Source organism: Aulonocara stuartgranti (genome assembly GCF_965226115.1).
Source record: "Aulonocara stuartgranti genome assembly, chromosome: 12".
NCBI lineage: Eukaryota > Metazoa > Chordata > Actinopteri > Cichliformes > Cichlidae > Aulonocara > Aulonocara stuartgranti.
This window is the reverse complement of record NC_138948.1, coordinates 37,261,079-37,333,167: the sequence shown is the minus strand read 5'-3', so window position 1 is coordinate 37,333,167 and position 72,089 is coordinate 37,261,079. Positions and strand designations below refer to the sequence as shown.

At 39.8% G+C, this 72,089-nt stretch overlaps 1 protein-coding gene across 3 annotated transcripts; it reads right to left on the bottom strand.

The window, feature by feature from the left end:
* Window positions 1-26,552: 26,552 nt before the first annotated feature.
* Window positions 26,553-37,708, bottom strand: lhx2b (LIM homeobox 2b). Of its 3 annotated transcripts, XM_082555293.1 has the most exons (6): window positions 37,213-37,708; window positions 36,696-36,858; window positions 34,946-35,148; window positions 33,858-34,228; window positions 30,886-31,091; window positions 26,553-28,404 (listed from the first exon to the last, which is right to left on the bottom strand). In XM_082555293.1, exons 2-6 carry the CDS (start codon window positions 36,813-36,815, stop codon window positions 28,114-28,116), a joined length of 1,191 nt encoding a protein of 396 aa, XP_082411419.1. In that variant the 5' UTR covers window positions 36,816-36,858; window positions 37,213-37,708; the 3' UTR covers window positions 26,553-28,113. The 3 variants fall into 3 exon arrangements, with proteins under 3 accessions (XP_082411419.1, XP_082411417.1, XP_082411418.1); XM_082555291.1 differs by having other exon boundaries at window positions 36,696-37,708; XM_082555292.1 differs by having other exon boundaries at window positions 33,858-34,225; window positions 36,696-37,708.
* Window positions 37,709-72,089: the final 34,381 nt, after the last annotated feature.

The window sequence follows — 72,089 nt, the reverse complement described above, 5'->3', positions numbered from 1 at the left end:
AAAACTCTAAATTTTTGCATTTCAGCAAACAATTGGGCTCAAAACTGGTAAAAATAGAATGGCTTTAATTTAAAAAAGCTTTCAAAGTAGAGCTTTAACACCAACAATGAAGTGAACTTTTGGGTTGAGGGCATTTGGCACCAACATATGAAAAAACAATATGAAAAATACTCTATGACACTATATCAGCGGTCAACCCCTGGTTTTATTTTGTTGTATTTATCCACGACACCTTAAACGCCGGTCCATGAAAATATTGTTGGACATAAAGCGGTCCGTGGTGCAAATAAGGTTGGGGACCGCTGCACTAGATAGCAGTGTCCAAAGACAAACTTCACCCTCTACATAACGATCGTGGAGCTTGTGCAGATAAAAGAGGCTGTAGATTAAATAACGAGTAAAGCTCCGAGAATTATAATGTGTTTACAATAAGAAACAAGAGGTCCTTCATAGAAGAAGAAGAGTCTTCTCAAGAGTTGATCGAATCTAACTAAATTACACAATGAAACTGAAAAGACCGCATTATACTTTCTATATTAGTTATTTATTTGCTGGTCTACGTTGGTTTACCACTTGGTAATTCCATACAACCTTAAAGCATGATAGTGCAACAATAACTCTAACCCATTCTTTATAACTAATTAAAGGATGGATTACCATATGACATCTGTGAGAATATTTTGCACATTTTCTTTGCAAAATGGCAAGATCATCTAATGAAATGCTAACGTTTTAGACGATGCTGACAGTTTGCTGATTCTGAAAGTGTCTCCTGTAAAGTGACATTTGGGGAATCGAAAATTGTCTCAGCAAACCAATCATCACATATAGAACTGATGTCAGCAGCTACTTTTTTCTTTAACAGTAGCTGTTGAGTAAATTTAACCCAAATCTAGTTTTACAGTGTACAGACAAGTGCTATTGTATGGAGAGCCAGGCCCAGCTGCATAGCTGGGAGGTCTGCTTATTGTCTCTACTACATAAAGGCAGGACAAGCTGGAGACAAGGCTTTACAACTCAGCCCAACAAGCCGCTGCAGAGCACACACACTCACTGACCATGTCGCTGATGCATCAAGAGATGCGGTGTGATGCTCCTTACGTAAAAAAGCAAGCGATGAAAGATCACATATTCAATCAAATATCATAAATACTTTTTTTTAAACTCACCTCATAAACACTTATGACATAGGTCACACATGCAGCTGTGGTGATTAATATTCTCACATTTTAGTGGGATGTAGTTTCCTTTCTTTCTTTCAGTGTCCAAACAATAGAGATTCATCTCTTTACCTCTTTAACAACTCCTTCACAATAGCTGTTTTGAACACTGTGGAGTTGGACACATGGGTTCATGTTCGTCCTTTCAGGTGGGGTTTATGTTGATGTCTGAGTTAAACAGAAAGCTGTCAATCACTAATTGAACTGTCTTATTGTAATGATACCTGTCCCCCACAAATGACTACTTGCAGATTCACTGCGCTGCACGCATAAACTCCGTCTATATATACATTCTGCTCAGTTTTTTCCTCCCAGAACAGAAATTGTCAAAAGAACATAAAGAACACAAAAAAGGATGTGAGCAAAAGGAAAGTAGCAGAGTACGGACAGCTAGCAGATGTTAAAAGTAAAAGCTCTTTTATCCACTACACACAGCATGTTACTGGTCCTTCTGCAATAAGGGTGAGTTTGGCAGTACTTACATGGTTCTTGGGTCCATATTTGGTTAGGTGGTTTGAGATACCTGTACTTTTTTAATGATTCAATTCAATTTTATTAAATTTTATTTATACAGAACCAAATCACAACAACAGTCATCTCAAGGTGCTTTATATTGTAAGGTAGATCCTACAATAATACATACAGAGAAAAACCCAACAATCATATGACCCCCTATGAGCAAGCACTTTGGTGACAGTGGGAAGGAAAAACTCCCTTTTAACAGGAAGAAACCTCTGGCAGAACCAGGCTCAGGGAGGGGCGGGGCCATCTGCTGTGATTGGTTGGAGTGAGAGAAGGAAGACAGGATGAAGACATGCTGTGGAAGAGAGACGGAGATTAATAACAGGTAGGATTCAATGCAGAGAGGTCTGTTAACATCATTCATATTCATATTCATTCTTTTCATCCTTCTCTAATATAACACAAAATAGTCTGCAGCTGCAGTTGTTGAGATCTGTAGGAGTTGTTTTCAAAGAATTTAGAATTTAAATCTATAGAACAACTATTTCACTAGTTTTTATATAAAGTTTTCATTTTATGGTCAATAATTCAGTTTAAAGTTAATGTCAAAGCTTCAAAATAACAGCTAACATAAGTCCTCTTAGGTATCTGAAGATGGCTATTAAAAAAAAAAATTAATTGAGAATAATATTTGTAGAAATTCGAGAGTAGAAGCTGTCTTCTCACAGGGACAGTTGACACTGGTGCGGTCTTAGTGGAAAAACACTGTTGTATTTGTTATCTCAGGGATGAGGTGCCCATTTGTTTAAACCTAAACCTGTTTTTATTATACTCTAATTATTAAAGCATTTGTTAAAGTGTAAAAAAGTAACATAATTTTGTAATAATTAACGTATTGAGCTATGTTACATTATAGCATGCTTAAACCTGATTACCCTTAGCTTACACGACAGGATGTATAACTGTTTGTTATACATTAGGACTCAGCAACAAAGTGACACCAGCCAAATTGTATCGGATATAGGATGTTTTTTTTCAATTTTTATTATACTTACAAATGAAACACAAAATCACTGGAGATCACAAATGGCATGGAGCTGTTTGTATGTAGCAGATTTAAAAAAAATGCTCCGTTCAACATTTTTAAATACAAAAAAAGGCTCGAAAAGGAAGCAAGATATTCATTCATCCTTTTTGCTGTTTGCTTTCTTGTCATATTATTGTTTCTGCTCTCACAAAACTCAGGTGATGCATGTGGTGTGCATCCCGTGCCCTGCTTTCTGACCTGAATGCTCATGCAATGGATCAGCCTGCTGCTAATAGCGAGAGCCTGCGCCTGTGGCCTTTACAGCGTGCGCAGAATAAAGTTCAGGTGTCAGTAGTTCAACTGATTTATAATGGCGAACAGGCTGTGATTAAGTGCTGATGTCACAGGATTCCTCACCACTCATTTGGGGAATCAAGTAGTTTGTATCCAAACAAGACGAATGGGCCACTGGCTGCTTGTAACCTTTTTCATGTGCATGTTTCCTCCAATCATACGTCACTGCTCCTTGGCTCTTTCAGCTGACTTTATTTATAGCCAAGCTTCTTCTGTGTGTGTGTTTGTGCGATGTGTGCTTAATGTAAATGTCTGTGAAGCAGCAAAATAACACAGTAACTGTTGTTCATACTTAATTGTATTGTTTGCCTTTGTTGTGCAAATTGTAGGTTCAACCATCATCTTACAATGTGGCCAAGGAGAGTTAACCAGGCAAACTGGGCCACTGCAAAATATATCAACTAATTCTAGTCTTGACTGATCTGAATCTAACTAATCACCAATTTATTATCTTCTCGTCACGTGTCTCTCGACAGCTTTCAGTATGGTTCCTATTTCTGTCACTGCATGGCATACCTGTTTCAGTATATTCCCTTTATATGGGAATATACAAATTTTGAGCTAGACCTCATGGAAATCTCTCATGGACTTATCTCAAATCCGTGGTGATAGATCCTTCTCTGTGGCAGGTCCCAGACTTTGGAATAGTCTCCCCCTAAATATTAGATCTGCACAAACACTTGAGCAATTTAAATCATTACTAAAGACACATTTCTATGACCTGGCTTTTAACTCACTATGACCCAAGCATTCTGGTCTTATTTTAAATAGTTTTAGTTATTGTTTTAATTCTTTTATTGTCCTTTTATTGTTTTCTATTGTTTTTATTGTATTACATTGTTGCTTTGTAATGCCATTTTTATATTGTTAAGCACTTTGTGCAGCATCGGCTGTTTGAAATGTGCTATAGAAATAAACTTGACCTTGTGGTGTTTAGTGGATCTCCTACTCCATCAACATGAACCCACGAATGAGAAATGAATTCAGTCACATGGTGGTAGATCTGGTGTGTGGTGCAGGTGGTGCAGATACAGGAGCATTCGCTGATCCTTAGCTAGTCCTCAGCTGGTCTTTCAAAGTGGACAATGCAGCCATGTGTAGTAACAGCCCTAAGCAACATTTAGGAAAAGCAGTGGGAATGTCATGTGTAACTAACCCAGGATTGTGTTGTTTTCACCATAAATGCAAACTGCATTGTCAGTTGGCTCTGTGCTGATACACAGTTCACCAGGGTCAAATTAGTGTTTGACTGTGGTGAACCACAACCTTTGTGCTCCCTCTCAGATTTTGACAGCAGTGGTGAAATCACAGAACTTTTTGACCAGATTTACAGGTAATTTCATTGTTTTACAGGTAAATATCTTTTATTAACATAAATGTCCCCTAAAATACGCAAACTACAGCTGCAAACTGTATTTCAATTACATTTGATTACAATTTAAATTGTTTTAATATTTTATTTATTTTAATATTTCCTATGATTATTACATTATTATTATTATTATGATTATATTACAGTTAAAAAGCACGAAAAAGTGAGTGTGAGAAAGCAAAATCGATACTAGTTTAAATTTAGTTACACATACTAATTTAACTCCATTGTCTTCATTCACAGTGCAGGTTTGACATTACCTGAGCTCCATGTCAGTGCTGAGTGTACAGTGTTAACAGCAGGAGGAGGGCATTGGGTCTCACCAGGTTATAACCAGCACAGACCTTGATTTTTATTATTCTGTTTTAAATTGTGTAAAGATGTTGAAACATTACAAGACTTTTCTTTGAGAAGCATTTTTTATTTCCAGTTCTTCAAAGACAACATGGCTCTGTAAAACAGTTTGCTATGACACAAATGTAACAACTGGTATAAAATCTTATCATTTCAAACAGAAAATGAGCTTTTGAAATCTGCATTTCACTTTTTTAACAATAAACATTTAAAAACTTGAAATCATGTGTGAACAAGACTGTAATTTGTAATTTTGCTATGTGGAGTGTAAAACTTGCAGAGTTTAACATCTAAAAATTGACATCAATTTTTACATGAATGATTAAAATGTAATTCTTTATTGAATGTTGCTGATCATGATCATCCAGTGTGTCATCTCACCTTAGAAAATCACGTTCAAACATTTGACTTAGACATGTCAGAGTTGAAGGATGACTCTGTTCATCTAAAAATAGTGTTCGTGCCACCACAAAGAAAGCCATCTCATCTTTCAGTGGAGTGAACATGCATGCCTGTCAGATGAAGCAGACAGTGGACCTTTTTAAAGAGACCTTTGACCTTTTCATCACCAACATGTTTGTACACAGTGTCACACGTTCCTTAAGTAACAAAGGTTTGTCAGTTTTTGATGCAGGTCTGCTCAGGTTAGTAGAGTAGCCAAGATTTTACTCAAGTAGTAGTAGCACTACCTCAACATAGTAAAAGTAAAAAGTAGCAGTCCAAGAAATTACTCAAGTAAGAGTAAAAAAGTATTTAGTAAAAATGGCTACTTGAGTACTGAGTAACTGATCATAACATCTGATTTAATGTTTAGAAACAAGACAGAAAGACAGACAAAAATATAAAGCTTAGTGCAAATGTTGGTATTTTAAAGGCTACATATAAATAACACGATTACATTTACTTTAACAAAGTTACCTTACTGCTCCGAATGACACACAGGCTCAGCAGATATAAACTGCAGGTTTGTGTCTGCGTCGCATGCATTTTTGGTTAAAACGTGTTTAACTATTCATTATATTCATTCACTGAAGTTACTCACACTGAGCCGAGTAGCCAGACTTTTTTTCTCAAGTAAGAGTAGCGATTTTCTAAAATGGTAAAACTTTATTTGAGACAATCCAGATTATAATCAAGTGAAATAATCTGCTAGTGCACTGACAGAACACTTGGAAAGATTTCTTGAAATAAGAATAATATCTAGATTTCAAACAGGTGAGAAATATCATAAAAACAAGTGTTAAAAACACTTATTCCAAGTACTGCAAGTCATATAAACTCAAAACTAGCCTGTCAATGCTTTCAGTGTCGCTTCTTTCTCACCTCATACCAGCAACTAAACAAGCTGATTCTTCTGAAGCACCCAGCAAAGAAAATATGGAAGTTCACATTTTTCTCACTCTATGTCTAAATAGCATTTCTTTTTAAATGAGTGACTTTTTTAGTAAACAAACAAACAAATAAACAAAACAAGACACAACAATGGGATTTTTTTGTGAGAATATTGGGCAATAACTTTTATGTCAATCCCCCCCCCCCCCCCCCCCCCCCCCCACACACACACACACACAGCCTAAACCTGACCATGACTTAAGTGTAACCCTGACACTAAAACACATTTAGAGTTAAAAAAAAATGTCTTCAATCTCGTGGGTACAGCACTGTTGGTCTACACAAGTATAGTAGCATTCCAATTTTTGGTCCTTACAAAGATGTCTAAACATGTACACACACACACACACACACAGACAACAAAATATCCCAGTAAATCATGTCAACACTGATTTGACCCATGACCAGCAGAATTTCAATTCAGTTTCATTTATACAGCCACAGTCACAGCAACAGTCACCTCACGGCGCTTTATATTGTAAGGTAGACTCTACAATATTACATACAGAGAAAAACCCAATGATTCACCTTACCACTGATTCTCTGTGTCCTTGTTACTCAAATGTGTTCACTCATGCTGTGTTCAGATAGTGGTAGTGGAGAGTGCCCCATTATTAGTCCCAAATCACTCGTAAGGATTGAAAAGAAATGACAGAAAAGTCATAGCATGTAATTAAATTCTGGCACATCTTAGGGAAACAAGTTGATCACCTTTAACTATTTACTCCACAAGCTTCATCAAAAACGACTGTTTGAGGAAACTGAACCAGTTGAAGACGACCTTGCAGGCAGAAGTGGAACATGCATACTCGGAGCTTTGAACCCAGAACCTTTTTGCTGTGAAGAGGCTGCACTAGACCTACATCCTACCAGCAATAGGATGCTGTCACCAAAGGTCTGTGTTTCCTTTAATTTGTATATTCTGTCTTTAAATGACAAAACTTAGCTCATGTGCATTAGGGCGGTGGGATATGACCAAAATCTCATATCCCGATATAAGACATCTATCGTCCCGATAACGATATAAATCACAAGAATGTAACATTTTCTGTAAATTCTGTGAATCTCGACTTGCGTGAAGTGTTTCCATGTAGCTGGAGTCGAGTGTTTTAACTGATGCATGAAACGATACATTTTTAGACAAAAGTTGTAACGGATGCCTTTTTTTTTTTGAAGTATTTATTACACGGCGTGCTGCGGGGAAAAGCCTGTTCTAACGTTTGACTCTAAGGTTGATTTTTTTAGCACCTGGCGGCTCTTTTTTACTTCTCATCCATAAATACTCTGCATCTTTCACATGATTCAGTTTATTTTGAAAAGTCTCAACAGGATCTTGACCTTTATTGTGAAAGGTTTATGTGGAAAATAAACAAGCGGACACGCGGTGGTTTTACCGTCGTGCATAAAAACAGGCGCTTGTCCGTCCGTAGTGTGGTTATCTTAAATATAAGAGAAAGAGAGAACTTTAATAAATGATTACAGCCACTACAGTGACCATCAGAACGATGAAAAAATATTGCTGTAAACAGTTTATTTTGCGACACCACGAAACAAACGACAGCGTAAAATGAAACGACAGACGTTTTTATATCGTCACCCGATATATATCCTTATATCGAACAGCACTAAAGTGCATTCTCACTGGCTGCTATGATAATTCTATCTGACACTGAGAGGTGTTAGACAGGCCCTGTGAGTAGGTGGAGATTTCATTACAGGGTATCTTTATGATATCTACAGCTTTTATAGAGGAAAATTTTGGTTTCCACTTTGTGTGTGTGTGTGTGTGTGTGTGTGTGTGGGGGGGGGGGGGGGGGGGGGGTTTGGCAGGGGGGTTGGGAGGGTTGTCTGTGTGTGTGGTGGTGGTGGGGGGGTAGCAGCAAATCTGGGACAGATTTTTTACACTGAATGTGTGGGTGGAACTACGTGAGAAAATGTGTTCTCCTTCCCTCTGCTGTGCATGTGTGCGTGTCTGTGTGTGCATGTTGGTTCCATGCTACTCATTGCACAGCCGGCGCCAGGATGATGGGGCCCACACACACTGGAACTTCTCAATTATTCTGGTTATGTGTTATCTACAAAGACTTCATCACACGGTGTTTCGGGGAAGTTTTCACACTGCCAGGTGAATCAAAATGCCAGTGACATCCATCCTCGGCCTGCATGTCATCTGTGAATAAACAGGGTGTCAGTCTGGCTGTGCTCCTGCTACCTGCAGACAGCCTCTGTCAGCATCAGACCAGGAAATGCCACCTCGCTGCTGACAGCTGCCTGTGCTGCACTCATACTGGCACCCGCAGGGAATGAGCCCGGCAGCTCACCAACCGGCTCTGCGCGCCACCACGCTAAGTACAGATCCCCAAACCTGCCGCTCGCTGCCCTGACAGCACTTCACTATATATCTAAATAGACCAGGAGCCCAGCGTGTCCCAGGGAAACTTTTACATTCCCCTCCATTCAAGGAGGATTTGTCACCTGGGAAGGAGGATAATGAAGCAGTGTTTCTTCTCTGGTTGTTCAAGGCAGTCCTTTCCTGCAGACATGGTAATGGCTGGATTGGATTAAATGAGCTCTCCTACTTGTCTGTCAAGGTGAGATCTGTGAAACTTGTAGGTTTTGTTTTAAGCTGTAAGGGTATTAAATGAATATGATTAGGGTGCAAAATGAAAAAAGTCGGGTGTTCGACTGAAGACATTGGCTTTAGATAGTTTTAGTCATAGCTGATCTCGCTGCCAAGGCTGCCGAGCACAAGGTACGCAAAGTCTCCTGACATTTACGAAATTGCAGGGATACTGCTATTCCCCTAAGTTATATTACAAATGATGTTTTTAAAAAACATATTTTGTTCCATTAAACAGAAAGGGCTTCATTAGGTAAGCCTTGGGGCAAGTGCTGGGCCAAAAGAATCATACAATAAGCCAAAAACCAACAACTAAAGATCAACGGCGTGCACACTGTGAGGCTCAGACTCAAACAGTTGGAAACGGCATTGATGAGATGGGACCACATGATTATTAACATTCAGAACATCGCATTCTTAGTGGTACAAAGAAAGGTTAATCTGGAGCAAAACAAACCATGGGTTATCTTTATTAGTAAGGAGCAGGTTTGTGCGAGTAGATATTGATATCAATCATTTTTGAGTCACGTTGATTTTTTTAATCTCATTTGCTCATTCATGCAGTAAATTAATATGATTACTATCATAATAAATTGAATGTGCCTCACTATAGCTTCATATTTGATGCTCACATATGACTGACATTTGCAGCAAACACAGGTCCTGGTGTGCACTGGTGTCTGCACACAGGTTCATGTGTCATGTTGCGTTTTTACATTTCATTTTGTTGCATTTCTGTTGGTGAAAATGTGCAGGAGCGACAGGTGATACTTTATTGTGACTGTACATATACTGTGAAACTGTGGAAACAAACTGGACCATACAAAAGAACTACAAGTCTAACGTAAATAAGTAAAGAGCAGATGAGTGTTATGACTTATCACTGTTTCAGCTGATGTTAACTTTTGCTAACTTTGTACAGTCAGCTAAATCAGTCAATGCTCTCTTCATGCAGAAATAAACTCCCAGTGTGTGTGTTTCACTTTGACTTGTATTTTGTTGACATTTGGTCCACTCATTGTGGAGGGTGGATAATCTCCTCTGCTGCCCCGTGGTGATGCTATTAGCCAATGGCAATAACAAAGAGGAAGTATAGAAGTACTGGACTATGGAACAAACTGCTCAACCCTAATAAAGAATAGCATAAAGCATTCAAAGTCAATGCAATGGCTTCATTGCAATGGGGTACATAGCTTAAGTTGAGGACTCAGAGAATGCAGTATGAACTGTAACTGACTATGACCTATCCCGGTCGTTAAGTGATGAAGTGATGAATCCTACTTCCGGGCCTAAAGTAGTCTGCGTTTAATATGGCCTTTGTGTTGTTAACATGTTTAATGTTTTGTATTTTCTTCTATTTAATCTCAAAAAGCTCCTAAAACAGTCAGTGATCACTGTTGACCTCCCTCGGCTTTTATTACCGCTAATCATTTATTTAAGCTCAGTTTTTAAAACCTTAGGATGTAACTACAGCCCAGCCCATGCAGCAGTATATGAATGACTAACCTCGTATTGTGGATGGATTATCTCAGTTGTTCTCCTGGCTGAAGTTTGGTCCTTTTACAGCATCCTGCCATGCGATTACATTTGTTCCTGACCACCGAGAACACTCACGTTAACTTTTATCGAGTGGAAAAAAAGTTAGCTTGTTTATATTATGCTAACATAGCTGTGTCGCTAGCGGTCACGTAGCACATCGTTATATACCAGCTAGCCCAACTTCAGTAACCCTACAAACGTCACTGCTGTTTAGTTTTCTGTCTTCATTTATGCTGGAAGTGATAGCAGAGCTGTATGTTTTAATTTGTTTCCAAAACCCCGCAGTCAGGACATGCTATATTGTATTTAGATAGAAGCTAGCGAGCTAACTTCCTGCTAACTTCTAACTCTGTTAAATGTCATAAATTCCGTTTTCATGGATGCCTGGATGTTAAACTCAATTGTTACACCTGGTAGAGCAGAACGCTGATCATTTTATTAAAGATGAAAGACTTTAGACAGTTTTCAACTCTCAGTAATGCCATAGTGATCGTTTGATATATGGACCTGCAGCAGAGTTTAGACCCAGACACGGCTAGTGACGTCAGACTTAACAACAGGATAGTATCAGATCCAAAACAAAAAATTAATTGTGAAATAAACAGTTGTTGTTGTAACTTTACAGTGCTTGTTTTCAGAGCACTCAATCCTTTATTCAGCCAAGGGAAAGTTTTTTGCTGGGTCAGGCCTGATGTAGACTTCTGGGGGAGTCACTGAAGAGCATTTAACACAAGTTGTGTCACTGCTGGCGTCAGTTTTTTAAAGGACAAACATATTTGTTGCACAAGGAATTTGTGGGTCGTTATATTTATGCTATGACGATTATTACTTATAATGAGATGGCGATTATTTTTCTCTCACTGAGAAATTTAAAAAGCAGCTGTGAATGCATGGGAGGAATAACAGAACTGGCCAATAACAGTAATTGCATGTAGTTACATTTCCAGTGAGGTTGCACGGTCCAGAGGCTTTTGTGGTTAAGACATAGCGATGGCGTAGATCATCGGCTGAAGCAAAAATCCCCAGTCATTCTTACTATTTGCTGCCATGTCTTTTTAAAATGTGTGCTTTTATCATTTGATCTTAATTACAGCTTGTTACACAATTAGAAGAATATATTGGTTCAACTCAGGAAGTTACGCTACACTTTTAAAAGAAATTTCAAAAGCTGGTAATGAAAATTGCCAAATAGCAACTGTAAAGTTCAAAATGGTATATAGTAGAAACATTTAATTACTGTAAAATGTAGAAATCCCAAATTTAACTAGGAAAATATGTTTTCTGTAAAATTACACAGAAAATATGTCACATGCAAGTAATTACTGCAAAGTTAATTTTAAACTATACATTCCTTTGAATTGTACCTTTAAAACTTTTTGGCTATTTAAAAATATTAATAACTCAATTAAATCAATTAAATCATTTTTAAATCATTTTTATTTTATTATTAGGTTTAGAACTGTAGAACTGTCATATAAAATAAGTTTTTTCATGTTTCTTCATGCACTGAGTGAGTGTTCTGAAAATACAGTGTAACTTGCTCTGTATTTTGCGTCTGTGAGATAACGACATTACCACATGGATAGTGAAACATCCTGACGCAGGCTTCGTTACAGTTTTGTGTCGACCTCACAATAGCTAATAGCTGATGTATTAACAGAAGTGAAAATTTTAGCCAGTGTTTTAACATGTATTTAAAGTTTGGGGAAACCTGGTGTCATTAAGGAAATGTTGAGCTGTAATTTTGGGTGGAACCTGATTTGGACATTTAAAGGTTGTATTCTTCATGGCAGTCATTTTGTAGTTATGGAGCATTTAATGCTCTTTTTTACTGGCAGCATAATCCGGGTTAACATGGACAACATTATTGTTCCTTCAAACAATAATAATAGTAATATTTAATAATAATGATATTTAATACTTTAATACTTTACAGTCAATTTTTCATGTTTTCCAGGTCAGCGTCACTTTCAGTTGACAGCATGGAGTTATTAAGTAATTGTGGTGGTGTGCAGTGCTGCCAGTTTTGGTATTGCTCTCATACCAAGTATATCCCAGATACCAATGATGATATTTAAACTTTTTGCTTATAAACACAGCTTATACAGGGGGAGAGAAGATGAGATAAATCATCATTAATCTGCAAATTCTGAGCACATTTTTACGACCACTAAATAGCTGTGATTTTCTCTTTCCACTAGTTAACACAACAAAACTCACTTTGCAGCTTTTCATGTATTTTTGGAGACCTGAAACGTAACTGTGTCAGTTCAGTTACAATAAAATAATTTATTTAGTTCAATAATATGTGTAACAGCTCATATATTATTTAAATGTGTGAATATAGCCTATAAGTAACAGATTAGCAGCAGTTATGATGACCAGTGACACTTTAACATTAACCAATGCTGACTGAAACATTACACTACTGTATGAGTTTCTGAAAGGACGCTGACAGAGACGTGTGTCTTTGGGCTGCGGGTCTTGGGGATTTCCTTTCTCTTCTCTTCTTTTTCTTCTTTCATAACTTTCAGTAACTAATTACTGATTACTCCCCCCCAAAAGTAATCCCGTTACTTTACTGATTACTTATTTTATAAGTAATTAGTTACCTACTTAGTTACTTTTTAAAAACACGATTTACACCCTGAATAGGTGATAAAGCGATAGATCTTTCAGCCCAATTCTACTTTTTCTGCATAATCCATCATACAAAATGTAATCAAATGGAAAAGTCTCTTTTTAAAACTTGTTTTATTAGTTTTAATCTTTTAACTTTATGCATCAAGCAAAAATTTAATTATCTGCAACATTCTGACTGGAAGAAATTAGTTTAACATTTAAACCTATTTTCTACACATTCCAGCACATAAAATAAAATATTTTTTTTGTGTTTACACTCAGTCCTTCAAATAGATGCAAGTAAAACACAGCAGAAAATAAATAAAGTCAAAGACTCAGCGGTCCTGTTGCTCTATTTTCACCTGTAAAGCAGGAGTGGGGCAGGCGGAGGTTTACCCTGGTGCAGGTGTGCTGCGGTCAGTGGAAGAATCCGTGAGTTTCTCTGTGAGTTTCCCATTACGTCGTAGCTACTCGGTGCTTTCTCAGATGTTTAGGGGTTTTTTCGCTGTAAAAAGAAGTTTTCTTCCCACGCAGTGAACAGCGGACACTAATGTTTTTGTCCCTTTTTATGGAATCAAACTCAAAGTAAGGTCAGTACTTCCACGCTTTAAACGCTGCACGCTCATACTCTCTCTGCACTCGATATATGATCCATTGTTGATCTGCACACAGCTGTTGTCACGAACGGTGCACTCGCTTAAGTCACTGTCATGAGACACTCTTGCAAAAAAAATCACGGTTTTAGTAACGCAGTAACGCAGTAACGCAGCGTGCTTACAGGAAAGTAACAGTAATCTAATTACCGTTTTTGCAACAGTAATCTCTTACTTGTTACTTGAAAAAAGTAATCGGATTACTCATTACTGCCAATCTCTGATCAGCACATTATAACATAATGTTCAGTACTGAAATAAGTATATGAGCAAAATATGTGCTCAGCAAGTGAACTGATGGAATAACTGTGTCCTGGAGGAGATTCACTCTACAGCTGATTATACAAAGTGAGATATTGTACAGAGAATCCTCCTGTTGTGAACTGTGAATGGTGCAGACAATAGTGAACAGATCATCAGATACAGCAGCTAATAGCTGAGTAATCACAGCAGCTTGAGAGTTCAGCTTGTCTTGGCATTGAAGTCTAAATGCTCCGGTCTCCACAATGGTGCTCGAGAGCTGATATGAGGTGTTTGCCTTGCTCTAAATGTGGCGCTGTGCATTATAACATGATATCTCCACTTTCATCTTGTCTGCATAAAAGCCTTTGTCAATCTAAGCCATGCTGTCATATTTGTTTTCGAGTGCTGAGGCTCTAACCCTCCAAACAATAAAAAACGTACTTGTTTAGTTTTTCTAACCGTGTTGTCATGAATTTTAACATTTAAATAACTGAGGCCTGTAGAATTTATTGCCAAGTTTCTGCACAAAGGAGAAATTTGCTGTCATAGTGCAAAAAACAAACAAACAAATAAACAAAAAATATTAAAAAAACACAATACTCCAACTAACTACAGAGATTAGAGTAGAAATTTACAAATTAGAAATTAAGGAATATGTAAACGTTATGATAGGTATAAAATGCCGTAGAAGATGATGTGCATAGTATTTGCACTGAATCGTTTGTTTTTTTTTTTACCATTTTGCTTCACAATAAAAGTGTTTGCTTGTTTTAATGGTCTGCTATTGGCAGTTAGTCACATTTTGATTATTATATGAAACATATTACATGTTATATAGAAAGCATAAAATAAAACCTGAACTAGTATTATATTTTGAATTTCTGGTTCTCATATATTGCTTTTGTACTCGAGCATTCAAACAGCAGTAGTGCTGGACTTTCACAGGACACGCGCTTGTTTTCATACTGCTCTGTCTTTCTGTGTGCGGCACAACAAAATCAACACTCAGGTCTTAATGGGTAATAAAAATAACTACAGGATAAAACACTCATTGTCCACAGTATCAATACCAACAGTCTTCACTTCTTCCAGGTGACATAACTTCATGCAGCACTGCTGCAGGCAGGCACATAGCCCTTCATTACTACCAGTCTCTTCCTAACAATGAACAACACATTATGAAAAGTGTTAAGAGGACACTAAATCTCATGTTAAATGTTAACATGGCTGGTGTACACGTTGATGCTAGCTGTAATATTTTGTGCCTAAAGGTGTGATGTTTCTCTGAAAGTCCCAAATTGAAACACAGCATTGAAGCATAAAACTACCAAAGAGAAAGTAAAACAAATGTTGTCTGTTTTGTCTTTTTGCACATCCTAAGACAAATTTATACCTTGCAATTATCTTTTTGCACTGTCAGACTTCTTAAAACAGTGTTGTTATTGATCTTAATATTCATATCACTCCAGATGTTATAAAAAAAACAAAAAAGTTCTTTTTTTTAATTTTCAGTGGGTTTTTTGTAGGGCTGCTCAATTAATCGAATTTTAATCACGATTACGATCTGGGCTTTCAACGATCATTAAAAATGACTGAGCCGATTATTAGCCCCTCCCTCGTGCTTTACTCTGGCGCTGCTCCGTGTGGCAAATCGAGCGCACCTCTCTGCATTTCGAACACGCATCACAACAATTAAGAGGACCCGAGGGAAGCTCGGAAAGCTCAGCAGAAGTTATTTGGAGAGGAGAGTGACTGCTGTTGGTTGAAAAGAGAGGTAAAAAAAAAAAAACTTCTGTGGTGTGGAAACATTATGGGTTCAGTCAGACGTGGATCAAGTAGACACAGTGTGTAAACTTTGCTACGGTGTCGTAGCTGCACCACAGAGCAACACTGCAAAGTTCACTAAACATAGATGTTTACATTTTTCATTGATTTCTTATATTGCAAACATTTGCACTGTTATCAGTATTTGCACTATTTTATATTATTTTTTAAAGTCATTATTCAATACATTGTTATTGTTAACCCTTTAAAGCCGTTTTGTGTAACTATTTTTAAATCCCTGTAGAACCGGAACCGCATAAGCTAGCGCAATAACTTTTTTTGCATATGAAACCGGAGGAGTTGTACTTATATCTCATGCCATCAGCTTGTCCTCGGTCACGGTTTCCTTCCACATAAAGCTTTGCAAAAATTGCATAAAAAGCGCTTGCAGGAACAAAAACATTTTTAAGAAACAGGCTTTGCCGATCCGATCAGCTGTTTGTAACACTTCCCACATTGAAACAGACTTCCGCCATTTTCGCGGAAAATGTAGTTTTTTACTTGTAGGCCTTAAAAGCCTATACTGGTCATGTTTGACTTTTCTGAATAGTTTCTGGGATGCTTAGAACTCGAATTGCACTGCTGGAAATAGTTTATTTTGATGCACCTGCTGTTTTCTTTGCAAATTTGCATCATAGGATTGTTTTTTTGTTTTTCCTGCAGTATATAAAAATTGCTGTATCTCCAAAATAAAACTATGAAGACACTCAAAATAAATTTCCTGTTGTTGTAAACTATTTCTTGCAACTTTTTTGTATTTAAAGTTTTGAGGGATAAACCTCTTAAATTTCTCCAAGTAGAAATATATGTAAAAAAAAAACAAAAAAGATTTTCAATTTTTTTGTAGTTTATTGCACTTTTTTGCAATTAATGTAGTTACTATGGACTTAATGAATACATATTATTAAAATATGGGCTATAACAGTTGTATTGATGTATAGCAACTTGAAATGCTCCCACAAATGGCACTACAGCATGTAAAAAAAATAATATGAGCTCTGGCGGACTTGGTTCTATGGTAGGTCTTAAAGGGTTAAATAAATATCGTCAAATAATCGAGATCTTAATTTCAGTGAAAAGAATCGTGATTATCATTTTTGCCATAATCGAGCAGCCCTAGTTTTTTGTGACTTTTTGGACATTTTGGCAAAAAATATCAGCAACACTCTGCACAGGACCTGAGACACACACAAGCAGCGTTGCAGGAAAAGTGTCCATTTATTTTCAACAGTGACCGCACAATCACATGGAGTCACACTTTTGCGGACACTCCCATAGGGCTTAAAATCTGTGACTCTCCACCAATGGCTCTTAGAACTGAAGAAGCTTCTCGGATCAGAGGTGAAACGTCTTCAAGGAAACTTGAAGAAGTCCAGACGCTTTTCTTTGCAAGCTCCTTTGACTACGATGACCTGGATGACTGAGAACCTTCACAGACATAACTCCCAGATAGTTAATACATAAATAAAGCTGAAAGCCTGTCCTTCAGTAACATCTTGATTGTTTGATTTCAAAGTCACTGTGGTGTTTGGTAGTGGTGGGCAGTGATGCAAATATCGGCTGTATCGATACCAAGTGGGCATCGGATCGATACCAGCCTGGTGAGGTCGATTCTTTACTTTAAGTTCCGCTCTCGTCTGCAATGCTGTGGTTTCGGCAAAGAAGAAACAGCCAGGTCGCCGGACTCGCCGCTCCCGTGTCAGCGCGGAGCAGGCACACTCCCCCCTCCCCTCTCGTGTTAAAATGTTGCGCGGTCATGTGACGTGACTTAGACGCTTTGAGGGTTGTTAAGTTGTTTACATATTATTTATATTTTCACCAGTGGTTGTTTTTATTGTTGAGAATTTTAATTGTAATATCTGTATTATCGTTTCTCAACAGTACTTGTTTGTTTTTCTAAGCATTTGCTATTTAATTATTAACTTTGTACTAATAGTGTCCTGGGTTTTAACAAAAAGCAAACATCACAAAAAAACACTTAAGGTCATGAATATGATTTGAGATTTATTAATTCAATGACGGATCCACCTTATTTATTGAACAGTATCGGTATCGGTGATACTGGCTGTATTTACTTGGTATTGACTCGATACCAAAATATGCAGCATCGCACACCACTCGTGTGTGGAAACTTATGGACCTACTCTGTTAACTGCAGTCACAAATAGACTTCTTCAGTAGGCCACTTTAATGCAACTTTGTGAGTGCGCTATCATGTGTATCTATGTCTTCCCATTGGTGGCTTGCTCCCACTAATTGGTCTTAATTGTTGGTAATACCCCCATGCCGTTTTCCTTTAGGTCACCCTGGTGTGCAGCTGGGGAAATGCCTTTTTTATTGATGTGACGGCACTAAATTGAGAACCTTTGGCGGAGTGTCAAAGCCTAATTAATCACTCTAATTTCATCTCTCCATGCATCCTCAGCCATTGAGTGAATGTGATCAGAGGGAGAGCAGTCTACGTGTTAGCTGAGTCTCCTCATGCTAATTAGATGCTAGCCCTGAGATGGAGAGGCCCTCAGGGTGAGAGGCGAGGGGCTAAAGCCGGCCTAAATGGCTGCATAATGACCAAGGGAACAGGAATTGGAGCCCAGCTCGTTTTCTTTATATATTACATTCAAGTTCTCCACCCCTGTCTCAGCAATTGCATCTCTCTCACCTAAGTAGATGTGGTTTCTCCAAACAATCAGAGCTGAGGCGGCTCATTGTTCATCAGAGACTCTAGCGTCTGCTGGGGTAGTGAGTATTTCTTCAGAAAGATGAAAATTTAAATCTGTCTGTATAACACACAGATTTTATCTGGGAAAAACCCAGAAACTGTTTGACCAGTTTACCTGAATGCTTCTTTTTTAATCTGGAATATCCAGAGCTCTTTGTAACCCAAACAAAATAAAACTGGATCTAATGTCAAACTCCTACAGAGTTATGTGCTGATATAATTTGATATATTTTTATTGCAGTGGATCAGATTTATACTACCTTGAATATTTGAAAAGGTTTTATTTTATTGTGTTTTGAAGTTAGTTTGAAGTTTCAAATTTGTTTTTATTGATTAAAAATATTTTTAGTTTTTTTTTCAATGATAGTTTTTGTCTTTCCATTGATTGTAATACAGGGAGAATAATCATGGTCAAAATTTAAAGAGGAACAAAGCAAAGCAGGGAAAAGCTACAAGTTTAGAAACTCATCAGCTGATTCAGACCAGAGTAAATTATTTTTAGGTGTGAAAATGGCCTCAGAAAACAAATCAGATCTCCAAGCTGGATATCTATACTGATATGGACTAGGTAATGTGTTAGGAATGGAAGGATGCCACATCTGTCACATGTGCTCAGGGTGAACTGGCTCTCATTTTTGAAAAACACGGGGTGCCAGTGGTGGATCTGCTGGTTCTGGTAATGGCAGGTTCACCATTGGCGGTTGCCAGTCGGGCTCTACGGTGCCGTGCAGTGAACACAGAGCCCGCTAGAAAACGTCGGGCCCTCAGGTCACCCTCATGAAGTCTGTTTCTGATTGTTTGGTCAGAGGAATTCGTATGAGTAGCATGCATCATTTTATAGCTCTGGCAGTGCTCCTCATTGTCCTCCATGCAGAAAGGAGCAGACACCAGTACTGGTAATTGGTTAAGGAACCCTGATGGGTCTGTCCAGCTCTTCTAGAATAACTGCCTGGAATGACTCTCCTGGAATTTCCTTCCTTGGAGTTTCCTTGGAACTCTCTGTGTATGCTAAACCCTAAATTCAAAATTAAAATTATACCCAACAAATATATGCCCTCTCCCAAAGCCTAAGTGAAAACAGAGTGTAGCAATGGTTTTATTTTTAATGGAAAGTTCAATAAAGTTAAGTGAATAAGTCAAGCACTTGTGAGCTATATGTGAAGATACACTGATGACATGTTAATTGGATTTCTGGTTGTGATTAATGCCATGTTTCAGCCATGTTTTTAGATTCATCCGCCCAACACAAGGAAGAAAATTCAGATATTTACAGGCCTGTTCTTATGCTGGTATTTGGCATTGTTCCTGCATATTAAACTTTACAGGGCCCAGAGTTTCTGTATTGCTTGTCACGGTTGCTAAGACGGGCCTCTCTCTATTAAAGCCTTCATCACACCACTTTATATGAATGTGTGGGTACATCTGGCCAATATATTTGGTATCCTCTGTTAATTCTGGCTCAGGCTCCTAACATGATATCTAAAAGGCCTCCAAACCACAACTGCCCAGCACCCACTCCCCTGGGAAAGCTGGAAGAACTGGGAGTTGGCTGCATGTGTGTGTGTGTGTGTAAAACAGAGCGAGAGAGGACATTGACCTTGCTCTACTTACATTTAGTTTTCTTGCAATGGTGGTGATCCAGGAATTTAAGCCTCTTCTGCTGTTCTCTAAGTAGCTGTAAGTGGTTGTGCGTCATTCTGCAGAAGTGTGCCAAGCTAAATGCCTGGACTGCAAATGCGAATGTGGGTCCAGGTCCATAGTGAATAAATCAGATTGCAAAGAGAAGACTGTAAGTTGTATTACTTTAGCCATAGTAATGACGTAACAATTAAAATGACAAGTGATATAGTTGGGTTAGCTCTAATGGCTCATAACACCTTTGGATATTTCTATTTCTCTCATTTTGAAAAAATAATTACACCTTGAAGTTTACACCAATGGTTGCATAGCTACAAAGCATTTTTAAAAGGATATCACAGTGCAGTGTTTTGGTTAATGTACTGCAATTCTGCAATAGTCACAACAGGCTGTGACATGTTGTCATGACCTTTGGGGTGTTACTCCGCCCATTCGGGTAAGACAATTCATATGGCAATTCATATGGCGGTTTACGTGGTGCTGATCAGTATAAAACCCAAGAATAATCTTTAAAAATAAAGAAAAAAAGCGTGAATAATGTTCTCATAAAAATAGAATATACGTTAAATTGGTTCTCAGTTTTATGTTACCTAACAAAACACTGTAACATTTTCATGGTTCAATGGGCTATCAAACACGTAATCAAGTAGATGATAAATGAAGTGTAGAGAAAACTAAGCGCAAAGTCTCCAAATGACGGGATGTTGAGTTTAGCAGCACTGCGTTTTTAAAATGACACAGACTCTGTTTGGAAGCAGTGGTACCTTTAACCGGTTTAGGAATGGATAAATCAGGGTAACATTAAGCTTTCCCGAAGCCCCAACCTCAGCCCAAGCCACCTCTTTAATTAGACGTCATTAGCTATACAATAGCAATACAATGATCAGTGTAGCTGCTCTCCTACATGTTACAATAAAGATTAACGTCCAGGCATCCATAAAAAGAGGATTTACCAAGTTTAACAGAGATAGCAAAAAGTTAACTTGCTTGTAATGTATGTTTGCACTGATTGCCGATCACGCTTCAACTGAGTCGTCCTCGGTCAGAAGGAATGGTACTCCACAGTGAAGTAGTTCAAATAACTTTACTAAGGAGGTGGCAGATGACATCAACAGGATGTACAGCGTTTGTAGGGAGGCATTACAGTATTCACATGCAGGTGAAGGGGGTATGAGTGTGTATATGGGTGTGTGTGGTCATATGGTAAGCACGCACACAGTATTAACTCACACAGGAATGCAAGTAAATACGTTATCCTCCGACACACCTCTCATCTGTGCAGAACTGCGCTGAACACGTTCCCAACCGGAAGTACAGATACCGAGGTGCATCATGGGTAACGTAGTATAAACAGTTACAATGAACAAGCGGACTTTTAACATTGCTAGTTTCCATCTATTCAATTCAATTCAGTTTTATTTATATTTTTATATAGTGCCAAATCACAACAACAATTGTCTCTAGGATGTTTTATATTGTGAGGTAAAGACCCTAAAAACAGGGAAAATCCCAACAATCATATGAGCCTCTTTGAACAGATACTATTTTCTGACTGATGCATTTCTACAAAACTAAACCACGCAGCTCTGCTATCACTTCAGACATGAATGAAGACAGAAAACCAAACAGCAGTGATGCTTGGATGGTCACTGAAGTTGTGCTAGGTGGCATATAACTAGTGGCTAGCTTCAGAGTGAAGATAACGTTTATGTGAGGGTCCCCAAAGAGAACCTCACTGATGATCCATTCACAGCACGAGCTGAGTCATAAATAGTTTGGATTGCTTGCTTGAAAAATTCCTGATCCTCCACACTGATGTCTCAGTTAGCCTCCAAGTAGACGTCATTGTCTGTTTGGCGTCTGAGAGGGCAGTAGTTTTATCATAAGGTTTTCAAAACTGAAAACATGCAACACACATCAATATTGCTAATAAAAAGACGCATACGATGATCAGAAAGTATTACAACATGTCATCATCTGCCTTAGTTATCGGAGGAGGAGCTTGGACTCTGAAGCAGCGTTGGTACATCATCACTGAGGCTACGTTCACTCTGCAGGTCTTAATGATCAATTCCGATTTTTTGATCAAATCCGATTTTTCTGTCTGCTCGTTCACACTACAATTAAAATGCGACAGCAAACGTGCAAAAGAAGACTTCACACACAACGCGCTCTGTTTAGACCCAGACCGAACAGTGTTGTTTGACTGTTCTAGACTTTACGTTTCCCAATTTTGCTTAAAGTTGTAAAGTTTGTTATCTACATTTGGTCTAATAATGATCCTTATTGCTGTTTTAGAGGAGCTTCAAAGGATAGCTGCAGATTTCTGTCAGAATCTGCAGATTATACAGAACAAATAAAATGTTCACGTTTCTCCAACGTTGTCTTCCCAACAGTTTCACTGACATCTACACGGGATGGCCAGGAAGCGTTTGCGATGTCTTCTCCGGCGCTGATAATCGGCGTCTGTCTCGTGTCAGTGACGTAAAAGAAGGATTTAATGCGACATGACCGTTCAAACAGCAGTCGCTTTCTGAAACATCACATATATGTATCGGATTCAGAACCACATACGAAAGTGACCCAGATCTGATTTGAAAATATTGGATTTGTGCCGTTCACACTGTCACACCATGATCGGATAGATGGTCGCAGAGGGTCAGAAAAGTCGGATTTGGTGCGCTTTTGCCTGCAGTGTGAACGTAGCCTTAATAAGTGGACTGAAAATTTGTGGCCTAAGCCTGAAAACGGGGTCTGTGCCCGGTAAATGAAAGAGTCAGATGAAGAGCTATGGTGGGGATGTATGTATTTGAACTTGTATATAAAATTTGACCATGTGTGGATTAGAGAAAATCCAAAATAAATTCAAACTAGTGGACAATAAATAGATGAATAGAAACCAGTGAAAACCCCCCAAAATCTAAAAAAACAAAAAAGCTGAATGAAATAATATTAAGACCAGTATGTAATAAAACATGCAGGAATTCTAAGACACTACTATCTACTGTGCTGTTTTTTCATCCTCATTTTAATAATAAAAAGTGAAACGTCATCAGGATTGTTGCACTGACTCGTGCTACGTTCACAGACATCTCTGTGAACACTAAACCAGACAGACTCCGTTTTCAAAACATTTTTTTCTTTTGTATCCTCGACAGGTTTTCTGGAAAATCCTCAGTACAAAGTTTATTATCCTTAGAATAACAATTTCTGGGAAAATGAAAACATAAGCATCTATTAACACACAGTAAAATTTGGTTATGAGCCTGTAGTGTTGCTCTGTGATGCTTGCCAAGGGTCTTCCTTTGCCTGTAATTACTGGATCAAATTCACGTCACACATTAACATGAAGCAGGCAGCCAAATATGTTTTATTCCAACACTGAGAATTTATATCCTGAACTATGTTTTGTCCTTATATCACACTGAGATGCAGTTTTAGCCAAGCTTGGCCAACAGATGAATATGTTTGCTTGACCTAACTGAGTTGCTGGAGTGAAGGCTTCAGCACACACACAAGTCGTATTCTTGCTTCGTAGGCAGACTTGTAGGGATGTGGTCAGTGTTCTGGACAGGAGAGATTTAGTCGCTCGGGGTGTGTTTCGTCCCCGTCCCTGATTGTGTCCTCAAACTCCTCTCCACCGGTGCGTGGATAATTACCGGGTCCGCTCGCTGCAAGGGACTCCTCCTCTTTTCCCTCTTTTTATGTGCACCCATTTCTAATTATGCACTGCAAGGGAAGCTAAGGTCTGTTTTTCATAATTCATGTTTTGCTTACAAAGTGTAAAGACTGCTGTTCGCCAGACCTCTCACTCACTCCTCCACCCACCAAGTCCTTGTTAAATTTTTGTGTTGGTGCTGAGTTTAAACTAATATTTTTTTAAAGTGGAAACTCATCCTACCGTTATGATTAGCGCAAGTTCCTGCTGCTCCAGCCATGAGAAAACTGAACACATTTGCTCCAGCAGAGTAAGGAAAAGCTGCTCATGGACACAATTTTTCCCCTTTTTTAGAATTATAGTTTCAGGAAGGCTGCCAACTCCTACCACTCTCAGCTTTGGCACAGATGCTCATTTAAAGGAAATAAAGTTTTTCAAAATGATCTTTTTTTTTTAGTGCTGCAGTTCTGAGAAAGTGGCTGGATGTAACAGTGCTTTTGAAATAATCACATATAAAAGGCACAGACACAAAGAGCTCGCACACAAACTCAGTGACAGTTTGCTGTATGAAATCATACATATGCACACATCTATGTAGCACTGTTATACATGTTTGGACGATATAATATCATATTATAATTCTCAGAAGTTCTTTTCTATTGGATACTACACTATTCTGAGAAACTGGGATCACTGCATCTCTCAAAGCTTTGACTTTAAAGACAGCTCAGGGGCTGTAGGGTCAGCAGCTAGCAGCTAGCTAGCAAAATTCAATTCAGTCTTATTATTGGCAAATTTGCTCATTTCCTTTAATAACAGTAATTTGAGCAGTTAGTTGAACAATCATGATAATATCAATAAGCCAGTCATTATATCCTGAATTTTTATAGGCTTTCCTCTTTATGCTAAAACTATATTTGCTTTAAGGGTGTACGACAGTAGTTTCATGCTACATGCTACTACACAATCTTTTGCAATAACCAAAGGTTCAGTAACTGCCTGACAGAAAACCACTCATACTAGAACAGAATAATCCTGCAGCTGATCCAACCGTTCTGTCAGTCAGGACCAGGAGAGCAAGTGCCAGAGACTGCAGTTCGTCAGATGAATGCTTTGGGTGAGCCTTAAAAACTCAAAACTTCTGTTTAAATGTTATTTTGGTATAAAGTTACGTATAATCCAGGGTTTGGCCTCTGACAGGTAGAGGCCAAACCCTTTTTTCAGCATTTAGCTGCGTTCCAAACGTATTCGAGCAGTTTTGCTGGTGACTGAATGATGTTTTAAGCCTGTTGTCCAATTAGCATCCATTTTGGAGTGAATTACTCATTTACTACCATAATGGTGGTTAAGTGTTTGTGAGCTTAATTGTATCTTGATTCTAGTTATTGGACACATGTACAGACGGACAGATGTGGAAACTGCAAGAACCTCTGCGCTGGTTTTAGCAGCTGAGTCATGTTGCTGCTAGCTGATGAATTATTAGCACTCTTTACAAGCTGGCAGTGGAAATCTTGCATGGACTCACGTGTTGTGTTTGTAAAGGAAAAAGATGACAGCTGCAGCTTTGCTTTGTTTCATTAAATCACTGTGTTATTACTGGCAGTCCTGCTGTCATATTCCCAGCGTCTTGGACCCAGAGCTTTGAGGATTTGTGAGTTCCCCTGCCTCTGCCCTCCTTGTGCTGAGTTAATTTCATTCCCATGTTAAGTTGCATCTTACTTCCTGTTTTATTTTAGTAGCTGTTTTTCCTGTGTCCTGTGTTGAGTTTAACTTCCCTCATGTCATTATTTTAATTATCTTCAGCTGTGTTCTCCACCTGTTTCCCATTTGCTCATTATCTCTTGTCTATGTTGTCCTTGTTGTGTCGTCCATGTAGCCGCGTGTCTCCTTGTGCTTCCATGTTCTCTGTGCTTCCTGAATTTGTATTCCTATTGACATCTGATCTTCAGATTCCCTGGCTTTGGTCCTGAAATGTTTTGGGATTTTCGGACGTCATGTAATTCCTGCACTAACAGCATTAAATGCTTTGAGCTTAATAATTCCCATTTCCTGCATTTGGGTCTGCTGAAATGAATCAACAGTCCACACAGCAGACAGCTGTCGTGGTTGCCTGTGATAGTTCAGCTTTAGCTTTCACATTTCCAAATATTCAGGTTCTATTTCCTAACACCTGCTACGCGGCTTTCAAACATGCTTTACTAGTGTTCTTGTAGTCTGGACTATTCAGCAGTTTTGAAAAATATAAACAACTCAAAGTGGAATCAGCACAGGACTGGAGTTTCATTCTAAACAGGGAGCTTTGAGTCTTTCACACAGCTCTGTCTGTTGCTGCAATCGGTGAATAAAGGCAAAAATACTCCCCAAGTATTTTGAATCTGTACTTTCGACTGAGTCTTGGGTCAACCCAACAAGAAATTTCACCTGTGCTGAATTTGTGGCATATGCCTTTCAGGATCATCAAAGAAACATGGATACTTGTTTTTTCAATTCAAATCACTATTATTTATATAGCAGCCAGTTCACAACATGATATCAAGATGCTTGATATTGTAAGGTAAAAGAAAGACAAGAGAGAAACCCAATGATGTGATGATTCCCTATGACCAAGTACTTGGTGACGGTGGGAAGGAAGAATTCCCTTTAATAGGAAAAGACCTCTGGCAGAACCAGCATCAGTGAGGGTCAGCTCTGAGTGTGATTGGTTGGAGGGGCGAGGGGAAGAAGGAAAACAGCGGTATCGTTCAGTGAAAACTGAAACTACCCTTAGCTTGTGTAGCATGTTAGCGATGTTGACTGCGGCATGTTGATCCAAACTGCTAAATAAGTAAATGTCGGGGTATCTGACATGCTTCAACTTAAAATAAATATAAATATTTATTGATGGTCTGTTTTACAGTTCGCTCGTAAAAGTCAAAAAATGAAAAGAAATCTTCAAAATAAAAAAATAGAAATAATAAAAATGCCAAATGCCCATCCAACCTCGCAGCGGCTTGATTTAACTGCCACTCCACTCATCACTGCATCACAAACGCCTCTGACCCCTCACAGCACGCCATCTCTGAATGAATACGATATGTACACATGTAGAAAACTCGCACTCGGAGGTACAAACTCTCTTCCAACAGACAAGTCTTATTATCGATAGTGTTTATATTTCTCACAAAACCGAGGACAACAGTGACGCGTACAAGAATGTGCAGAAGCAGCACAACATGAAGAGCTCAGTGAGGTTTGTTACAGCAGCCTGGGACAGATCACCGTATTCCACAAGCAGCAGCGACAGCTCTCCCCCATTCACAGCATATATATTTCCATCTTGCTCTCACACACACACACACACACTCACACACACCTTTACAGTTTAACCCCCAAAATTTCATTGTTATTTTCATTGTTTATTGCCAGCTGTTTATTGGTAAAAACTATATTTTAAAACAGTTCTTTGAGCTTTTGTCCAAAGTGGAGGAAAAGGAAAAGGAAAAGGAATGGGCATGCACCGAGACGGGTCTCAGTAACCTGGTGGATGTTAATGAAATCGATCGCATCATTTGGTGAGGTTTAGTATCATGAACTGATCTGCATCGGGCCGCCAGTGCATTAAACTAAAAGTCGAGACTTTGAACAACAGCTTTTTAGCCAAGTTTAAGTGAAGACGATTCAAAAGAGTTGAGATCAAAAACAAGAATTATTTGCCTCTCGCCTTTTTCTTTTAAATTAAAGTGCAGCCGAATGGGCTTTACTGCACGTTCACACAAACACAAAGAGGAACAAGCCAGAACTCACACACATACATAAATGCGCACAAGGAGTCGAGTTAATTCAGTCATACTGCTTTGTTCTGATGCAAATCACTCACGTGTGACCGACTTTTAGAAACAGCAGTTAAGATAAGTGGACCGTAAGGCACGTGGCAGTCATAGGATATTGTAACCTGTGTTTAATCTCAGATTTCCAAAACAAAAGAAAGAAAGAAAGAAAGAAAGAAAGAAAGAAAGAAAGAAAGAAAGAAAGAAAGAAAGAAAACGATTTTTTACAATCCTTCTAACAGTGACTCTTGTACAATATAACATAAATACTGTGCTGGAAAAAACAATATTCCAAATTTTTTTTGACCAGTTTCAGTCTCTCTCTGTAAACATTGAAAAATGCAAATCAAGTCTCCTCAGTTCTCAACAAGACAACATCAAAATAACAACAAATGTTCGGTGTGTAAGGCTCAGCCACCTCACTAATCAAACAGTCTCTAAAGGAAACCTTTTCAGTTTGCTTCCTTTTGTTTTCTAATCCGTTAAATGTTCCAAGGAGTGAACCGTGCTTAATTGTAGATCCACAAGGAGCAGAGGTGAGCAGGGGGGAGCTAAGGGATGGGGCCAGGGAGGGCAGGGGAGAGGGGGCTGTGAAGAAGGGCTCCATCTATCAGAAGAGGCTGGTCAGCGTGGTCTGTGATGGGCTCCGGCACTCGTGGACATCCATGCTACCCGGCACGGAGGTGAGCACAGAGGTGACAGTGGGCATGGTGGGGTTGGTCAAGTCCGTAAGGGTGGTGGGTGTGCTGGAGGGACTCATGGAGGCGTTGGAGATCTCAGAGGCCGGGCCTGACGGTGTACCACCCTGCAGCGTGGAGCCGTCGGACGCCTTGTCTACCCCGGTGCTCTCCTGCCGCAGCAGGTTCCTCCTGAATTTGGCCCGAGCGTTTTGGAACCACACCTGCAGATGGATGATCTGTTAGTACACTTCTAAATACCAAAACAAACCCACGCGTGTTTGATATCATAAAGAAATAACATTCATGCAGAAAAACATTATTATTACATTATTACAGGACTTTCAGTTCAACCTATTTGGTCGTTCCTGAGTGTGCAGATGGTTTTGCTTTCTTGGGTCCAGGTTTTGAAATATAAACATTTTTTTATTTGGAGCCGTTTCCTTCAGTAAAATAATTCCACATATATTTGTTTTGGTGCTGAAATGTAATTTTCAGTGGTGTGAGCACTTCCAGTATATTGGGCTAAAAGTCTGCACACCACTAAAGATAGATTTCAATATGTTCCTCTGCCCTTTCTACACTGTTCGATTAACCGGGAACTCCTGTTTCCAACATTCAACACACTACTTTTATGCATTATGTTTGCTGTTGGTCATACAGTTTTCTGCAGACTGTAGTCTGAAGTGTTCTGCTACATAAATGCCAGCCCGCTCCTTTAACAGTCTGTATGTAAACTGGATTTCTAACAAAATGTGAACACACTGAACATGATTTCTTCTCTCAGTCTTGTCACTTCCTACAGCAGGTAATACAGTTCAGGCTCTTCAGCTGCCTCACCACACAGCACCGACACTAATAAAAAGAGGACGTGATACTCATGCTGATGGATTACCTACTGTATCCCAGGCAGGTCTCGAAGCTAATTTTGATGCTCTAGTAAAATAAAGGAGACCCATACCTGCCTGAAAGCTGGGAAAAGCCCTCTCAGGGGTATCAGCCTCTTGTGTTGGAAACTGGCTAGTTGTGAGGTATCAGCTGAGAGGTAACTAACACATGTTCATGTTTCCAGAACGCACAGTTGGAAACGGCAAAAGGGTCAATCACAAGACCGACACAGACAAATAATAATTCATTACATAATTGTTTGCTTACTTGACTTTAACAGCTAAAGCACCAAACGTGTTTCACGACAGTTGGTGATGAAAACCAGAGAAAGGAGTTTAAATATCTGAAACCTAAGTAAGTATGTAAGTATGAAAATTTTAACTCAGCTTTAACTGAACGCATTTCACAATTTTTCTTTGACTAAGACCAAAACTTCTCCGCACCTAAACCAGCCTGTGACAAATGTAGAAACTGTCACAGTCAAGCAACAGACGTGTATCTCTTGGGGAATAAGTATATTTCAAAAATGTAAATATATCAAAATATAACGCGGCTTGTGATGTCACTGAATCTCAAGAATACCCATATTATCTCCATTATCTAGCGAGCATCTCTTTGTGTCTCTTTAAAGTCTGTTTGCAGATGTTCTGACTGGAGACAAAGATAAAAGAACACTTGGAAACACTAAGCCTGAGCGCTCGTCCTCTGTGTGTAAAAGCTATAAAAGCCTTTACTTTTCATGGCTGTTCACACAAAAGAAATTAAGCCATTTCTTTTATTATGCTTGCACATGAAAATAGAGAGCAATGTCCTCCTGCTTTCATTGACCCTGGCAAAAAGCAACACGGGTCCTATTTACAGTGTTTGCAGAAAGAAATGCAGTTATGATTTTACACATTTGCAATAAGATTAACGATATCCTTATTTTTTTATCACAACCTTCTTTTTTTGCTCTGGGATTTTCATTTATTTGTCATGTTTTTGAATATAAGATTTCCTCTCTTTTTCCAGTAATAAAAGTGTGTTCTGTGATTTGCAGAGCGAACGAGGCAGCAGCCGAGCTGAGTGTTGGGAAGTGTTAGTGATGGAGTCATGATGGAGCCATGGGAATCGGGCGGCTAGAGAGTCGCTTCAGCTGAAGTAACAGACATGAAAACTCGAACGCATCAAAGCAAAACGACTGCTTTGTTTTCTGTGAGCGTTAATTAAAGCAGCGGGATGTTTTTTTTCTTCCTTCTCAGTAAAATTTTGATTTAGAAACCTTTTTGTCTTATTTTTCTTCTTTTCAGTACCCCAGATAATTTGCTGTCGTCTTTTGTGGAAATCAAATGCTCTGTTGTGTTGTCACATTCTTTGCATGTATTACAGAGCTTTTTGCTTTTCATCCCTCACTCGTCACCACAACATCACATCATCCACTGAGTTATATTACGTTTCATTTTTTTTAACATTTCTCTTTGATTTCCAGGTAATTTTGGTTTCCAGCATGAACAGAAATATTAAGTCTGTTTTTCCTGAAGGCAATTAGAAATTCTGCTTCTGCTGTTATGAAAACGAGAAAAGAAAACAGAAACAAAGTAAGGGAATCCAATTCTGATTTTGTTTTACTTGTTTCCTAAAAGTCTTCCAAGAACTTGAGATGAAAAACAGCAAAATCATAAAATAAAGCAGCTGATTTGGCTCCTAACTGTAAAACACCACTTCATTTATATTACCACTGGTTATCACTGGAAATGTTGCCCTGTTGGCTTGTGCGAGCTACTTTTAGTAACAGAAAAGTGAACTGTGGTCGAGAAGTGAGAGGCTGCTGGCGCTACCTGTAAGACCCGCTTGGTGAGGCCAGTTTTCTGGGCAAGCTGCTTGAGGTCCTTGGCGTCTGGGTTGTGGTTGATGGCAAAGTAGGACTTCATGGTCCTCAGCTGGTGATGCTTGAAGGACGTCCGCATGCGCTTGGTCTTCTGACTGGAGCTGTACTGGGAGTCCCTGTCCATGGATTCGCCGTCGTTCTCGTTACAGCTCAGCGCTTCATGTCAGCAGGGAAAGGAGGACAGTGGGTTAAGACAAGTTGGAACTCATTATTAACGTCATCATTTCATTCCTCTGCTGCTGTTTATGAAATTCTCATGTCCCCAGAGTATTATACTGTTACCAGCAAGGAGGTGAAAATATATTTCAAAGAATAGCCTGGGCATTTAAAACCTGCGCTTTCAGTTCAATTTAATATTATTTATATAGCACTTGGTGAAAAACAAAATCCTTTTCACAGAAACAGACCTCTGGCAGAACTGTTGTGCCAAATTTGGGGGGGGGGGGGGGGGGGGTATTTTGTAATTCTTTTCACATATTATTTTATTTAAACGTCTACATTAAATTCAGCAAGAGATCTATAGAAACTTTGTGCACTGAGGGGCTTCGTGAGGCGCTGACTTTAAAGCACGACAGTGTGACTGATCCAAATAACTAAACTGTAAAAAAAAGAAGAAAATTGTTTTCTAAGCTCTATTATTGTACACATCTCTTTGTAAATACAATAAAAACGCCTCATTCTGTTTAAATCTGCACAGAAATACAAAGTGACCAAACAGCTGTTTCTTCCAGCTGCAGATCACCTCCTCTCCTTGTGCACCACACCAGTCTATTTGTTTGTGTCTTTCTGTCCTAGGAGGAGGTGCGAGCCTGGATACAGCCATCTCTCTCTCTCTCTCACACACACGCACACACACGCGCACGCACGCACACACACACACACACACACACACAGTAACAACAACACACATGTATTTGTCCCCAGCCTGAAAAATTCTTGGCAATATTCAAAGTGTTGCTGCATGCATAACAGTTCGCGTTCAATATCAGAACGCTGCAAACGATGAATATGAAGTGAGTGAAAACCAACGGAATAACACTTCACTTAATTAGCCGATACACACCAGGCAGAACAAATGCTGCTTTCTGGCCAAAACATATGCTGTAGCATTTTTTTTTTTTTACAAAAAATAGGAGAAAAGCAGCTTGTAGACGGTTTCCTTTTCCCTGGTCTTCCTGCACAGTTATGGCCGTTTGTAGGAGCTGGCGCAAGGTTAGGGTTAGAGCTGTTCTCATGAGTCTATTCAGGTGAAGCTTTCGTGTTGTGTGTGGCTGCAAACAGAAGAGGGCGCATCGCTTCTTCACTCTCATCACTCAGCTTCACGAGCTTTTTCTTGTTTTTTCTTAAATGCCCACATTGAAAAAGATAAACTAATTCACAGCATTTTATTTATATAAATTACTTTTCCTTCCGTTATCGTCATCATGACGGCCTTTGTGTGTGTGTGTGTGTGTGTGTGTGTGTGTGTGTGTGTGTGTGTGTGTGTGTGTGTGTGTGTGCGCGTGCGTGCGTTTTCTTTTGACATTTTTTTTACATTTAAACGTCAATCACTCTGTGAAATTATGTCAACTTACACATCTTTTTCTACGTCTACGTTTTAAGGAAAGAGAAATCCGAACAAAAAGCGTTCTTGTGTGATCACTCCGAGGCTTTAACACCATGTTAGCTGCAATCGCCTTGTTTTTACGTGAATATGGGAAAAGGATGAGAGTCCAACCACATATTGCTGCCGTTAGCAACTTATTGCGCTCCCTACTCCCTCTTCAAGTGAATAACTCATCAAATCACATTGATCTGGCTGAAATACACCCAGTTTGGCTTGGTCCCAATACAAAAAAACAAAAACGCTCACTCAATGTGTCTATGCCTGTGTGTGCGAGCGAGTGAGAGAGGGGTACAGGGAGGTGGTTTGGGGGGTAGGGTGAGGTGGTGTGTGCGTGGGTGAGGAGTTCTGGTGGTGTTGGGGAGGGGGGTGGGGTCTGTAGATGTCTATGGAGCCTGACAAGTGGAAAAGGGCGAAAGCAAAAGCCGGCACATCAAAAAACTTTTCTTTTCACTCCACAAAGTGGACATGGGAGGAAAAAAGGTTTAGCATCCGCACACTGTTGCCACTGAACATTTAGTTGTATTGAGTTGTATGAAAAGTCCAGTCCACATATTTCAGTCCGCATATTGAGGCTGTTTGCCATAAATAAGGTCTAACTTGTTTCTATGCTGCACTTTTCTGCTTTGTAACCTGTGGCTGTTTTTGTCCCGTGGCCCCACACGTGGCCCGCGAGCTTTTTCTTTGTTTATTAGTTCAGGCTTATTCGTGCAGGGTGTTTAGCGTCTACACCAACGCGCTGCTGATACTTCAAAACTGAGCCGAAAATGTGCAGACTCACAAAGTGTGTATGATCCAGAAGAGGTTACGGGAAAGTGCGCAAAAAATGTAAAAACGCACAACAAATGGAAAGGTTCACTATTACGCACAATTCGGTGTTAAAATATTACAGAGACACCAGGACGGGTTTAAATCTTCTGATATCTCAGTTTGAAGTTACAGTGAACTGTAAATGGAGATATTAAAGCAACAAAGATGTTGTTTTAAATATCGAATAAGTTGTATGGTAAAGCTCAAACAGCGTCACCACTGAGGACGCCACAGCACAGTAAAAACCTCTAACGGAATGTTACAAAAACATTTTTCATTAATGGAGTCTGTCAGCTTCAGTCAGCTCCCTCCACGCTTCGTGGCTCTTGATCTCCACTTTGGACAAAAGCTCAAAGAACTGTTTCTTAAATTTCTTTAAAGGTCTAAAACGATTCAGGCAAAACTTGGCATTAATTAAATAAAAAGGAACAAAAGCAAATTATAACTATATCACGTTTTCAATATAATTTCGATCATTCTTTTCTTTCGCTTGTCGAGATTCATTTTACCTGCATTATAAGCAGCCAGCTCGGCCCCTGGCCCAGGACTTTTCCTCTTCCTCGGCCTTCCTTTCTGCACCGTCCCCACGCTGCTGAAGTAGGATAGTCCGAGCGTGTTGGCCGGGCCCAGGCCTTTGTGCGGCACCACGTCCGCGTGGTTAAAATGTGTCTCATATTCTCCCTGGATGAGAGTCTCAAAGTGCAGCCGACAGTACACCAGACTGTCTTTCATGCCAAAGTGGTCCCCGGTGGTGAGCATCTTGCTGCAGGTAGTGCAGGTGAAGCAGTTGAGGTGGTAGACCAGGTCCCGAGCTCGCATCACCATCTCCGAGGCCGAGATTCCCAGGTGGCACCGAGCGCATCTCTGCACCGAAAATCTTCTGCGGACAACACAGAAACCTCATCAGCGGCTGGATGCGAAAGCTGGTGGGCTGTGCTGGTAAACTATGCAGTGGCACGTGTTTTTATGCAAACAGACCAACTTTGACGCACTTAAAGAAGGTGCAAAAAGTTTCCCTGTGGACGAGTGTGCTAAAACCTCGACAGCAGATAAGGGAGTTTGCTAAATGTGTTTAAAAAAAATACCTTTTGTATTTAAAATAGAATCAAAATAGGATTCTATTTTTTTATTTAATTTTCTTGGGCCCAAAGTATTCCTGAGGCTCTCTTTTATTGCAAGGTGGGGGTAGCGGGGGTGGTGGGGGTCACTCTCCCCTAGAGAGATGCTAACCTTAAAACTAACGCTTTCTTTATCTGATTTTCAGGGGAGGGGTTTAGCACAACTGTCAGCATGAATCACAGCTTTTCTTTGGGTCTTAAATGCTCAAAGAGCTTTGACAGGAAAACTCCGAACATCACATTTTCTAAAGAGTTGCAAACAGCTTGTATTCACTGCAGAAAATCCGCTGCAACGCCAGCATCAGTTCTATTTATGTGAAACTAAAAAAAATAATTATTTCATTGACACATTTTAGAATTACTAATGTTTTTAAATCTACCCCCCTCCCCTGCTCAAACCCGGTGCTGCTTTAGATGAAGATAATACAAATATTCACCAATCACATGACCGGGATTAGAGCCCCTGCGCGCTCTCCTACCTGTAGTAGTCCTCTTTGCAGTAGATGCTGCCGTCTTTGCTGAAGCAGGTGAGCTCGGACTCCAGGTTGAGTTTGCACTCGCAGCACTTGAGGCAGCGCATGTGCCACTGCTTGTCCACGGCCAACAGGTAATATCGGTCCGCGATTTTCCTGCCGCAGCCCGCGCACAGAGCCACGCGCTCGTTGGTCATGCATGGCATGGACTGCAGGTCGAAGCCGTCAGGACAAAAACACACGAACAAAAAAAAAAACAAAGAGAGAGACTCAAAATAAAATCCCGTAAAATCCTTGAAAGCTACAGGACCGCATCTCTATGATATTCTCCTCGAATATCAGCTCACTGCTGAGGGCCACCACTCCCGTGTGGCAAGAACAATAGTCTAAAGATTAAAATATCTATATCTATATATCTATATATACCTATAGATATAGATATATATATATATCTATATAGATATATATAGATATATATCTGTCAAATAGATATATAGATATAGATATTTTAATAAAATAATAAAGTATTTTAAAAGCTTCAATAATACAACATATTGAAATTAAAGTAAAATTAAAGTAGCTGCTCTTCTTTTCATCAAAAGACACAAGAAATTAGATATGTTAAAACGAGTATTTTTGTTTCAGTAAAGGAAATAATGAGCTACAATTAGTCTGAAGAGTCTTTACAAAGAGAGCATAAATTACACGGGTAACAGGGGAGGTCAGAGCGTCATTATTCTAATAATCCCGAATACTCAAAAAGCAATGTGCCAAATAAAACGAAGAGCTATATAATTGCATAATTATATAAGTATAATTGCACTTAAAAAGCTCATCGAAGTTCGTTGACATGCTGTGTGTGGGTTTGGAGGATACTGAAGAACATTTGTGGTCATGGGAAGCTGTGTCTGTGCTGTCAGTTTCTATCAGAAAATATAAACCCAGCCATGCTCGTAAAAGCTTTTAATATGAAACAAAGCCTTGTGAGACGAGCATTATTTTTCCAAAGGCCTGTGAATACGGACACATATGCACGCGCCTCTGATTTGCAAACTCTGAATAATAATAATAATAATAATAATAATAATAATAATAATAATAATAATAATAATAATAATAATAATAATAATAAGAAACACATTTTAAAAACTTGTTTGATTTTATTACAAATATAATTTATTATTACAAAGTAGTCTAACAATTTGGGATTTTTTTGTGAAAATATAAAAAATAAAAAGAAAGGTTGAAAATATGAATTTAAAAACTTACTAGCTTGTTTGCTGTAATGTAACGGGACAAAGTTGGGGCGTTTTTTGGACAGATTAATAGATATATGAATGTTTAATGTTTGCTTACAAAGCAATAACTATTTATATATTAAAAAAACAATTTATAAAAACAAATTGGTGAAGTTTGCAGACGAATGTCGTCTTTTTGAATTATTTCACTGTCTGCTCGTCTCAGGTTTTGTTCTGTCTGCAGCTTTGCTGAGATTAAGTTTTAGGTGAAAGTATGGCAGTAGGAATCAGAAGGTTTAGGCCTGTAACAGCAACTTTGAGAGCAACTTCAATGAAACAAATAAATGAAAGATAATTAGAGACGGGGGGAGAAACATTTTGTGGATACTTTCCCTTGAATTTAAAGTAAAATCAGATTGCTTGGAGCTGGAAGAGTGCAGCCGTTGACACATGTTTCCAGGCTGCCATGCTGCTTGCGCTAAATAGCCAAAGAGGGCCAAAACATGAGTCTCGCCTACCGTCTCTGACTCTCCCATATCGATGGCTGAGCTGATGGCCGCTGACTCGCTCTTTCCTCTCCGGTCCATTTCTTCCACCACACCGCGAACGTCGCCTCCGGGGAGGCCATGGAAAAGCATCGTAGCCGCCGATGGGAGGATGTTATAACTGTTCTCTTCAGATCTGCAAGCCAAGATGTCCATGAGAGGGGGAACCTTCTGCAATTATGCCACTCAAAATTTTCGATCTTTTAACGTTTCCTTTCTTGCCGTGACAAGCGAGAAATCCAGATCAGGGAGGAAAAAATATGAGGGAAAAACTGGACACGTGTTCTCCACACTACGTCTCATCTGCCAATGGAAACCGTCATCCGAATCTCTCCAGCTCTCGTTATTAATAAGCTATGATTAATTCATTAAAAAGCGCACAGATTTGCCTTCTCTTAGTGGCATCTATTTTATCTCAGGCATGATAATATGTTTCACTGCCAACTGCTCTTTCTAGATTTTCTTTTCCATTTACGGTGACTAAACATACCAACTATAGAAGCTCCCGTTGCATGGATCTCAGCTCTGCTCCTCGCCGGGAGTAATATTTCAGGTTTTCGACAGTCTGCAAAATATTTCCTCTTTTCTTCTGCAGAACAGTTCGTAACTCAGTACAAATGGCAGTGCCAAAAGATGAGCAGCAGCTTTCTACTGCATCGCCCAGCCCGAAAAATAATATTTCAAACAGAAAAAAACTAGACCTGGGTATTTGAGAAAGGCTTTTCCTCCTCCTTAACAGTCCAAGTTGAGACTTACGGCAAACTACTTTTGCTTTGCAGAAAGAAAAAATCATAAAAACAAAAACAAGCTTAAAAAACGAAAATAAAATCCTGGGAGAAGAAGCAGTTTTCCTTTACAGTAGTTTGTTTAGATAATGTTTTGTCTTGTGCCAAGGAGGCTGCATAGATGTGCGTAACAGCAGAAGAGGAGGAGTTGGCTTTACGTTGACTGATGATAGGCGAGTGTTAGCTGGCCCCCAAAACCGCCGTTCCTCCTTCTCAGGTCCGGTTGGACTCTCCGCTCCTTATCAACGGGACCCTGTTGCGTCACGACACACCATTTATGTTCATTGGCTGTTCCGCCGTCACCGAACTGTTTGGCCACTTTTACCGACCGGTCTAAAAACGCAGCAGTTCTCCCTTCGTTACACACGGAACACCGGCCAACCTCACACACACACAACACACACACACACCCTCCTCCTTCTGTCTGTCCGGAGCTGCTGCTTGAAAGGTCAGTTTTAAAGGAAAGAGAGCAGGAGAGAGTTTGAGCTGAGATGTTTGAGCTGTCTGTTTCTGGAGGTCTGCTAGGACCTTTGCTCGTCTGACGCACAGAGAGGGTTCCGCACAGCCTCACAGTGCTGCTGCTCCAGCTAACAGCCTCCTCATGACACCAAAGCGCTCTGCTTAATCTGCAGGGGTGGGTAGAGCGCGTGAAGTGCGTGAAACAACCCATAAAGAAGAGCATAGATATTATATTTGGATATTCTGGTCACAATTATTATAACGGAAAGTATATATATATAAAAAAAAAATATACCCCAAAAAAAAAAAACCCAGGGTAAACACTCTTTCTAGTAACTGTTAATTTAGTTTTTCATATTTTCATAACCCCCCCCCCCCCCTCTCTCTCCATATATATATATATATATATATATATATATATATATATATATATATATATATATATATATTACCTTGGGAAAATGTCACTTTTCTCCAGAGAAACTAAAACCAATCAGTAACAAGGTGAAGCAACTAGTTTAACTTGTGGGGCAAAGAACTTTATGTGATGTGAGGAACTGTTTATTTTATTTTATTTATTTGTTATTTATTTATTTATTTTTTTACTGGGGCTTTATTTCTACATCTTAGTTTCAAAGTGCTGATGCGTAAAATCATTTAGGCAAATCTGGGGGTCATCTCCGTGTTTTGTCATAGGTAAAACGCGGGGATTAAATCCAGAACATATTTACAATAATACTAATAAGAAGAAAAATATGCGATGAACTAAGAGATTTATACCTAAACTTTTTGATGTATGCACTGCATTACTGTAGGCTCTCTGGCACACAGTACAAAGCGTCATGAGGCAACTGCTGTTGTGATTTGGCGCTATTAAAATTGAAAACGCTGCATTTCCTGAAATTCTGTTTGTGACGTGACTTGATATAATTGTAGGCCGGCGGCTTCACTCTTCAAGCATTTCCACCTCTTGGACATGGCGAACAGTGGTGGCTGCTATAGCTGCATGAGTGAGACGCAACTGATCCAGGATCCGCTCGGTCTCTAATTAGCGCTCTGCTCTTAATGAAGCGGGGAGGGAGGGAGGAAGAAGGTTTGAGGGGGTGGGGGTAGCGAGGAGTGGACTTCGTCATCACAGGATGTGTTTGAAACAATTTGAGAGTTACTGTAGTTTGCTTCATATTCCTAATTTCTTCTTTCAGACATACCTGTCCTCTCCCCTCCCGCGCGTAACAGCCGGCGTTTAGGCTATTGTGAAGTTTTATAGCACAAATATGATGTTAAGCTCCTAAATCCTTATGCAAATTACCCCCTCTGTAATACCCCTAATTGAATACATGCATATTTATCATCTGTGTTTTCTATCTGCTATAATGCTGGCTTTATACATTAAACATAGCGGCAGCGGGCATGTCTGCGGGCGTGTATGAAATATGATATTAGCTGGTGGTGTAAGATTAAGGGAAAAATATTAGTTTGTATTTGTATCTGAAGGGGCCGGGCTGGTTTGTTGCTTGGGTTTGATTGGAGCGAGGAAGAAACGCAGAATTTTAGAGATAATATTATATATAATATATATATATAATATTATATATGAATATTCCTAGAAATGTGCTCACAATATTCACACAGCGAAGAGGAAGAAAAATCACAATATGAAAATTAAAAACAGTTCAAATGTGTTAAGGCCGGGCGGTGCTGCTTGACAAAAATAATCCAATATTTAATTAATCGACGGCACGTTTATTTAAAAAGGTAAAACTGAATTAATTAGCACTGCCCTCGCCCCCCCCTCTCTCTCTCTCTCTCCCTCTCTCTCACACACACATATGCTTGAACACAAAGTAATGAAGCTAGCTTTCTACATCTGTGTTTTATTAGTTCCACAGTGGTTATTAGGCTCAGTGCTCTCTGAACTTGTTGTATTGGCCCGTGCAGTTAAACAATGGCTTTACATATAACGAGTCTGAGATCAGATCAGGCTTGAATTTTGGTTCAAAAGTACAGTTTTGCTTCGTGCAGAGCATCAAACGTCGCGTCAGGTTCGGTGTTTTTCACCCTGACAGGGAAAAGTTTTGGAGGAAACTCTGTGAGTCGTGTTGCAGAGAGTTGACAAACGTGTGTTCACAAACACTTTTATATGAAGATGGTTCCACGTTTATTTTATTATTATTAATTTTATTTTATTCTTTACCTAGCCTAAGGATGTTACACACACACACACACACACACACACACACACACACACACACACACACACAACATTTAACTTATATATACAAGTTCAATGTTATTGAACCCTTTAGGGATGTCAGAGGATCCTGGCACTTCACGGTTACGGCCCTAATCACCAAATTAACTCAAATAAAGAAACCTGATCTCGTTCTCCAAAATAAATGAAAAACCTGGTGCCGATATATCTAAAAATAAATCTGCAGCAGTCATCACAAAATAAAATGTCATATTTATACTCAGGATGCATATCCTCCTAATTATATCACGTGTTGTTTATTTATTTATTCAAATAGAAATCAGTTTGGGACAAATTAAGGACATTTTCAGTTACTCACCTTCCTTTCATAATGTATAGCAATTGTGAGCTGTTACAGACGGAAGGCAGTTTCATGTATACAGCATAAATAACGCCTCCCTGACGATAGACCGGTGGGGACTGGTGCTGCTGATGGCTTGCCGTTTGATTCTCTTTCCAGCATCTTTTTATCTGCCAGTACAGAAGATGTGAGTCCACAGCCACGGTGTGTGTGTGTGTGTGTGTGTGTGTGTGTGTGTGTGTGTGTGTGTGTGTGTGTGTGTGTGTGTGTGTGTGTGTGTGTGTGTGTGATAGAGTTAGGGGGTGGTGTTGCTGCTTGTCGACAACTAAAATGCTGATGCAGCTCCACTGATTACTCCTTGTCCCGTAATGATTTCCAAACGAGGCGGCCATCAATAACACAAATCTGCATTTCTCAGAAAAACATCACCCTCGTCGGGCTGCTGGCATCTTTTTGATCTCTCCCCGTTTTTTAATTGTATTCAGCATAAAGGTAGTGGGGAGGCGTCGGGGTGCGTGGCTTTAATGGGATGCTGCTGTGGAGGTAGGGAGTGGGTTACACTCTCTCCGAGAGCGCGGCTGTAATTAAGAAAGGGAACAAAGCATAGGAGACTAAAAACACATGAAAGAGAGGAAGCGGAAAACCTAATCACTGTACGTGCGTCGTTTGCTCTGACGCCGCCGCGCACACGCACAGGAAGAATCGCACATGAGCGCAAACGAGCACACCTGAGCCTCTCACACATCACCCTCATCTACACACAGTCTGTGAGGGAGTGCTGTTCTTTCTGTGAGCTCTGTACGCTTCAGATTGGATCAGATTGACTCCCATCAAAATAAAAGTCATCTCATACCCTCAGCCAGCTGAGGGCCGCTAAACCTCAGGGGCCACTAAACAAAAACAAAAAAAGAAATGAGTTAACAAATACAAAGTTTCTTTTGATGTATTCTCACCCTCAAATTTCATTTATTTATAGTCCTGTAAAAATACTGTACCAAGCTCCATGTATTAAGGTATTTAGGAATAAGACTGGGAGTAAATAGTTGCACACACTCAAAGACCCTGATGCAGATGGAAGTGGATGTTCTAAACTTCAACGTAGTCAAATCATTTCTAAGTTGGGTGAACTGCTGGGCCCACTATACTCACCAGTTTTGCTGTTGTGAACGGTGCTGCACACCCAAAGAAACACATTTGTGTGGTTTTGCCTGGGTGTGCTCCTATTAATATTTGCAACCTTGTGTGGGTGTTTACAACGGAGTTCATTTTAATGATATACGAGTAAAGAAGCTTACTGATAAGCTTATACTGTACAGAGGGAGACGTTGCAACAGTGTGAAAAGAATGAAAAATTCAGAAAAAACAAACAAACCCCAAAATAAAACAAAAAAAACCCCAACTATGCAATTTCTTTGCTTCCAAATGTGACTTCTGCTCGTTTACCAGCACTGATGAGGAGGGTTTATCTGAGCGGTGACACCTATCATTCAGGAGAATACTGCAGCGAGTAGCTGGTATAAATAGGACAGAGCTGTGGCAATGCCACTGTGTAAGTGCTGTGTGGCTATAGTGGGCCCTCCTCTTTCCTGTTATGAAATAGGACCTGAAGCCCCAAAGCTCAGTAGAAATACTGAACTAGTAAAATCTCATAGATAATTCAGTAGATTCAACAAAACAGACAGCTTCCATTATGTTTTTGATTGGGACAATAAAATGTATTTTTTAGCAGTTGGTCGGCTTCTGTTTAATGACACTGGCAGTTTGAGTCCATGCACCAAATAAGCCACATTTCTAACAGCAGCCAGCTGATGGTAGTTTCGCCTGCACCAGCACATGTAGGAGATTGTTTTGGTTTCTGAATTCTTCTTATTTCTCTTTTGGGTTTTTTCACTATCAACACACCACCAGCATAGAAAGAAAAATGACAAAACCTTACAAACCATAGAGTTTTATTCTTTTCAGTTATCACGTGTAATTGATATTAACTTTGCCAAAACTCAAAGTTCAGGTTTGTAAACTCGTTGCCTCAAAAAAACTAAGTAAAGCTAACTTACGATGACTGTTAGGACAACTTATTCATTGCAAGTCTGCAGTATTAAGAATAACTTGATATTTCTGACTGTACAGTACTAATTGTTTACCTACTGACAAACATTTCAACTAAATGAAAAAACTATTTGTGGTAACCTGAATGTGATTAAAAATAATTAACAACACTTTTTGTAATGATGTTAAAATCAGCCCAACTTTTATTTTCAAACACAACCAAGTATAACAGCGAACATACTGGACACTGTTCTGCTGAACAACAAACAGTTATATTTCCATCACTGTTATAATCTTACAATGAAACAAAGTCTCAGATGTAATTATTCTGAAAATAAGTTTAGGTCTACCACAAGTTTGTTTTGTACTTACTTATATAATCAAAATAAAACATTTGTTGTTCTGTCACAAGTGCATCTCTGATTTAAACAACACATTTGTTTTTCATTCCAACACAGGAGCTGGAATGTTGTAATATTTTAAGGATGCTTGTTTCCAGTCCAGGCATTACTGCCTGAATGACTGTCATGGATCGAGGTGATCCAAATGTAGGTGCAGAAGAAAGTCTTTAACTACCCTTCAGTACAGTGGATGTGGGTTGGAGATGCAATGAGCTTGAACCTGCAGGCGACCATCTTCACTGACCACACCATCTGTGAAGGAGGACTCATCTCTCCTGGTGTCCTGCAAGCAAACAATCATATGTTTTGGAACATGAACTTAATTGCTTTCTTAACCCTTTAAAACTGGTCAGAGCGGACACGCTCCGTTTTGCGTAACTATTTTTAAATCCCGGTAGCTCTGCAACCACGTGAGCTAGGCAATAATTTTTTTTGCATATGAAACCAGAGGAGTTGTACTTACATCTTATGCCATCAGCTTGTCCTCGGTCACAGTTTCCTTCCACATATAGCTTTGCAAAAACTGCATAAAAAGCACTTGCAGCAACAAAAACATTCCAGAAACACGATCAGCTGTTCATAACACTTCCTATGTCCATCAGCGCGAACTCTCGCATGTCCGCCATGACCTGCCTGAAACCGGAAGTGACGTCATTTTGCGGAAATGTAGTTTTTTTTACTATCAGGGCCTTATGAGCCTATACTGGTGTATTTAAAAGTTATCTTTGACTTTATGACTTCCTGTGTCGTTTCTGGGATGCTGAGGACTCATATTGCACTGCTGGAAATAGTTTATTTTGATGCACATGCTGCTTTTTTGCAAATTTGCATCATAATATTTATTTTCGTTTTTCCTGCAGTATATAAAAATTGGTGTATTTCAAAAATAAAACTATGAAGTCACTCAAAATAAATTTCCTGTGGTGGGAAACTATTTTGTGCAACTTTTTTGTATTTACAGTTTTGAGGGATAAGCCTCTTAAATTTCTCTAACTAGAAATATATGTTAAAAAAACAAAAACGATTTTCAATTTTTTTGTAGTTTATTGCACTTTTTTGCAATTTATGTAATTACTATGCACTTAATGCATACATATTATTAAAATTTATAATGTAATGGTTGTATTGATGTATAGCAACTTGAAATGCTCCCAAAAATGGCTCCACAACATGTAAAAATATAATATAAGCTCTGGTGGACTTGGTTCTATGGTAGGTCTTAAAGGGTTAAAACATTTTTTTTCTGCATTTGGTATAAAACAGACTCCAATTTACACAATCTCAGGCCCCCTCCCCACCGGAGAGGTGACATTCAATGTCCCACTTGTCAGTCTGGATAGCCCTGACCACCACCCAACACACAATAGTGTCATGAAAGCATCATTTTAAAAAGGGCTATGCAAACATGGCCAATAACTTTCAACAAATCTTGCTGTTAGAAAACTTGCAGACTTCACCATATACAGTGTAGTCCCTCTAAACTAAGTTTGGGGGATGTGATCTTTCAAGAAATGCAGACAAACTGTTGTTGTTTGTTTACTTACACAGCATGTCTTGTAGAATTAACTGGAGTCACCAGCAACAGCATCGTGCAGGATGACAGGAAAAGATCAGTGAAGAAACAACTTCCCCAAACCAAAGCACAAATAAAACAATAAGTAAAACAGGCTGATCTAAAGTATGATTAAAGTTTAGCCTGATTAATATAAATGTCACTGGCAGTTGCTAATATATTGGAAAACCAAAATACTTACTGATGTCTTTCTGTCCAACAGCAGGAGTGCTGGTCCCTCAAAGACAGTAAGAAGCAAGCAGAGGGAGAAAAAGCAGAACATTTTTTAGAAGCTGATTTGATCCTTAATGGCTGTGCAGTCATAATAACTTACAACACAGAGGGTCAATGTAGACCCCATACAACCAAATTAGACTAACACATATAGTATTAAAACACCATCTACTGTGTCTGAATGTGTGGTATTGGCACTGTCAGTTTAGGCCTAAAGAGACATGTGTTTAAAAAAAGACCATCTAATTTAAATATAATCATTACATGCTTGTTAAAAGTTAACATCCAATATATAAAGTTTCTGATAAGCAAAATGACCAGATCTAACATATGGCAGGGTTTATATGTAACACAATGTTTCTTATGATTCAGCTGTGTAATTTAACTTAATTCTTTAGAAGGACAACAATACTTTATTCTCAAGTATAAAGCCAACCTAGACTTTAACCATTTAACAGGCCACTAATCTGGATTATAGCTTTCACCACAAAACTTGTTTTTAAACACATTTTTTAACAAAATAAATACTATTATTATTTAAAATGTAATAAAACAGAAAAGTGGTTAAATATGAAAGCAGTTTGCTTATGTTGTTAAATAAAGGCTAGATTTGACATTAATAGATGCCACAGATGTTCAAAAGCTGCCACAAAGCATGAAAAAAATGGACGTCTCCGAAAACGTCGGAGCATTTTTGCAAATATGTGATGTCTTGATAAATCGAGCAGATAGTTGAACTTTACACAGCTACATTCTCGCCTGAAAATATCTTAAAAGTTTATTTTGTGACCGAGAAAAAGTAATAAGTTTTTTAGCCAAGCTCCTCCGCCATCGCTGCGCTTACAAGTACGCACAAGCTCCACAACCGTGGCCGACAAATGCGATCCTCCTTTCCCCCAGACTACCCTTTCTGGGTCACAAAATAACCTTTCAAGATATTTTCAGGCGAGAATGTAGCCGTGCAACGCTCAAATATCTACTTAATTTATCAAAATATCCCATATCTGCAAAAGTGCTTCCACGTTTTTGGAGAGCTCTGTTATCCACCAGCGCGATAGCTGACCGGGAGGTCAAGGCTTGATAGAGTCTGCGAGCACAGCTAACTCCTGATGTATTGTTTTCAACCCCCCTGCAGTCTTTTGCTACTCAGGTTAAACATGATACATACATATATATATATATATATATATATATATATTAATAAATTTTACTTAATAAACCATGAACATATATTTTCTTTATCTCAGTTTCAAACAGTAGAGAAAACATAGATCTTTAATGTAATCTGTCTCTACCAGAACACATCAGGTTATAATTGATGTTAAAAAACAGTATAGTGAAGCTTATCTTGCATATATAAATTTATCATACATACATACATAAAATAAACCACGATCACACACAACTCAGATTTCTGATCATCAAATATGATGATCTTTGAGAACACATGAGAGTTCTTCAGAGACATTGAAGCTCTAAACATTTCCCATCCCTGTCTCAGACTCCCACAGACTTTTAGTCAACTCCCCTGTTGACCTGTACACACCAGCAAGGATGATGTCCACATCTTCCTACTGCTCACTAAAAAAAATGATCTCCCCTCAACATTGGTTATACCCAGAATAATTTTCTGATTTGAGTCAAGAATCAGCAGCAAAAAGGAACACATGATGTCTTGAACATGCCTTGCTGGAAACTGTGTGGTCCTGGTACCATCCATGTTCTGTTAGCAGTTAGCAAGGGCCCTCTGTCACTGGAAAATCCAAAGTGAAGACCATCTTCAGATTCACATTCAGAATCAGTGATTCTGTGCATCGATTTCTTGATTGATTGGCGGATTTCTAAATTATCCTCATACTGTGAGACTTCCACTTCCACATTGCTGTATGCCTGACTGTCTTCAAATAGGAATCCTAAAGCTCTCCGACAGCTAAATCTTTAGGTCATAGTGAGGGTGAAAGACTGTGTGCTGTGATGTAGAAGTGATGTATCTCTTTTGTCCTGCCCCTCGATGTGCAGGTGGGCACAGAATCTGGGAAAGTGAGAGCAACAAGCTTCTCTGTGCTTAGATTGTAAAAATGTAGCATGATTTATGATTTATGTGTGTGCATGCTTGTCTGTGTGTGGGTGTGTGTGTGTGTGTGTGTGTGGGTGTGTTTGTGTCTATCTGTGTGTGTGTGTTTGTGGGTGTGTTTGTGTCTATCTGTGTGTGCAGGTTAAACTGACTCAAAACCATCTAAAGGATGTAAATGTGTTGGGTACAGTAGCATGTGTGCTCAGTTATTATTTCAGGTTTGTAAATGTTTATCACAGATAATAACCGAAGGCCACTGGGTTTCAAGTAGAAAAAAATTAAACTCGTACTATTTTTTTGTCTTTTAAAAATTTGAAATGGGTCAGTTTGACTTGAAGGGTTTAGGAGTTAAGATGCAGCCACTCTACTGTGTAGCAATCTTTGTTACTTTAATCAAGGAAAGCTTAAATCCTTGAGTTTATATGAAAAAAAAATGTAAATTAAGCTTTGTTTTAGAACAATTATTTTTCATTTAAAATATGATTAATTTATAAACAGTTACCACAAAAACAACGACAAGAAGCTGGAATATATTCTTCTCATAGCATAGTGAGAACACATGAGAGGGGAAAGGAACTGATGGCGACACTTGAACATGAAACTGTACATCCACTCATCAGTGAGTTGATCCTAAAGTTTCTCAGATCATTTTTATTATATAGATATCAAAAGTATAGATTCAACAATATTGATTCATAGATTTATTTCTATGTGTTCTAAGTTTATAATTCCTCATTCTGAATAAATGGGATTTGGGTTTTGGGCAAGGCTGCCCAAAAGAAGACACGTGACCTGCTTTATTCATTTACAGTACTGGAGACACTGAAAAGAACCTGAAATCAGTGACTGATTTTCAACTCAAATTAGAAATTTACACAATAAGTTTAGGAAACTGGAAGTGTAATGGAATGGTGTTTTGTGAACTGTACTAAATGAAAGGGAAATATGTCACATTTTATATCATTTAAAAGAAAAAGGTCCAAAAATACAAAGGCAGAAGTTAATGCAGAGGACAACCCAACAGGAATAACTCATCCAAAAATGACAGGTTCCAATAATGGCAGAAGGAAAGAGGAGTAAATGTAGGAGGAGGGCAGCAGCGCCCTGATGCTGCTTTATCCTCCACCTTTCAGCACAGCAGAGTCCATGCTTACACCGAGGCAGCAATGGTTATACAGACAGTGTTCAAACATGACAGAAAAACACATGTGATCTATATTTGCCACAGAAGTCTATGATTCTATATTATATGGGTGCAAAAGGTACTAGTGGACAAGACTAAACGTTTTCTTTTCCCCACCAAAAGTAACATATTATTGATTAACTGCAAACCATAACCTGTGATATAAAAGTACAGTCCAGCATGACAAGACTGGACCTGCATATTAAGGCACATTGACAGTTTCTAGTATTTCGTCTCTTTCTGTATTCTGTTTTTCAATTTTTAGTTGATTTCTGAACTAAAGTCTCTGATCTCAAATGTGATCAACAGAAAAGCTTTTTGAAATTTGTTAGTAATTTTTATAATAGGTAATAGTAGTCGTAAAGGAAGTATGAACGAATCTCACAATACAGCTCCAATGTTGGCATTTATATTAATGTGTCACTTCTAAATGTAACAGATCTACATTTACATCAGATCAGATAGTATTAAGAATTGAAAATAATCTTTACATGAAAATATGTCGTTTTGAGTAAATCTAGGTTCGTTTAAAACACAAAACACTTTTTCCTGAGCAATAAATGTTCATATAATTCCAGTTAATGTTTTGGGGTATACTCACCGGACAAACAACGATCATGTCAAACGGACTCTTAAAATAAAGCTGCAAAGTCGGAGATTCCAAAGCATCAATCCTGAGATTTGACACACCTGGAATGTTATTGATAACTAAATGTTACTGAAGACAGAATCATCAGAATAGGGGCAACATACTAAATGTGGCCAAAGAGTTGTTTTTCTGTTTGATAACCATGTTTGGGTTTCAGCACAAATGCACTGTAAGTTTTTTTATGGCACTTTTCTTTTGAGGCCGGTGTTGACTTTTATAAAGTATAGCCAGTTAAATAGTTGGACATTGGCTCAGTATGTGGGGCTTAAAATGAGACTCAGGGATAAATCAGCAGTGAAAACATTGCACAGTTTTCTTGTTTATAATTTTGTTCTTTAATTACCTTCATGTAAGCTGTGACAGCATGAGCGCAGTTGGCTGTAAAAAGTAATGACCGCCTAAATTTCACAAATGAAAAATGAATGATTTTATTTATTGTGTATATTTTTAGTTACTTATATTAATTACTACTGCAGTGCATTATAACATTTCTTGATTTACACTAATATGTTACTGTGAATATTGGATTTGTAAGGTTTCAGTGTTGAACTGTTAAGATAATTAGACACATTCAAAAATTGCAAAAAAAAAATTAAATCGCAACATATTGAGTTTTATTTGATCAAATAAGTAATCTGATGAAAAATTATTTTCTAGTTAGATTGATCTACCCCCCCCCCCCACCACCACCACCACCACCACCACCACCACCACCACCACCCACCGCCTGCAAACTGTGACGTCTTATGTATTTCTATTGGTTGTCCTTTTTTCCTTTTTTAACTTTTTCAGACTTACTTGAAGACACAGTCTTATATTAATTTATATCATTTATATTTTTTTAATATGTATATATTTTACCTTTTATGATTTCAAGCTTTATGACAGCTCATGACAGCTTTTGCTGTACTGTAAGCAGTCACACTGAGCCCAGCAACAACTGTTCCTCAGTGTGACCCCTGTGACTCCAATGTGTTACAAAAGGGTGCAGGAGCTGTTTTTGCATTGTGTTAATATGGATCAGAGGCCATCTGAGTCCTCAGACTGTGAAGCATCTGTGAAGATTTTGATCCCCACTGCAATGCTCTTTATGAGAATGTAATTTCAACTTGAATCATCCGGATATATCACCACTAACTTTAAAAGCTGCAGTTTTGTCAGTGGGCTGAAATGCAGCTTTTAGTTATGAATATGCACTTAATAAATCATGGAAATGTCTTCAGAGAGGTTGAAGAGTAAAGGGCAGAGTCTACATCAGGATATTGAACATAGTGCTTGTAAAGGATCTTTCAAAGCTATCGCAGCTTTGAACAGACTGAAGTTATCCTTCAGTGGGTAGTAGAGCATCGATTCACTGATCCACTTCACATAAACTGATATTTTATAGTATTTGAGGGAAGCAGGCAAAATTTGGCACAAAGGAACTCGGAAGAATCGCTTGATCGTCCACTTCTGATAAAATAAAAGAAGAGAGAATACAAGGTTTCCTCCCAACAACAGTTGCCTGCTGGATGGAGTTAATCAATAATCAGCATTGTGTCGTCTTTCTCATCACTCAGTTGCGGCGTACTGTTTTGCTCCTGGTTTTGTGTGTAGCACTGTGCTCCCACCCTGGCCCCTGTCAATCAGCCCCAGACTGCCAGGATTACAAAAGAAGCTCATTCTGCCACAGGAGCCCCTCTTTGGAGAGCAATTCTAAAACTTACATGCCTCTTATTTGTTGGGTCAAAGGTTAAATTGCTGACCCTCCCCTTCATTCCTCCATCTCGCTCTCCCCGCCGTGGCCAAGCCGTACTCCAAGTCTTATATTTACATGGATTAGAGTCCTTTCACGCTGAAGAAAAGAGCTGGTTCACAGTCAAAGCCCAAGGAGCAGTCCATGCTGCCCGAGTGGCCACATTATTCACTGGCGGACAATGACCATATTGTAGTTATGTGGAAAAGGAGGGGGCAGGAGGAAAGCGAAATCCCCCCCTTTTGCCATGGCAAAGTCCTACACTTGTGCCACGGAGAGGGGAGGGCCAAGCCCCATCCGCTTTTTCAAGCAGAGCAAACAAAGCCTGCCCACTGTGAACAAGATGAAGATGTCAAAAGCTTTTAGGCAGGGGGGTGGGGGGTGAGATGGGGTTTAGGGGATAAACCAACAAAACAAGTGAAAAGGCTTTTTCTCAAATGGATAAATCCCACTAAGTCTACATTTCCACATCAGATTTGCTCTCTCCTTTAACATCCTGCATCCTCCCCCTCTCAATAACCTTTCCTAATCAAACCATATCGAAAGACGAGAGGGAGGTCTGGCTTTCCCAGTTCCAGTTCAATGTGATTAAAAAAAAAATCATGCTTGATTAAGAAATTCAGGTGAAAAATCTGATCTTGAAAATCGACCTGATAATTTGAAAAAGTACTGAAAAAGCCCTCTCACCATGGACACCTGGGAGCTTTGAAATGTCCAGAACATTCTTGGCTCATATAAACTAAAATAGCCGAGTTATTCTGGATGCATTAAAGAAAGGTTTCGTGGACATACGGATATTTTGCTTCAACGTACACCTACGGCTGTGGGATGTCTTAAAGGACAGAAGCCCGAGGCACTGTGAATGACATAAAGAGGCCTGGTATACAGCCACAGCTGATTCACATGCAAATAGCCAGCCTTGCACTGACTCTGATTAACTCCCTGTGAGTTCATAGTTTCCCTGTTAACAAAGATTTAGATGCTTTTGAGTGAAGCAGTACATTAAGTGGGGAGAGAGAGAGAACTGCTAGCAAACCTTACTGTAAAGCCCCCTCAGGACATAATGCAGCCTCCATCTTGATGGCCTAATCTGCCTCACAGAGCCGGCAGTGCTACAAGGAATGAAAAAAGGAGACATAACAGAGCGGTGCTTTTGTTTTTCATTCCATCGCAGCACCAAAACTTCTCCAAAAGCCCCATCACCGAACTGACTGAATGACTTGAGACTGAGCCAATCAAGAGCTATGTGCCTGGTGGACTCTGTGAAACGGGTCATGCTGCTGTTTGCTTCTCAGCAAAGTCCATCTGCAACCTCACTGTTGACAAAAAAGCTGCTCTGTATTGTTTCTGGAATGATACATTGCTTTAGATCAGAATTAGTGTTTGAGGCATGCAGAGATGAATCTTGTTGTTGAAAGGTTACTGGAAATTTTTTTATTTAAATTTCATTTCATTTAAAACAGCACACATTTTAATTTAAGTAGAAAACTTTAGATTTTCTGTTTTGGCCAAAGGGTATGGAAGCCCGTTTCCGCCACTAAATAAAAACAAAAAAGCTAGTATCCATAACTCGAAATTTCGAGAAAATAACTGGAAATTTCGAGTTACTTTTCTCAAAATTTCGAGTTAGCTCTGCCAATCAAAAATATACGTGAATGAGGTCACTTTCTTGTTACCCGGAAGCATATGGCGCAAAGGGACGCGCACTCAAAAACGGATCCCAACAAATTGGCGCTTTCGCGAGTACGTTTGCTGATAGTAACACCATGTGATTCAGCTAATAACACAGGGATTTCATCATTTGTGAAGCCAGGCTGAAAACACTCAGCAATCTGTGCATTCACGACTGGATGTAATACCGGTAGCTTAGCTGTAGCATTTGTAGCTGAGGGCTTCAGCTTCCGGGTAACGAGGAAATGACGTCATTCACGTAGATTACTGATTGGCAGCGCTAACTCGAAATTTCGAGTTACTTTTCTCAAAATTTTGAGTTAATAAATCGAAATTTCGAGAAAATAACTCGAAATTTTGAGTTATGGATGCTTTTTTTTTTTGTGGCGGAAACGGATTTCCATAAAAGGATTTTGTTTAAACTCACTGTGTGCCTGCCATTGTAATGACTGTATACAAAGACATGACTGGTTTGCATTGAAGAGCATTCTTACAACATGTGGTCATATCCCTCTAAATGAGGGATGTTACACATACACTCTAAAATGCTCACATTGAAGAACGTATAAACATCACTAACATTAAACCTTTTGGAATATTGCTTACAAGTCTCCAGTCAGGGGTTTTGTTAGTGTAACTCCATTAATAGTACTACTGTCTAGTACTGAAACATCTTTAAAGCACAGCTGGCATGGTGTTACAGCGCTTAGTACTCTTGCTTCATGGCAAAACAGTTGCTGGTTGAACATCCTGGGCAGCTGGTGCCTTTCTGGAGTTTGCATGTTGTCCCTGTGCTTCTATGTACGTCCTTTGTCCAGTAGCATGCACATTGGTTACCTGTCTCTCTGTGGTGGCACTGTGATAAACTGGCTTTCTGTCCAGGGTGTACCCCATGTTCCATGTTCTGTAACAGCTGGTAAAGGTTCCCAATTCATAAGGCACTAAATCATTCCCAACCCAGAGTGGGTACTCCACCTTTATCTGGCTGAGAACCATGACCCAGAGCTGACCTAGTATGGTTAATGAATCTGAAGTGGTTAGTAAGCCAAGTTAGTCTTTTTTTAATTCACTGGCTTTGTCCAAAAGTCCCATGTCAGAAAAAGTGACCCTATCCTGCTCACTTTGTACAAAAGAACTACAATGCTTATGGCACAATTATGTAGTATAATGTACTTGTGGGGTACTATGTCAGGATCAAGTGAGTAAGTAAACACATCTATATATTGGTGCAAGAATGCTTATCTGGGTCTATGCTGAAGGACACATTACCAGTTCTTGGTATTGTGTGTTCTGTGATCATTTTATAAAATATTGTAACGGCTTGATGCAAATGTTAATACAGGCGATGTGCGATTTATGCTATAGCATATGTTGCAATGTTAGAAATGAGTGTAAAAGTTGTTTAAATCGAATGAACGTGACTTTGCTGTGCAGCTTTGATTCATATGGTCTGGTTGCTGTGCCACCCTTAGCCTCTGCAGCAGCACCCTGCATGGTACAGCTCTGCTGGTGTGAAACCAAGAGAATAGCCTTTGTCAAGGTGTACTCGCTTCAATTCTCACTCATCTCCCCTGGCATAGGGGTGTTAAATTATATGCTCCAGAGGACTCCACATTCATATTTTTACAAGACCCAGGTTATTAGGCAAACAGGCTCTGCACATGTCCCCCGCTATGACAGTTTTCGCAGTCAAGGATTTCGACCTTTATTTCCATCCAAGTACCGCCTGCTCTCCCCTTCACACCCCCTGTGACACACACACACACACGCATGTACAGCCTCTACCAACCCTCACCAATTCCCGCTCCCTCTTTCTCTAACTAGGCGAGAGCCTCTAAGTCTGTAGAGGGTGTGATCACAGTGTAGTTGCTCTGGGTGTAAGACTCCAGGCAGAACGGCTGCAGATCTGAACCTTCCAATCTACTTGGTGGATTGACAGCATAGCCCTCGACCCCCTCACCCCTCATTTTGCAGCTTTATTTATAGTTCCCCTCTGCATAGTTCATAGGGGGGAAAACTGGGTTTCTGATGACCATTTGTTCCTGAAGAGGAGACAAATTACAAATGTGAGCTTTGCCTTTGTACTTTAAAAATGCCTTTTTCATAACCAAAACGAGCCTGATGAAAAGACGAAGGAACATCAAAGTGGTTCGCCCTCCGACAGAAAGGTTAAAAGTTGAGCTTGAACACTGATTCTCTCGCATTCTTCCTGGCCCGATTCTCATTAGCCACTCATTTTAATCAGATACACCATCAATTAGTATGACTTTTAAATGCGTTTGATGCCTGAAAGTTGGATCTCAAGGACGCATAACTTTCAGCAATGGGAAGAACGGAACGGAAGCATCTGGTGATATGCTCACAGGTGTGTCTGTATGTATTTTTTTGTTGCCATCACACAGGAACACTAGCAGGGAAAAGCTTTTACTAGAAAACAACCTTTCATTTGACAGGTAAAAATGTGCCTATTTAGCAGGTAGGTAAAACCAACAGAACCCAAAACCCTAGTTGGTTTGGCTGTTGGATATTAATGTAAGAGGGTAAGCAAGTTCCAAGCTACATATCTATCTATCTATCTATCTATCTATCTATCTATCTATCTATCTATCTATCTATCTATCTATCTATCTATCTATCTATCCATCCATCCATCCATCCATCCATCCATCCATCCATCCATCCATCCATCCATCTATCTATCTATCTATCTATCTATCCATCCATCCATCCATCCATCCATCCATCCATCCATCTATCTATCTATCTATCTATCTATCTATCTATCTATCTATCTATCTATCTATCTATCTATTGTTTGTTTAATTGTGTGTTAATCTGGTTTTATCAAGCAGAATAAAGTATGTAATAAACAGACAGATTGACAGCAGAATGATAAGATGTCAGGCGACCACAGCAGTGGTGACACAGGTGACCTCAGGAGAATGCAGCCCATGAATTTGGACACGACCAGCAGGTCAGAACAGGATGACACCCATCTATCCATCACTGCCTGCTTCAGCACAGCTGAGCAAATGAACTCATTTTGTACAGGACAGAGGACGAGTGAAGCTGACAGAAGAATTGCTGTAAAACACAAGGCCAATAAAATTCTTAAACATTTTTCTGTGGATTTTTTTAAAGAATATATCAAATTTGATTTCATATTCAATACTAACATGGTCTAACTAATTCCATACTGTTTGCAGGACATATTCTGAAGCACCAACGGTGTTTTAAAAAGAGTTGTTCAATCTAACTGCAAAAAGTGAGAGATGCTATTGTAAAAAAGTGTTTACCTGTGAATTTGACAAATCTGTTCAGTTTTATTTGTAAAATGCTAAATCACAACAGCAGTCGCCTCAAGGTGCTTTATATTGTAGTAATACAATAATACAGAGAAATCCCCAACAATCAAAAGATCCCTTTTTAGCAAGCACTTGGCAACAGTGGGAATAAAAAACTCCCTTATAACAGGAAGAAACCTCCGGCAGAACCAGGCTCAGGGAGGGGCGGGGCCATCTGCATTTTTTGTTCCAACAAACCTTTTTGTACATTTCAGTCTGAGGTGTGATCATGTGGAAAATGTGTTCATTTGAAATATTGACCACTGAAAACTGGCTTTTAATTGTTTTCAAATAAATATTAAGTGTTGAAATTGAAATGTCACTGACTTCCTGCTAACAAATATATGACTGATGTACTTATTGTATTTAATTAGCTTCAAACCTACATGCGTTGTGCAATTCCAGTGTTGAAACATCATCAGCTCCTACTGCATGAGACGCCCTGTAATAAAACCCATTCGTACTGCTAGATCAAGAGCAGCATCAACTTCTGAAGATGAAACATGAAGCCAGTGAAAGTACTTTAAAAAATCAGTTACTGCACAGACCTCTATGTTAGGTACCCAAGTCAGTAGCATTGAAATAATATTTACAGCCTACAGACAAGTTTGGCCTATATATTAGTTTCCCTCTTTGTAACAACTCTATGACAATAATTTTATTTTATAAAACTGTAATACTGGTTTAAAGCTCGGGGCATCAGTGTTTTGACTGACAGGTGTGCCGACACAGGGAGCTGTGGGCTGTCTGCTAGGCCTAATTCGAGTCACCAAGCTTGACATTTTTACTGTGTTTCTGCTTTTTCTGGAACAAATAATAGAGTCGATCTGGAACGTATTCACAGCATTTCACTTGTTCCACATCTGATCGTTTTACAGCCTTGTTCAAAAATGGATTAAAAATTTTTTCTTCTTCAAAATTCTACACACAGTGCACCATAATGACAAAGTGAAAAGAGGTTTCTTTATAAACTTTAATACCTTTTTTAAAAATGACAGAAATATAACACGTACTTAAGTATTCACAGTCTTTGCAACTTTGGCAGCAATTACAACCTCAAGTCTTTTTGAGCATGAAGCGCCTTGAGGTGACTTTTGTTCTGATTCGGTGCTATATAAATAAAATTGAATTGAATTGAACTGAATTGATGCTAAAAGGTTGGCACGACTGTTTTTGGACAGTTTCTTCTATTCTTCTTTGCAGAAACTCTCAACATCAATCAGGTTGGAATAGGAGGTGTACATCCATGTGCACAGCCATTTTCAGATCAGCGATGTTCACTCAGATAAGGCTCTGGCTGGGCACTCGAGGACATTCACAGAGTTGTCCTGAAGCCACTCCTTTGTGTCCACTCTGTTAACTGTGGGACCTTATACAGACAGGTGTGTGCCTTTCCAAAGTCCAGTCAATTGAATTTACAACCGGTGGATTCCAGTCAAGTTATAGAAACATCTGACAGATGATCAGTCGATCAGTGGAAACTGGATGCACCAGTTACAAGTGTCATGACAAAGGTTTGGAATACTTATGTACATCATAGTTGAGATTTTTCATGATTTCAACCAAAACGTTTTTTTTGTTGGAATAAGGCTGCAGCATGACAGAATGTGGAATGAGTGAAGGTCTTTGAATATTTTCCAGATTAACGGCTATTAGTTAAAAAAAGCTCCAAGACATGAACAGTGCAGAAACACTACACCGTGTGTCCTGGTGTTTGCTACAGTGCACGAGTGAAACTCTAGTGTTTTAAAAATCTGTTATTGGTCCTAATTAGCAGGTATGTGTATCTCTGTTTATGAATACAGGTTGCTAACCAGGTCTGCTAACATTAGCTCGTAACTGAGCACTTCGAATGCTCCAAATTGTCCCAGTATATTCTCTTCTGGGTCCAAAACACAGTGTGGCTGTGGTGTGGCCAGAATGCAAAAGCTCAGGCTCAGCTTTTAAAATCCAAATCCAGCAGCAGATGATGACAACAGAGGGTTTTTTTTACATAGTGAGAGAAGAGAAACAAACTAATCATGTATAAAAGAGGTTTAGCAAATTTGGGGTATGAAATTAAACTGGATTATGCATGTAAGTAAACTTAAACACAGTTCACTGAAGCTGAGCTCTGCTTCCAGATATTCAAATTACACAATTTTATAGTTTGACTTTATCTCAGTCAGCATCGCTGCACGATCAACTTCTGAAATCTGCTCTCAGAAATCCGTGTCACAGAAATTCTCTGTCACACGGAGGCTTTTCTGCCGTGTATCCTGTTCTTTTGTATCACAACTCTACTTTTTAAGTAGAAAAGTATTTAACATGAAACGCTATGCTGATCTTTTTCAATTCATTTTCTAAATTCCAGTTCCTGTGTAATTGTGAACTCACGGTGGCAGATACGTTTTCAATTTGACAAAAAATAAAGCGATGGAGTCAGGGGGAGCCTCGGTAGAGGTGTTGGAACAGGATCTGCTTGAAAAAGGCAGGTAGCCGAACAGAATCGAAGGAGTTAACACTCAGCTGTGGTTAATCTCCTCAGGGGGACTTTGGGGCAATATCCAGTTAGACTGGAATGCGAATGTGTGTGATTCTGACCAGGGACTGGCATAACTGTCTCTCACTCCTCCTGCCGAGAGCCTACGTTGGCTTCTCTCAGCAGTGTTATTTCTCCCCAGCACCCTATTAAAACTGCTCTCAACACATGGAACTGGCTTCGACTAGGGTAGACAAGCTACTCCCCTGAGCCTAACCGCTGACGCTTGAATCCAAACCACACAAGACCTTAGACTGCACAAGTGTTATACTGAAGAATTAAATCTGCCATCTACAGATGTTGGAAAGTCTCCGAGAGGAAAAATGAGTCAGAAATCAAAATAGGAACGTTAAACAAGATGTGTCCATCCAAAGTTTACCGAGATGCTTGCAATACCCTACGCACTGATAAGTTGTTGTCTTTGGTTGTTTCTACCAACTAAGGCTTCAGACACATACAGGTCTCGAGACCAGTTCATGACCACTGGGCTGTGACCAAGAGTGAGGGAATAATATGTATTCTCCAATCAGTAGTGATTAGTTGGTTGTGGTTGCTGTGAAATCAATTGCTAATCCCCATTCAACAAGAGGCACAAACAATGGTTAGAGACTGCTTTGATTGCATGTAAATATAAGCACCATTTGAATGATTTGTTTTCTTTTTATTGAGCAAAGCACTCACTATCCATCACTGGAAAACAACCTTATGTTAAAATGGTTACATTATGACTCTTGTCTTTTTAGCTCCTAAGAGGAATCTTTGTAAATCAAAGGAGCTCAAAAGAGTGCAACGTTTTAAAAATACTCTGAAGAAATGTTATCCGTTTTAAAACGGCCCTACATGTAAATTGTGGCGTTTTTACACAGTGGCTAAGGCTTTTACTCCCCATGGGTTCTTCTCAGTAAACTTCAGGGGGTGTGTCTGTATTTCCGCTGTGAATTAGGCTAACTTCAGCAGATGGTAGTAATTTACAGAAGGCTACCCTTTGTGTTAAAGGCAGAGTCAACACACTGTACTGGCTTTCTTGTGTTTAGAGAAGAGCTGAATGCACAAATAAGCTGAGCCCAACAGTGGGTCCATCACTTAGTAACGGATGAGTGAATGGTAGCACTTAGAGAATATGCAATGATATATCTAATATATATATATATATATATATATATATATATATATATATATATATATATATATATATATATATATATATATATATATATATATATTAGAGATATATTAGATATATTGGTATATTGGTGGGTTCCCCCTTCATCCCAGCATGTGGACTGTTATGTAGAGTGATGAGTAGCACAGAAAGCATTCCCCTGCAGTTTACTGTAGGCTTGGCTGGGCATGGCAGATGTCTGCAACACTGCTCTGCTCTGAGTTGAGGGCTCCATTTCAAAGGCCTGTTTACTGGCAAGCCTTAATAGGAAGTGATCTTAAAGTGTTCCTTTAAACATGTCGGAGGCTAATGGTTTAATTTGCTCAGGGTATTGCTCTGTCTAATGAGATTTAGCATGCGCTCCCAACAGCACTACTCAAACACTCATCTTTTGAAAAGAGAGACATAATATCTTCGTGCTCATTAAGTACACAACATGTCTTTTAATTTTGTCACACAATTTTATTTCCATGTTGCTGCATCAGATTTGATTTTCTTACACATACCAACAGTATGTGCGATGTATATTCACACATAGACTTTTTTGTCTCTAGTCTTTTAAGCTTTGCAAAGAACCCAATGTAGTTTTGTGATTTAATGATAATTAGTTGTGTTTAACTGTATGAAATACTAATAAACTTCTGTATTTCTTAGCAACATTTTAATAAGCTGATAGACCTGTATACTGCTTAGTCAATTTGTTTAGTTTGTGTGTGTGTTCTTGTTTTCACACATGTACACACACTTACAGAAGTGCTAGGTGCAGGGCTAAACAATGATGGATTGGGTCCCACAGGTCTCTGGTGTGTTCATTTTCAGAGTCCAGCCGATGGCTTAGGTCATCCCAGGGATCAAAGGATACGACTGGATCATGGCAACATCCCTCCCTTCGGTCCTGGGTCTTACACCCCTTCTTGTCTCTGGATGAAGACAGAACGTTGTCTTCTTCTGTCTGGCAGCTTTTTCACTTACCTTTCTCTGATGGAGGATGCCCTCCTGTACTCCTCGCCTGAGGCAAGATATATCTCTGTCATTTTGATTCTTATTTGTTGACCATATTATGGTGATGGTTTTACATCAAATTGTCCTCAGAGGCCGTTCATTACCTGGACTCAATTTTGCTTGGGTGGAAACACAAAGCAAGGCATTAACTTTTGTATTAAAATACAGTTTTGTTCATCGATTGGTATTTAATGTACAAGAAAGATAAAGGTTAATCTCAAACACCCAAAAACATCCAAATCACTGGTGAAGCACTCAGATACAGAGTTTTGGGTGTGTGTGAGGTGAAGCCCATCCATGTCAGCTGAAACGTAAACCTTAAACAGGTGATTGGATGGATAATAAAACTGTTTAGGTTTAAAGTTAGATTTATAAAGTGAGAGTATAACAATGCCTTCCATGCTATCATGCTGTGCTTATCATTTTGGCTGTCATAATTGTTTTGACTGCAGAAATTTCCAGAGGATTTGGTTTCACTGGGTTATTGGTTTCCATCCTCTCAGACATTTCCAGATACACATTCTCCACTAAAACTAATTACCAAAGTCTGAAAAAGAAATCTATATATTAAAGCTAACATTATTTCAAAATCTAGCATGTTCAATCAATGTTTGCGAGCCAAAAACCACCTTGTGAAGCATGTCCACAAGAAATAATACAATTTCATGGGACTCAGCAACCCTTCTTGGAAGCTTTCCCATCTCTCTTTTGCCTTTTCTCTGTCTGGTTCCCATCTTATCAAGTGAAGTATGTGCAGGGTTAGATGCTGGAGATAAGCTTGTCTGGGTAAAACTCCATGAAATGGAGCAATAGGATTATGGTGTCCATGCACAAGTCTCAGGCAAACCTCTCTGAAATGGATTGCCCTTACTCACATCTGCTTTACATCTTCTATCTATCTATCTATCTATCTATCTATCTATCTATCTATCTATCTATCTATCTATCTATCTATCTATCTATCTATCTATCTATCTATCTATCTATCTATCTATCTAGTGACTTTAAGTAACAATAATTGGCTTAATTTTTTTCAAAACACACTGGGTCACCAGTATACACACTGGCTCAAATACTTTTGGACCTTATGGTTTGGTATTTCTTCTTTTCATTAGGGATGAGGTGCATACTTGTTCACAGGCTTCTGCATTTTTATCCCATACATTATCGTATCCCACACTAAAGTACATAAATGGCAAAAAGTAATTTACATACAACAATTATACCTCATTAGCATTAAACTGAACATTTTTTCACATATTTTAGATCAAATATTTTAATTTCCCAGTTGCTAGTCTTGGTAGCGGTCGGTCCACCAGGGCCTCCGCTCCTGGCTGCCTCCCAACACACATTGCACCCGACCCCTACGGCGCCTCCGCATGATCGATTTTGTAGTAGAATCACCAGACCTGCAGCCATATGTTCTGGACACTGGGGTAAAGAGAGGGGCTGAGCTGTCAGCTGATCACCACCTGGTGGAGACTTGGATCACACCTAAATGTGAGGGTGCGCTGGAAACGCCTGGCAGAGGCCCGGTCCGCGAGATCTTCAATGCACACCTCCGGCAGAGCTTCAACAGCATTCCGATGGCAACTGGGGGCATTGAGTCCAAATGGACCATGTTCAGCACCTCCATTGCTGAAGCTGCTCCACTGAGCTGTGGCCGCGAGCTGGTTGGTGCCTCTTGTGGTGGTCAATTTACATACCATCACCTATGGTCACCAGCTATGGGTAGTGACCGAAAGAACGAGGTCGTGGATACAAGCGGCGGAAATGGGCTTCTCACGAAGGGTGTCTGGCCTCTCCCTTAGAGATAGGGTGAGATGTTCGGCCATCTGGGAGAGGCTCAGAGTAGAGCCGTTGCTCCTCCACATCGAAAGGAGTCAGTTGAGGTGGTTTGGGCATCTGCCAAGGATGCCTACTGGGTGAGGTGTTCTGGGCATGTCCCAGTGGGAGGAGGCCCCTGGGCAGACCCAGGACACGCTGGAGAGATTATATCTCTCAGCTGAAGGAGGTGGCTGGGGAGAGGGAGGTCTGGGCTTCTCTGGTTAGACTGCTGCCCCCTGCGACCTGGCCCCAGAAGGTGGATGGATGGATGGATGGATAGATGGATGGATGGATGGATATAATTTCCTTTGCCCCCCCGCCTGACCGCCCAGTGTTCTTAGAGCTTCCCATGCCAACCACTGGAAAAAATCCTGGAAACGCTCCTACAGTCATTAGAGATCATTAGTATTCCTATGATAGAAATGAATTTACCATTGTTGGATTCCATAAGCTCATCCCGCCGAAAGGTCTGATGAGCTTATGCCATGGTGTCTGTCATCCGTCCATCTGTCTGTCCGCCCATCCATCTGTCTATCTGTCCGGCCACAAATTAGAAGAATCACTCCTCCTCCTAAACTATTGGTCAGAATTTAATCAATGTTGAAGACAGTGATCACCTAATGGGTCCGGACTTGTGTTCAAGGTTAAGGTCACATTGGTCAATTTATGATCTGTTTGGTCAGATTTCAGTGAAGTGAGAATTAAAAGTGTCTGTGAGTGTCCTCAGTGGATTTTAATTCTCAATAGTTTGTTTAATCCAGCAAACTAATGACAACAAAACTTCGAACATTCTTTCTGTATTTCACACATTGCAATAACCTGTAAAATGTGATGGGCCATGAAGTGACTGAGGAGCGTATATTGGCTCAATGACGGAGTTTCAGTAACTCAGCTGTTTCTTATCAAAGTGTTTTCTCCTTCTGTTTGTCCGAACTGTTATTGAGCACATACTGATAAATTCTGAGGATGCTTGTTTGGGAGCAAACGTTAATAAAATGGGCTAATTTGTTGTTGGAAACCATAGAATTTTTTTTATTTTGTAGAGAATATTATTTTTTGTGTGTTTGACAATTTTGAGATTTGTGACTATTTATTCTATTTCTGAGAAAATATCCAAAATGTCCCTTAAGGTAGTCCACACTTTGTCTTTTGTCTGTGTGTGCAAACTGGTCGGTGTTTAATGAGATACCATCTTACTTGCAAATATAACAATAAAATCTCAGAGAAAATCTACAATTCAAACTTATTATGTCTTTATTTATTTTCTTTTAATTTCTTATTTTTGGAGTAACAAAACATGAAATCCGAAACCTGCTGTGTAAAATCTGTTAATAACATCAACCAAGAATTTGAAAACTCAATCGGTCTGCTCAGATTTCTCTTCTAAAAACATATTCAGATTAGTTTACATATGCACAGATACTTAATTTGCATATTTAAACATATAATTTAAAAAATCTATTCTTTAAAAAACATCTTTATATGGGTAATCAGCTAAAAACTCATTATTATAACATTCAAGTACATCATGACTGTATTTGCAAAATATATCTTATTGAAGTTTGTCACTGACTCAAAAAGTACAAACAAACTGTTTGAATAAAGGAAGTGTATTTACTGCATGATAGACAAAGTCACTTCTTGCATAGCGATTACAAAAATATTGTTTTTAAAGCAGGAACATGACAGGAACTCTGTCCAGACTGACTTAATACAAGGTGTCAGTCATTCCTTTTATAAAATAAAGATTCACAAACCATTCTCGCATGCATATCCAGGCAGGTGTATTCAGTCCGCTTTGAGAATTTGCAGTTTTGACCGAGGTCCCCCGCTAATGTTAAGCATTTGTGCCACAGGATGATCTATAAGTTGTTCTATCCGTGCCCTCTTCACAGCACGGTGCAGAAACAATCTGAAAGCCAAACTAGCCTTCTCTGTGTATCCTGCTATCTTTAAACTGAAATATTGTGATTATTCCCTCGGCTCAGGGGAGACTAGCTGTAATCGCCAGACAAATGATGTGGAAAAGCAATAAAAAGGCACTCCCAAGAGACTCTTCTAGCTGGTCGAGTGACACAGACCATGAGGGATACGAGCTGCCGATGTGTCTATAGAGAGTGATCCAAGTTGTAGCGCAGCATTGCCTCAGAGCCATAGATCTGCTCTGCTTAAAGGGGATTTGACTAAACAAATGGCAGCATATGGTAGATGAGGACGAGGAGGCAAGTGGAGAAAGGGAGAGGTGGCATTGTTTTCAGAGAGAAAGAAAGCAGGGGTGTAGTGGTGGTGGTGGGGGTCTGTGTCTCTCCTCCCCTCTTCAATCTTTCATTATGTTGTCACACTCTAGCTGTGTGCTTCCAGTAACACTTTAATTAGCCTCCATGAGTTTAATTGTGCGTGTATGTCTGCCAGCTTGTTTTGCTGTGTAAATCTGTCTTGTTTGTTTTTCCCGTTCTGAGGATGGCCGCTGCTGCAGGATACCCCGTGCACCCTCACGTTTACTCAACATTTTGGGTTTTGACTGCACACAGGATGCTTTAAGGTGCTTTAAGGCACCGTTAAGCCACTCGTGTTAGCTGCGGCCACATTTCAAAATTCGATTCCAAATTTGAGATTAGTTTTAATTTTAAAAGTGGAAAAATATTGACTCGATCTTTCCTTCTCTCGTTCTTTCTTTTAGCCAGTTAGATCGCTAACTACATACATAACTAGATTTTGAATAGCCTGGATTGGAATGTAGTTATAATTTTAGGAATTTAAGTAAATCAAAAAAAAGTGTTCAGGCTCTTTCCCCTGTGAGAGTGATGTGACTTGATTTATGAAAAACACAACACTACATGATTAATAGATGTGAAGAAGCAATGCCTTTATGTTTACTCTCATTCAGTGAGTCAGCACTTTGCATTACAACGCTGATATGAAACAACGTGCACTGCTAACATTAGCATATGTGTAAAAATTGAGAAATAAAAAACCCCCGAAATAAATGAATAGACGCTGCTCCGGAAGTCCTCTGTTTCTTTTCCTTTGTGAGGACACAAGAAGCTGTTTTGCTGGCATCAAACCACGGCTGTGTGTTTCCATCTGTTTGCATGTGTGTCTGGAGTCACTGTTGCCGCTGCTCCTGCAGCCGCTTTCACTTGCCTCCGTCTCCTCCCTTCACTGGCCTAATCAACAAAACAGCCTCAGCTGCCCCTTCGGATCCCCTGCCAGGGTCCCTATCATCCTCTGATCAAATATTAATGTGTGATACTAAGCTTGCTCACTAATCCAAAGCCAATTAATATTATCTGTCAATTATTTACAGATCCTTAGGTGTGGAGGCAGCTCCCCAAGGACTACATCGGCCAGGTTCAGAATACATAATTGACTTCCTCTTTTGCCCCAACACCATCACCCCACCCCATTCCCCCATCTTGCCTTCATTCTTTTTTCCTCTCCCCCTTAAATTTTCTTTCATTCCCCCCCCCCTCTTTTCATCTGCTCCTTCCTTTCTTGTTTATGTGTGTCTTTAAAGACCTAAATGGTTGTCTTTTCACTGGTTCACTGGTGAGCAGTGCAGGATGCTGCCTGTGCATTAGCATTGCTGATATATCTGACACTGGAGGATGTGGAGGAGGGTGCACTCTGCTCAGGCTTTGTGTCTGACTCTCACTCATACAGTGCAGTCAGGGAATATTGTTATTAGTTTTTATCAGTGATGCGCAAAAACATGACATATGTTTCAAATCCCCGAGCCTACTGATTCGCATTGTTAGCTTCAATCACTTCTATTCTTATTCCAATGGAGGCTGGATTTGCTTTTGCTGTGCACTTGGAGATGGCCTTGCAAGTGGTAGCTTGGTTGACTCATACAGGCACACACACACACACACACACTGGTAATCAGTCGTGGCTGTTTGTCGCTGGCTGTTTTTGTCCTTTACTTTCTTTCTCACTCATTTGATGGCTGAGAGAAGCGGTCGCTCTGTGGTAATGGAGTTTTCACCCTCTGAAGTCTTTATCCCACACAGCAAAGAGACTCTCCTGCAGCCTCTGGCCCTTGTAGCTTATGTAGCTGTCCGTGGAGGCGATGGAGGGGGCCGGGGGAGGCCTGGTACTGCTGGTGTTTTGGGCAGTGGGCAGAGTGGAGACTGGCATCTGAGAAGGAATAATGACGGCCAGTTGTTTGGATCCCTTGAGCCATGAATCTAGCTCTTCTCCCTCTACAGAAGAAAGGCAGCAGAAGAAAGGCAGGATGAAAGGAGGGGGGAGTCATTTCTGACAGTGTATTTGTGCTGTTACTAAACTCCTACCACCTCCCATAATGCTCTTTGACCTGCCAGGGCCTCTAATTGGCTCAGCGAGGAGTTGGAAAATGTTGAGGTTTCAGTCCACTCCTGTCTTCCAGTCTTCTAAAATGCTCTGCCCCATGATTGGTGTTTGTTGGCTTACTTGCTACAGTATATTTTGCACTAACTAGCTCTTTGCTTCGGAGTTCTGCCTTGATCAGGTCTTTGTACTTTTCCTCCTCTAATAAGTATAGATGAGCTGTTTTGCTAAATGTGAGCAGGAAGATGTCTTCCTCTCTTCAGCCATGCCTTCACAGCTCAGATCTCGCCATTTGTGGGAGCGGTTTAATCTGATATGTAAATATAACGTTTGATCCAAAGGGGTAGTCTAACGAGCAAAAGTGTCTGCTTTTCTCCGCCTTCCCTGCATGGTAATTAAAACAAAGCCCATTTGAGCTTTTCTTTTCCGTCTCCTGTCTTTTCTGTCCGTCTCCTCCCTGTCTTTATGCTTTCTTCTTCTCTCGCTCTCTTGTTCCCTGCCTCTCTGTGTCTCCTCTTTGACACCAGCTCAGCACAGTCTTGATTTTTACATGTTTCATCCTTTACATTAGGCAGCTGCTGCATATTTTGTCAGAACTGTTGCTGTGAAGTACATTTGTCATATTGAAAATGCAGTGTTTGAAGCCGGGCTCTTTTGAAGTGGCTGATGTGCGGCTGTTTTAACTGGAAGGCAAAGGGACGGCAGTCGCCCATAATGGGGGAGTATTCAAATGACTGACCTCTAGATGACAGACCCAACCAACTGCGCTATGAATAAACAGCAGCTTGATGTGGCGCTTTACACTGTGCTTTGTTCAGGTGTTGATATCATGTTCCTATCATACTGGCTGCTAAATGACTGAAGGTCACTGGTGTCTGAGGGATGGCACTGAGATCCATTTACCTAAGAGCTGAAAGAGTGAGTGTGCAGAGCCGGTCGGCCTGGTGAGGTGTGTGTGAATGGTGATGAATATATTGCCAGCAAGTTCTCACTTCCATATGAAAATATATTTGCTTATGAGAAGTAAGCACACCCTCAAGATTCGTCAAGTGAGCACCACCGATTATTGTTCTTGCCACCATGCAAATGTTATTGAATCAGAATAATTCTAAATAAGATTAGCGTGTGCTCCTTATCTGTAGCCTGTGTGCTGTTTACATGCATGTTTAGCAGAAGCGCAGCATCTTCTCTGCTCCTCTGAGGCTGCATGTAGATAGTTTTACAACCACAGGGAAGGCAGGAAGAGAAAGTTATTGCTTTTTGTCTCTCATGCAGGAACCTGTGATCCGTGTCTCTTTCTTGAGTTTAGTCATGTTGTGATATGTTTTAAACATCCATGAAGTTTGCAATATGGTCTCGTGGAAACACATCAGAGCTATTATGAGTTAAACACAGATTTATTGGTAGGTACTGCTTGTAACTGACATCATCCATCCATCCATCCATCTGCCCATCCATCCATCCACCCATCCATCCATTCATCCATCCATCCCCCCATCCCCCCATCCATCCATCCATCCATCCATCCATCCATCCATCCCCCCATCCATCCATCCATCCATCCATCCATCCATCCATCCATCCATCCATCCATCCATCCCCCCATCCATCCATCCACCCATCCATCCATCCATCCCCCCATCCATCCATCCATCCATCCATCCATCCATCCATCCATCCATCCATCCATCCATCCATCCATCTGCCCATCCACCCATCTCCCCATCCCCCCATCCATCCATCCATCCATCCATCTGCCCATCCACCCATCCATCCATCCATCCATCCATCCATCTGCCCATCCCCCATCCCCCATCCATCCATCCATCCATCCATCCATTCATCCATCCATCCATCCATCCATCCATCCATCCATCCTTCCATCCATCCCCCCATCCATCCATCCATCCATCCATCCATCCATCCATCCATCCATCCTTCCATCCATCCATCCACCTTCCTCCATCCATCCATAGTGCCATGTGACAACTGAGGTAAATCACACAGGGGAAAAAACAAACCAACAAAAAACTCACATCCTGATTGAATATTATCAGCTACAAAAACGTAGCCAAATCCTTACTGCTCAACAAAAACTAAGCTTTCTTTTGTGATTGGCAGAACAGAAAAACAATATCAAATTTTAAAATATGCGTCACATATAGTCACATATAGACCATATATATAGTCTATATGTGACTCATGACAACTTATTAACCAGGAAACCTTAAAACAGAGCATTCAAACTGAATAATAGACCAAGCCTTTAATCCAATGCACCAATGCATGCTAATATTGCTCTTAAAAATGGAAGTCACTGTAATTTATGTCTATGACTGGACATGAATGGGACTTATTCACAGACTGTATGTCCCCGGTGGTGGGTCTCATTAGCAACAGGGATGAGACCGACTACAGAAGTGAGGTGAGACGCCTGGCCACGTGGTGTGCTGACAACAATCTCTCTCTGAATGTGGAGAAGACGAAGGAGATTGTTGTGGACTTCAGGAGAATGCACACCCAACATGCTCCTCTGACCATTGACGGAGCGTCTGTGGAGAGAGTGAGCAGCACCAAGTTCTTGGGTGTGCACATCACAGAGGATCTCTCCTGGACGTACAACACCACAGCACTGGCCAAGAAATCACAGCAGCGTCTCTTCTTTCTCCGCAAACTAAGAAGAGCAGGAGCACCAGCCCCCATCATGTACACTTTCTACAGAGGCACCATCGAGAGCATCCTGTCGAGCTGCATCACTGTGTGGTTTGGAGCCTGCAATGCGTCCTGTCATAGAACCCTCCAACGCATAGTGAGAGCTGCAGAGAGGATCATTGGTGTCTCTCTCCCCTCCCTCCAGGACATTTACAGCACCCGTCTCACTAAAAAAGCCCTTTGCATAGCGGCTGATCCCACACACCCAATGCAAAGCTTCTTCAAGCTGCTGCCGTCGGGGAGGAGACTGCGGAGTCTCCAGGCCAGGACCAGCAGGCTGAAGGACAGCTTCATCCATCAGGCTGTCAGGAAGCTTAACTCCCTCCCGATTCTGCCCCCTCTCCCCTCTCTCCTCCACGGTCTCACTGAACTCTGTCACACACACACAAACACACACACTCTCTGACTCACTCACTGGCCTGCACCAGTTACCAGTCACTTTGTGGAGCATTGGACTGCCATTACCTCATAAGACTTTGTTGTTACACTTTCTCTTACCATACATTACCAAATCTCCATTTGCACTATTTGCCTATTTGCACTACTCTGCCTGGTTTACACTCAATGTCACTTACCCATTATATTGTATATTATATAGCTTTCTTGTTATATGTAAAATTGTATTTATTTAAATTTTTACTTTTTAATTATTTTACTTGCATTTTTTTAATCACTTTTATATTTAAATATATTTAAATGTTCATTTGCTATTTATCTAGGGAGTGAAGAGTAACGCAATTTCTATTCTCCGTATGTCCTGTACATGTGGCAGAATCGACAAATAAAGTTGACTTTGACTTTGACTTTGACTTTGACTTTGACACAGGAGGTAGAGGAGGTCATCTACTAAACTGCTTCAGTCTCCTCTGTGGGCAACATACTGACCCCAAGTTGTCCTCCAGTACATCCATTGGCACATGAATGTTTGACAGAAAGCACTTACGTAGAAACAGCATAGAAAAAAAGTCCTTGGTGAATGAGGTTTCTGCTATCTGAGGAATTTACAGTAAGCCTTCAGTTGGTTGAAAAGCCCTTCCTGTATAAGAACTACAGAATTCCAGTCTGTAGTTTCTTTCAGTTCAGTGTTTTGATCCATTGTTTGGGCTCAGGCTCAGTCGATTAAATAATTCGCTACGCTCTGAGAGGATGCCTGAGGTACTGAGGAGAAGTGTATTGTTACCGATTTTCAAGACAAAGGTTTATGTGCAGACTATGAGTACAGAGGGATAAAGCTGATGAATCATGCCATGAATATACTGGAAAGACTTGACAAAGTTAGGTTAAAAAGAGAGGGGACTATCAGCAGTATGGAGAAAAAGATGTGAGAGAGTTGATGGAGAAGTATAGAAAGAGGTCCAAAGGAGCTACACTGTGTCTAAGTTGGTCTAGAAGGACATGAAACTGTGCCACAGAAAAACTGATGTTGCACGAAAGGGTCAGGAGTGGTGAAGTATGTGAGGGTGGGTGTTTCAAGGGGGCCGTGGTATTACACTTCAGCCCCTTCTTATTTGCAGTCATAATGAACAGGCTGACAGATGTGGTCAGGTAGGAGACTCCATGGAATATGCTGTAGGGTGCAAGCAGAATAGCCTGGAAAGGAAAGATGAATTAGTGAAAATGCAATTAGCAATGGCAGTGAAGGCAGATAAGTTTAGAAACATGGGGCCTTTCCAAGCAAAAGACGGTGTACAAGAAAACTGAGGAAGGGAATGCAGCTAGAGTACAGACTATGGATATGAGTGTCAGAGATCATTTGTGACAGAAGTATCACAGCAAGAGAGAAAAGGAATGTTTACAAGACAGTAGTGAGACCCGCTGTGATCTACAGTGTGGTTTGGAGCTGGCAGAAAGACAAAAGCCTGAGCTAGAGTTGCCAGAGATAAGGATGCTAATGTTTTTCTGGACATGACCAGGACGGACACGATTAGAAGTGAGTACATCAGAGGGTCAGCTTAGAAGTTACAGAGGTAAGACAGAGAGGGTTTGTATATGTGCAGGAGGGATAGTGGATATATTGGACAAAGGATGCTGAATATGGAGCTGCTAGGCAGAAGCAAAAGAGGAAGACCAAAAAGGAGATTAATTAGGGTTGTTGTGACAGAGGAGGGTGGCAGGGATAGCATGAGATCGAGGCAGATGATCTGCTGTGGCGACCCCTAAAGGGAGCAGCTGAAAGTAGAAAAAGATGACTTTTGGAATAACAGACTCCACTTTGACATGAAGAAAACTGACAGGCTTCTAATGAATCCAACATTTCAAGATCAAAAAAATCTGCTGCCCAGAATTTTCGGGGAGGGAGGGGAAGAAGAGATTTCATTGGGACACAAGAAAAGTAGGGGACAGAAGCCAAGAAATCTGGCTTTTTCTTTGATACGCCACACCTTCAACTTCTGTGCCTGGCTCTGATGGCTTGATATTCTCCTAATTAATTTGTCTGCAGTTGGGTTACCTTGATGAAAGGTTGCATTTGGAGGGAGAGAACACCTGGTAACATATGCTGCAGGGACTGATAGCGAGGCAACAGAGTGCCAGCTGCAGATAACAGACAGGACGATTCAGCACATTGTGTATATGTTTGGGAATGAAACACACACACACACACACACACACACACACACACACAGAAAAAGTCATACAAGTGAGCTATATTATATCAAAATCATATGATAATTATATAAAAATGTAAATTTCACAGTAATGCTCAGTATTAGTATTTACAGGCAATTTGAAAGCTAAATGTTGAGCACTTACAAAAATAAAAGAGGCTCAAAAATTTAGCAAAACTTGGTAACCACAAATATAAACTGTGACAGTGTCACCTGTGGATATTTCTTCTTTAAAATGGAAAAACAGTTCAAACAAGTTCTTAACACTTTTTGGGGTTTTCAGCATAAACTTTTCAAACGTGTGAAAATTCTATAAAAACAAGTTGACAATAGCTGAAGCAAAAACACACAAGCCCAGATGGGTCACCAATAAGTGTGGATGCTGAGAGAATAATATCTGTTTGTGCAAAGCGAGTAAGCATTAAAAGTGGCCAAGTACATGTAACAATATAAAGTCTGCCATCTTGCATGTTTTCCCTGTGACTGCTCTCATCATCTGATCTTGATGGGACTGCTATACATAGTAATACACTGTGTTACT

Excerpts from the sequence above, each read along its gene's own strand:
- lhx2b (XM_082555291.1), bottom strand. The coding sequence starts at position 36,878 with ATGGACATCTTGGCTTGCAGATCTGAAGAGAACAGTTATAACATCCTC. Across the intron at positions 35,149-36,695 it reads ATATGGGAGAGTCAGAGACG|TCCATGCCATGCATGACCAA; the intron begins GTAGGCGAGACT and ends TTCGACCTGCAG. Across the intron at positions 34,229-34,945 it reads TGCAAAGAGGACTACTACAG|AAGATTTTCGGTGCAGAGAT; the intron begins GTAGGAGAGCGC and ends TGTTGTCCGCAG.